We start from the raw sequence: 72089 nt of genomic DNA, 5'->3' as shown, positions 1-72089 counted from the left end.
AAATGTACAAAAAATCAAACGGCCGGCTGTGCACTTTTATATGCACATATGTATGTAGAGTATGAGAGAGTTGTGAAAGCAGAGAGTGCGGACGCGTTCTTAAATCGCTCCGTTTATTTTTTAAAGTTTTCAGCATAGAGCCAGAAGTGCAGCCGGTCATCCGGCGTGGAGCACTTGGGACACGCACCTGTTCATCAGCTGGTGGACGGGAGATCGTGGACGACGACCAGGAGCAGCTTGGGAATCTATCCCCAACAGGTTTGGCGGCCAGGCAGGGGCCGGCCGTAGGTGAGGGAGGTGAGGCACCTCTGCCTCTTTTACTTTTCACTCGTTGTTTGTTTAGCAGTTGCCAAATTTTTTCACTCGCGCTTTCTATTTTCGCAAACACTAAATCAGTGGTGGAAAGCGCTTGCGCGACCAGCTGATCGTAGTGTGCGATAGGGGCTGCAAGTGCTATAGCAGCCAGCTTCGGACAGGGTGCAGGTCAAGCACATAAGTGCGTGCCGTAGCAAGCGACCCAGGGGTCAAGAAAATGGGATGACGTTGGCGGTACCAGCGAAAAAGGCGATGCATAAGGCACCGGTAAATAAAGGGAAACATGCTGGAACAGAGAGCACCAGCAAGCCACAAAAACCTAGGAAGAAGCCAGAGGAGTGGACACAGGTGAAGCAAAAGGTTAGGAAGCCCAAGGTGCGACCACCACGGAACGACTCGATAGTCATCGCAGCCTCCGCTGGAGGGTCCTATGCCGACATCCTTTAAAAGGTTAAGGCTGAACCGCAGGCCGTTAGGCGCACTGCTAAGGGGGAACTCCTAGTCATTCTAAACAAGGTCTCTGACCCTAAAACCGTAGAGCTTCAGACCACAATGAAGGCTGTCCTGGGCAAAAAGACGAGGTAAAAGACATCGATGAGACCACCGACAAAACGGACATCCTATGGTAAATCTGAGGGTGGCATACTGAGGCAGTCAAACCGCCACACTAAGAGTTATGCCCGACATAGGGAGACGACTCTTGGAGAAGGTCAAAATTAGGCGGGGATGGACCTGGTGTAGAGTCCGCCCAAAACTAACACCTAATAGGTGTTTTAAATGTATGTAGTTTAATCATATAGCAGGGAATTGCAGGGTCGAGGAGGACTGCTCAAAATGCTGCTACAACTGTGCCGCAATGGAACACCAAGCCAGAGGCTGCAAAGCAAAGGCCTGCTGCATGCTATGCAAACGCAAAAAGGAGAAAGATTGCGATCACCCAACAATGAGTGGGAAACGCCCGTACTTCAGGAGGGCTATGCAAGGGCTTAGGGGTAAATGAAGTTCCTTCAGATTAACCTAAACCATTGCGAGGTTGCCCAATCGTAGCTGGAGCAAAATGTCACCGAGAAAAACGTAGACATGGCACTCATAAGCGAGCAATACAGGAATAAATAAATTCCGGAGAATGGGTAACAAATAATAGTGGAAAATCAGCAATATGGAGCTGCGGTAATCCAAGGCGACAGATTACCAAGAAAAAATGCGGAAATTGCTTCGCTAGGGCCCATGTGAATGGTATAGCTTTCTATAGCTGTTACCTGCCGCCAAGCCTTAGCCTTCCCCAGGCAATATCTGCGCTCGAAGAGATTGCAGAAAACGCCCGGTTAAATCGCCCCGCCGTAATTTCCGGGGACATTAATGCCTGGGCTACGGAGTGGGGCTCTCCCCGAACCAACGCGAGAGCTTCGCCGCACTTGACCTAGTGCTGCTAAACTCTGGAACAAAACCGACTTTTTCAAGAGCCGGCACCAGCTCTATCATTGGATTGGCCTAGGGCTCCAGGTGGGAGGTTAGTGACACCTACACGGGTAGTGACCATAAACTGCACGATAAATTCTAGAAATGGCCCACCACGAGTTCCTAAGACCGTGCCAGAGTACAAAATAGAAACGCTAGACGTGGAGATGGAACAGAAATTATATCGCAGAATACACCAAGGTAGCATGTGATGCATTTATACAGAGAAGAGGGAAAGTCCCACCAAGAAGAAGACCTGTATACTGGTGGAACTAATCCATTGCGGAAGCCAGGAAAGACTGCCACAGGGCACGACGCGCATACCAACGCTCAAGAGGAAGGCCCGAATTTGAGGCACTTCAAATATATTTCAGGGAAAAAAGACGAGCCCTCGAAAATATTGTAAAAGAGAGCAAACGCAGGTGCTTTAACAATATATGCGAAGAAATAGACTCCAACCCATGGGGCTTCGCATATAAACTCGTCACAAAACGGCTGCGGTTATTTAGTCGGCCATCACCGACATGCCCAGTCAGCCTAAAAGGGATAGTGGAAACACTATTCCCAGAGCAAGAGGGTATGGCGCGAAGCTCACTGATCGAGAACAAGGCGAGCATAATGCTCACAAGTGCCGAAGAAGTCCTCCCGGTATTGAAGACAATACTGGACGACAAGGCACCGGGACCAGATGGAATCCCGAATAAAGTTCTCAAAATTGCCATAAAAGCAAATACTAAAGACTACGCTGACATGTATTATGCATGCCTAACGGAAGGTGTGTTCCCTAGCCGCTGGAAAACACAGCGGCTGGTACTCATACCAAAGGGGGAAAAACCTGCGGAGGAGCCTTCTTCGTATCGGCCACTCTGCATGCTGGACACGGTGGGTAAAATTCTCGAAGGAATAATCCACTCCTGACTAGAAGGTGCCCTTGTCGAAACCAACGGCCTCTCAGAGATGCAGTTTGGTTTTCGGAAGGCACTATCCACAATCCACGCCGTCAATAAACTGTGTGAAATCGCAGATAAAGCCATTGAGGGAAAAGGTGGTTGTACGGCACTAAGCAGTACTGCATAGCGGCAACGTTGGATGTAAAAATCGCTTTCAACTCAGCTAGCTGGCACCACACACTAAATGCACTGAGCAAGATAAATGTACCAGTGTATATACAGAGAGTAATAGCGAGCTACTTCGAAGGCCGCCTGCTCCTGTACGAAACTGATTCTGGGCAATCGACCCACAGTGGGCATGATCGACCACTGGCTTTCTTTCAAAGAACATCTAGCGTACGCTAGTGGCAAGGCAAGTAGGACCGCGGCCGCGATCTCGCGAATTATGGCGAACACTCGGGGACCAAGGCAACCAGGACGTAGATTACTGGTTAGTGCTGTCACATCGACGCTGATGTACGCTGCTCCCATATGGGCTCGAGCCACTAAAAATGGAAGTTATATGCAAGACGGCGACTCCGTGCAGAGATTGTGTGCTCTGCGGGTATGCTGTGCGTTCCGCACGGTATCCCATGACGCGGCGCTAATAATATCGGGAGGCATACCAATTGATCTGCTGGCAGTGGAATCAGCTAACATCCGCGCAGGCAGCACAGGGTTCGCAACTGCAGAATCCCTACGGAAAAGGTGCAGAGAACTCACCATTGCTAAGTGGCAAGAGAGGTGGGTAAATAGTAGCAAAGGACGATGGACGTATAAGCTTATCCCAGAACTGAAGAGATGGCTGGGACGGAAGCTTGGACATGTGGACTTTTACTTAACGCAACTGTTGACGGGACATGGATGCTTTAAATACTACCTGAATAGGTTTAAGCATGAACGTTATCCGCACTGCCCAATCTGCTAGTCGGATAATGAAGACGCAGAACACGTGTTTTTTGTCTGTTTGAGATTCGAAAATGAACGAAGAGATCTGAGCATAAGGGTTGGGAGGCCAGCCGCTTGTAACCTGGTGAACATTATGCTTGAATCAGAAGTAAATTGGTCTGCGGTATGCAACATAACCCCAATAGTACTCAAAAAACTGCGCATCGCAGAAAGACTGCGAAATTCCAATAGGATAGAATCCTAGAGAGCCCTAAGGGCATTACCCCCTTATATTTTTAATTAATAACGAACGAATAGGTTATATTAAAATGTATAGCGTTTATTCGGAGCGGCAGACGGACTGGGTAAAAGCTCGGCTCCAAGAACTTCATATAGACATTTGCAGGCGTACAAAGTAGTTGCTCAATAGATAAGCGGTAGCTTTAGTGGTATAAGGACGAAGGCGACAAAGATAAGCAGAGAGCGCTGCAGGTGCCGTCGTACACCTATGCGCGCATGACTAGGCGCTGGCGATCTGCTCCGAAAACCCACTACCTCATTTGAACTCCATCTTCAAACCAGTGGTTAATGTATCTGATTTTCTTCAGAGTCTTAATAATCTCAAGATCTCATTTTCAGCGGGTCCTGACAGAATACCAAGTTGTACACTCAGGAATTGTTCATCCCATCTTGCTCTTTACTATTGGCTTAATGATTAATGATCTACCTTATGTCATACTAGCATTATCTGTTTTAATGTATGCAGATGATGTCAAGCTATATTTGTCCATGTGTTTACCTTATTCATGTAATTAGATCTTGATTGTTTGTATACGTGGTTCATGACTAACATGTTAAATTTAAACTATTATAAATGTAACTTTATTCTTATTTTATCGGAAATAACGGCCTTGAAAGAATTTTTTCAGTTCAGGATCCTGGCGTTTTATTTGATCATAAACTTAGTTTTAAAGACCATACATCTACTATAGCTAACAAAGCCAGAAGTCTCCTGGCGTTTATGAAGCGCTGGTCAAGGAAGTTTGATGATCCATACACAACAAAGCTTTTGTATGTTTCTCTTGTTCGTCCGTCAATGGAATATTGCTCGTGTATATGGTCACCTCAAATTAGCTGTTACCAAAATATGTTAGAGTCCGTTCAAAAACAATTCCTTTTATTTGCTTTGAGAGGTTTAAACTCGCACACAGGAAGTCGATTGCCCTCTTGTCATGCGAGGTTGCGCCTGCTGGACCCTGAAGCATCGTAGAATGTGTTATGGAGTTATGTTTTTGCATAAATTATTTATTGATGATGGGACTCTCCCTTCCTTCTTAATTCCCTCAACTGGAATGTACCCTGTCGTCGTTGTCGTCCGATGTGCCTGCCAATTTGTAGATCAAATTATACCCTTTATGATCCTTTTCGTGTTCTTTGTGACAATTATAATGCACTGTGTCACGACTAACTGTTTGATATTTTATATATTCAAATAATTTGTAAGTTTCTACGTTGATAACCATTCTATTTGAGCATGTATTTTAAACTGTCTATTGTTATTTCCTCTTTTTCCATGTCCGCGATTTCGTTTACTTGCGCAAATCGGTTTAGGGCTATGCGCGTAACAAGCATTGCATAGTGCATCAACGTTCAAGAATTTAACCTTCGTTCCAAACGCACATTTTGGTTCCCATAAATAGATGTAAAATAATTATCACAATTTAATGTTTCTGAGATGTTGGATTATTTTTAAAGCATTCATTTGTTCCATCCCATATTAACATTATAACATATTTTGAAGGCATCATTACCTAACATAGGAGCGCCTTTTTATTTAATTACAGATTATAGTTTATGATAGAGGTGTTGAGCGGCTTGGACTTTGACTATTAGATGGTTACTATCTGTTCAGTAGATGTCTACTAGTTGTTTAGAAGTTGTTATTAGCTGGGTACTATATGTTTAGTAGATGTATACAAGTTGCTTACTAGATGTTATTAGCTGGTTACTAGCTGTTTAGTATCTGTTGTTTACTTATTGCTAAAATGCAAAAAAAATGCATGGAACATTATCCTTTTATAAAAAAGTCATAAAAAATATAATTGGGAAAGTATTTTTATTTGCGATCCATTTATAACAATTACAAACAATACAAATAGTGATGTTCAAAGGATTGCTAAAATAACTTGACCCAGGCGCAAAAGTCAAGGTAATGGAAGTGTAAGGAACCGTACGGCTCCTCACAAATAGAAGTATTAGTAGATAACATTAGTATTAATCGTATTAGTAGATAAGTTTAGTATTAATCGTAGGTTAAGATTAGGCCCGAACACCCACACACGATAGTCAACCGGAACACCCACCGCTAGCGAACCAAAGATCACCTCACACACACACTCAAAGCGCGAGAACTCATCACGACTCAGCACGCGCCAACTCCAGACATAGGAGTGAGGGAGAGGACAATAGGATCGCAACATGCAGGGGAATTCGCACGCCAGCGAAATCAGCCCCCGATAACTGGCACACGCCAGGGGCCCTCCCAAGTGCGAGCGAGAGGAAGATAAGATCATGGAAGTGAGATGGGTGAGTGAGATGCAAGAGCCGCACCGAGTGGCCACGAAAACTTCCAAGCCGGCCATCAACCACGTGTTTGGAAGGTTTTTCCGATCTCGATGCGGTGTTACAAGGTTAGGGTAGGTTAGAGACGCCCCAAGAATTCTGTGTTCAAGTGCTAGATCCAAAAATTAAGCTTCGAGAAAATATGTAAAATAAACTTGCGAAAGGCAATATTACAGGTTAGGTTAGCTTAGGGCGGCTGTCGGACTATAGTCCGACACACTTAGACCTCAATGGGTCCATTATGATACCGCATGATCTCGTTTTTCCATCTCTAGGGTACCGTTTCTAATAGTTTCAGTCTGTATTAAGCTGATTAGCATGTATTCCACCCGGAAGATTTAATAAAGGCACTAATGTTTTTGAGATTAATCTCCGAAATTTCGGTAAGATCGTCGATGAAGGGGCTTCTTAAGTGTTTCAGTCTGAGTCTGCATGGGGCTGGGCAGAAGAAGAAAAGGTGTTCTACCGTTTCCACTTCTACTTCATCAATACAGCTTCTGCAGAAATCATTTTGCGGGGCTTTTAGCCTGCCGGCATGTGCGCCAACAAGCCAGTGGCCTGTAAGAGCTCGAATCAACATGCCACACTCTGTGCGGCTGAGTTTCACTAACTCCGAGCTTTTTTTGTTGTTTATCACAGGCCATGTCTGGTGAGAGATACGACACTGTGGTGCGTTTTGCCAATGGGTGTTGGCTAGTGTGTTGAAGTAGTTTTTTATATTAAGCTTGCAAGTAGCCATGGCCATACCGACATTCTCCTCTCCTGGGAGGAGAGGCTTGGTGGTGGCCTGCCTGGCTAATTCGTCCGCTATGCAGTTGCCTACAATGTCCCGGTGACCCGGAACCCATATTAGGCTGATAGTAAACTGATTTGCCATCTCGTGGAGAGATCTGCGACAGTCTGCTATTGTACGGGAGTTGGTGTTTGTCGAGTAAATCGATTTAGTAGCCGCTTGGCTGTCACTATATATGTTTAGGTGTCCTCTCTGGAGGCTAAAGTTCCCTAAACAGGTTAGTGCTTCTTTTATAGCGTGGAACTCCGCCTGAAAGACGCTACAGTGGTGCGGAAGGCTAAATGACTTCGTGATATCTAATTGTTCGGAGTATACACCTCCGCCAACGTGTCCTTCTAATTTTGAGCCATCTGTATAGAGACAGATTGCGTCCGTCGTGCCCGGTCGGCCCTGTTCCCATTCCTCTCTATCAGGAATCAGGGCCTCAAAGGGTGTGTGACTATATGCGTAGATCAGTGATCTTCGGAATCGATTTATCATGCTGGAGAATTTTAGCATGGCCATAAAATTGGGCTTTCCACTGCCCTGTGTCCCTCAGTCGAATAGCTGCCGATTTGGCCCTTTCCATGCCTGCTAAGCCAAGGCTAGGGAGGTTCAAGATCGCATTCAGCGCTTCATTCGGGGTGGTTCGAAGGGCTCCACTAATACACAAAGCCGCCATTCGCTGTACTTTGTTTGTGCAAGGCGGTTCACCACAGAGCCACTCCGTACAGTAGGATTTGCTTTACTACCGCTGTGTATATCCAGTTGACTACTCTTGGGAACATGACCCATCTTAGCCCGATTGCTTTTTTACAGGAGTAAAGTGCAATGGTCGCTTTTTTGGTTCTCTCTTGGTTGTTTAAGTCCCATTTAAGGCGCTTATCTAGTACTAACCCCAAGTACCTGGCGTGATCGCTAAAAGAGAGATTACAATTGTTTAGAATGGGTGGGTTAAGTTGTGGAATTTTTTACCTATTTGTAAACAGAACAAGTTCTGTTTTCGAGGGATTTACCCCGAGTCCGTTCGCTATCGTCCATTCCGATAGTATTTTAAGTTTAGCGGTCATAAGATCGCAAATTGTTTGTGGATATTTTCCATTAAAGATGATGGCAACGTCGTCTGCGTATGCCACGACCTTACCACCTCTTCCTTCCAGAATCCGCAGTAGCTTATTTCAAGACACACTTTAATACATTTCTTATTCCAAAGTTTAGCGAAGGCGAACTCACCACGGTCAGACTGGAGCTAAACGAACACACTCATCACACCATAACATCATTCTATCTGGCTCACGACTACGAAGGGCCACTACCAAACACCATCACAGAACAACTCATACGCACTCACTCATCTAAGGAACTCATCCTGGGTGGGGACGCTAACTCACACCACACACAATGGGGAAGTACAAACACAAACGAAAGGGGTGAGTTACTCTACGACTATCTCCTTCAATCAAATTCATTCATCTGCTACAAGGGTAATGACCCAACTTTCATCACTAGAAATTGGAGGGAAGTACTAGACATTACACTAATATCTGATCCCCTACTTAACGAGCTATAAGCGTGGAAGGTGGGGATCGAACACTCATTCTCAGACCACCGATACATAGAATTTACAATAAGTCTAGACTGTCCTCCCGCCGAGAACATCACTAATCTAAGTTTAACCAACTGGGGATACTACAAAAATCTCCTCAACAGGAACCTACACGCTCCACCGACACACATACGCAACCGTCAAGAATTGGATAACCTAGTTAACACTTTTACTGATATCTGCGGTGATAAAAGGGCTTGCCCAAGCAGAACAGTCAAAACAAAGCACAAACCCCCTTGGTGGAACGCAACCCTGTCGAACCTTAAAAGAGAGTGTAGAACTTACTTCAATAGAGCTAAATACAACAATAGCGAATCCTGGAAGTCATACCATACAAAACTAAGCATATACAAAAAGGAAATAAGAATATCAAAACGAAGAGCTTGGGCTAACTTCTGCAGTAGCATATAATCTACTGCGGAGGCAACCAGAATCTGAAGAATTCTAGCAAAAGCTCCAGCAACCATTGGCTATCTATAAACCAATGCTGACAGCTGGACGGAAAACAGTCAGGAAACCCTTGAACTACTGTTAGACACCCACTTCCCTAAGAACACCCATGTAGTGGAGGACCTCCACATAGAGGAGAGGAGTATTGACAACATTTCAAACCCTGGCCGCATTCAGTGGGCTGTTAACTCTTTTAAGCCCTTCAAATAACACGGCCCAGATGGGTTCTTCCCGACCCAGCTACAACGGACACTAGATATGTCCCTACCCTGGCTGACAGCCATCTTCCACGGCTGCCTTGCCCTAAACCATATTCCAACAAGGTGGCTTGACGTTAAGGTAATTTTTATACCGAAAGCCGGCAAGCCCTCCCACACCAACCCAAAGGACTCCCGCTTGATTAGTCTCTCTTCCTTCTCGTTGAAGACCCTGGAAGGGCTAATTGACACCCATATCAGACTAACCATCGACCATAGCCTACTCTCTGACGCACAGCATGCGTACCGTAAGGGTAGATCAACAGATACCGCCCTCCACTCTCTAATGTACAGTATAGAGAGAGGTTTCCGCAATAAGGAATACTCTCTTGCAGCGTTTCTAGACATAGAAGGCGCCTTTAACAACGTCACCCCAACGGCGATTACTGATGCTCTGACTGAACTGGGCATTGAGCGGCCCAGTGGGACTCATACACACCATGCTAACCAGCAGAGTAGTGTACTCCACTATGGGATCGGCCCACTCGACCAGGAACGTCAGCAGAGGAACCCCACGAGGGGGCGTACTGTCACCTCTTCTATGGGTTTTAGTGGTCAACAAACTGCTGTCACTTCTAGAAAAGGCGGGCACAAAAGTGGTAGCCTACGCGGACGACGTGGTTATCCTACTGCAGGGCAAATTACCGCAAACCCTTTGCAACCTAATGGAGACAGCCTTATCCACCCTCTCCCGGTGGACGGCTGGCTGTGGACTGGGAGTTAACCCAGAAAAGACCGAACTAGTTCTCTATACAAGGAAGTAAAAGGTACCAATTCTAGTTCCCCCAAAACTACACCAAACGCGCCTAACCTTTAGCAACCAAGCAAAGTACCTAGGTGTCATTCTTGACAAAAAGCTCCTCTGGACAGATAACATCCTAGATCGCACAAAGCGGCCATAGCCCTCTTCGCTTGTAAAAAAGCCATAGGGAGGAAGTGGGGTTTTTCCCCCATGATAGTTCACTGGCTATACACTGCAATAGTCAGGCCCATTCTCCTCTACGGAAACATCGTTTGGTGGCCTTCTCTAGATAAGAACTGCAACCCCCGGATCCTTCACAAGATCCAAAGAAGCGCAGAGCTCTGCATCAGTGGGGCGCTTCGCACTACCGCCACTGAGGCACTAAACACTATTCTCGATCTCCAACCCCTGGACCTACTTGCCAAAAGCTGGGCATCTGCAACAGCGCTGAGGCTCCGTGAAGCAGCGGCATGGACAACAGGCTCCACGGGTCACTCCAATATCATATCAAAGCATTCACCCCTACCACGTAATACAAACTACGTCCCACCCATAATCAACTTCGAAAGAAGATACAAGATCTATATACCCACCCGTACAGACTGGGACAACCTCCCACATCAATTCGTAAACGCCGTCAACATATACACAGACGGCTCCAAGCTTAACTCCCAAACAGGTGGGGGAGCCTTTTCCCCCGAACTAGACATAAAAGTCTCATTCCGCCTACCAGACCACTGTAGTGTTTTCCAAGCGGAAGTCATGGCAATTCAGGAAGCCACTTCCCACCTGAACACGTCTTTACATCAAGACATAGATATCTTCATCTTCTAGGATAGTCAAGCATCCCTCAGGGCCCTCGACTCCTACACAACGAACTCAAAAACAATCTCTGAATCTCTCACTCATCTGAGAATAATCCTCATCTGGGTGCCTGGACACCGCAATATTGAGGGCAACTGCATAGCAGACGAGCTAGCAAGACAGGGGACAACCGCCGATATCCTTCGTGATAAGGACACGGTAGGTATGCCCATGGCTACCTGCAAGCTCCATCTCAGGCAGAGATTGTATACACTTTCCAACAACCGTTGGAACTCTATCTCAACATGCCACAATTCTAGACTCACATGGCCAAACTACAACTAAAAAGAACAAAAACTCTCCTACAGTGTACCAGGGAGAACATCTCCACTCTCCTAAATGCCCTCACGGGCCATATCTTATAGGGACTCATGCGCTAAGGCTGGGACTAAGTAACCACGACTTCTGCCGCAGCTGCAAACAGATAGACGAAGAGGAGAGCATCGAACACCTCCTATGCTTCTGCCCAGCGCATAACCTAAAGCGCTTTCAAGCCCTAGGTAGCTACACACTTCCGAACCTTGCGGCCATTCAGGACGTAAGCATCCAAAAACTATTTTATTTCTTAAGCAGAACAGAATACTTCGCGAAAGCAGATAACCCATGAGCTAGGGAAACGGATCTTTCAGAGATCATTTGGTATCACAAGGGGCCACTTGTGGCCTAAGTGATGGGATTAATATCTAATCTCCAACCACTCCTACCTAACCTAACATAACCTATTTACTGCGATATTCCACAAGAGGGGTGATAGTAACCCTCCTGGCGGGGTGCCTCTGTTCACTAGTCTAGTCTGGGTTGAGGTCTTTAGTGTGGCTGTGACCATTCTGCTTATCAGCAATTTATGGATTAGCCTCACCATTGGCGGCTCAACCCCTAGTTCTGTGAGAGATTCTGTTATAGCAGTGGGGAGCACGTTATTGAAGGCTCCCTCTATATCTAGGAAGGGGTCAGTGTGTATTCCTTGATCCTGAGTGATTTCTCGATGCTGCTCGAAGGACTCTTTACTGGAGTCTGACCATGATCCATTTGCTCTTTGAAGATAGCCCAAGGGCGCGGCTGTCTTAGAAAGTATTTTCCTGAGCCTTGCGGCATCAGTTGTTTTTTTTGTCAGAGCAGAAGGTCTGCCGTGCCGTTCGTTTTGCTCTTCTAATGGCCTTTTTGTAAGAGGCTAGTTCATACTTGTAGTTCAGCCAATTAGTGTCCTCATTTCCCGCCTTTGCTCTGTTAAACAGACATCTGCAGCTGGTTTTTTCCTTCTCTTGGTTTCTCTGTGGGGCATGCCACTTTGAAGGCAGTGTTGCATGCCTCTGTGAATTTGTATACTGTTTCGGTCAGCTCCTGCGGGTTTGTGATGCTTTCTGACGGTTCCATGGGGATGATATTTGTCACAACTTCTTTGTACCTGTGCCAGTCGGCTCGTCTGGGGTTAGCGAAGCTGACCGGCAGGGGCGAATCAAGGGACAATACAGTTGCTATGAATCTATGGTCCGAAAAGGAGTGCTCGTCAGAGACTGCCCAGTTTTTGACTGCGCCTACGAGTGAATCTGATAAGTTAGATCTATGATCGTTTGGCAAGCTTTAGTTATGAATGTAGGGACATTGTCCCTATTGCATAAGAATAGGTTGAAATTTAGAATAAAATCAAAAAGAGACTCACCTCTGTCGTTGTTGTTTGGGCAACCCCACTGGGTGTGATGGGCGTTGGCGTCACAGCCTATTACTAGACCTTTCTTGAGCTTTTCGCATTCCTCTGCCAGTCCTCTGACCAGCGCATCTGGGGGGTTTTCCATTTCAAAGGCCAAGTAGGCCGATAGAACCCTTGTAGAGCCACTTTGCAGATCCAGGCTTACTGCGGTGTTATCTCCGTTGCTGTAATTGCGAAGCAGAAATATACTAAGATGCCTTTTGGCAAATATGCAGGTTCGAATTTAACCTTCTTTGGGGTCAAGCATAAGCTTGTATTCCTTTGTTCCTAGTCCAGCAACCTTGCCTCCTACTACCCAAGGTTCCTGTACAAGGACTAGGTCGGCTCCCCCTTCGGTCAGGCGGAGCAGAAGTGCAGCAGACGCTGCCTTACTGTGGTGAAGGTTTATTTGTAGAAGTCTTAGTGACATCTACAGCTTAAACCTCCACCACAGTGACGTCGGCCTCCTCTGTGTCGCTTAGGTCTACGTCCTCGATGGCCGGTCCGAGCGGTCGCATCTCTCTGCTTAGCGACGAATCGGTAGAGTAGCCGTCCTCCGGCCCACCAGCTGCCTCCAACTCCTCAGCAAGCACCTGCTCTGCTGGGTTGCCGGCAGAGCTGCTAGCGGCGTTGGAGTCGCCCGCATACACCTTGATGTGTATCGCACTGAACCCGAAGTTCAGCACTCCTCGAGCAGTCTCGATCGGAGCAACTGACTCCTTGTTCAGGACCAACACCGCCTGGTTGACATCCCCTTCATGCTCCTCCACCTTGACGACTTTCCAGTCCTTCGTGGGGAGGTGCGGGTTGCATTCTTGCAACATGAAGAGGATGTCGTCCGGCGCCTTGATCACTGCTGGAAGCCAGATCCTGGCTCGGGGTCTACTGGGGACATCGCACCAGTCAAGCGCAACGATGTTCGCCCCTTCGTATACCTCGCCGAGCTTGCTCGTCGCCTGTTTATACATGTCAGCCGACCGCTGACTGTCGCAGGCCACCACCTTGACGCTGCCCTGGTACCAGCCCACGTCCACGCAGCAGGGCGAGGTGCCTGACTTCTCCCATACCATGCTCAGGCAAATGAGGGAAAGGTGGGACTCCACTGCCTTCCACTTGTTCCTGGGGATCCTGCTCTCCGGATTTCCCCTGTCAATCAGGCCGAGTAGTACACCGTTCTTCGTGATTTCGGCGAAAGAGACCGAGGGCTGGATCTTAGATCTCTTCGCCGATGGCCCGGGTAGTTGGAGGGGTCGCTGCCTTTGCGCCTGAGTCCCTTCTTGAGTGGGCTTATCCTGTTCGTAGTTAGAAAGCACCTTCCTTGCCCACTCTACCTTTTTTAGCCATTCAGGCGAAGGTGTGGCAACGGTGCTCCTAGTGTGTGAGCGCAGAGTCTGGGCGGCAGTCCGCCTTTCTGCGTATGTATATTTGTTAGCTCCAGCGGGTGGCCCGAGCGCCCTGGCAGTGCCTACCGCTGCTTTCGGCGCAGATGTGCACGTGGCGGATACGTTTGCGACTGGCTTTCTGCAACCCATCATCCCCCTTTCTGGACCGTGCTGGTATGGATGGTGGAACCAGTGTTCAGCTTATCCATGGGTTTTTTGAGAGTACCCGTCTCTGTGTTTTGTGTTGTGTTGTTGGTTTTCTTAATATGTTCCATAATTTGGTCCCTGAGCACATCGTTTGAGACTGGGCTAGTTTTTGATCCGGGCCCCCAGCCAGGCTAACTCTTGGCACGGTCCGTATTACACCGTAGTTCGGCCCGGAGTGAGATGTTGTTTGGGAGGGGAGATGGGTAGGTGTTGTGTTGGAAGTGGGTTTGTGTAAAGCAACTATTTCGATGCGGCTGAACAACTCGCATCGTCGGTATTGCTTCGTTGCAAAATACCCGCTGCCTGTCCGGGACTGTTTATTTACTGGGGTTTCCGTGTTTGACTTATCCCACCAGCTTATTCACAGTTGGCCTCAAGAGAGGTCGTCTGCTATCCGCAACCTGCAACCCGCTCGGTTGCACCAGCTAGGCGACTTTATATATTGTTGAACGTTGATGCACTAAGAGCAGTACAATCAAGTGGCCCAATCTACACCAAGCACGTGCTTGTTACGCGCGGGCCCATTTTTATTTCGGACAAATACGGTTCGCGAGGAAGGTACATAGAACAAATAAACACAGGACAAAACATAGATCAGCAAGATTAAAGCAAATGAGCTAAGATTTTAGTTTTTAGTACAGGGATAGAAGTCGAGGAACAAATTAAATGATATAGGTTGTTAAAATTATTAGAAAGAACGCGAAAGGGCTCATGCTGACTAAAATTAGATGAACATCGTGGCAAGTTGATAGGATGGTAGTTTCGCATTAGTCTAACAGGGACATTGAAACTTAGGCGGCTTACCAAATCTACAGAATCAATATCGCCTCTAATAAGATTATTCATAAAAATAGTACCAAGCATAATTCTGCGGCTTACTAGACTAGGTAAATTAATTAATACCTGACGTTTTGATCCCAGTTCAAACCACGTAAGGCAAAAAGAAGAAATTGTTTCTGTACGGACTCTATACGGTCAATGTGCACTTGATACTGAGGACTCCAAACGGAAGAACAGTATTCTAAATTAGGACGGACAAGTGAGGTAAATAATAATTTGGTAGTGTATGGATCATCAAATTCTTTAGACCAACGCTTTATAAACCCAAGAACACTCATAGCTTTATTTACAGTAGAGCAGTAACAGTCCAGATCTCACCGAGTAAAGACGTGTAACTACGACAATTAAACACCTGCTACGCAAGTGCTCACCCAAAATTATTGTGACAAACAAACAAGTGACTAAAGCAGAACAGAAAACAGAAAAAACAATAACAAAACACACATAGCCCACAGCAACAATAACAACGCGGGGCTCGCCCCAAAGTGCACCGAAATGATACCACCCGACAAAAACAAACTATTTGCATCGAACGCAAGCTTACTGAACCAACAAAAATTTATAGTAATTTCTCGTAAAGATAACCAATCATTCGAAAACGTTAACCCATTTATTATTAAAAAATCAATAGACTTTACATGTGCAGGCGAAGTTCTATCATGCAAAAAAACAAGAGCCGGAACATTACTATTTCAAACAAAACACATAATTCAAGCCACAAAACTACTGAAGTTAAATAAAATTGTAGACATAGAAGTAATAGCTGCCGAACACAAAACCCTAAATTCATCAAAAGGAGCAACCAACTTAGAAATATATCCGAAGAAGAAATACTTAAAGAGTTAAGGTCGCAAAAAGTTATAGACGTATACAAATGGAAACCGAAACATTAATGGGCCTAATTACACTAACATTTGACTCAGTTATTCTTCCCGAGAAAGTAATGATAGGGTACGAAGTAGTCTATACTCGCCCATACATCCCAAAGCCACGCAGATGCAACAAGTGCCTTTGTTACGGTCACCCCACACCAATTTGCAAACAAGAAAACTTTATTTGTAACAATTGGTCTAAAACCAAACACACGACTGAAACCGAACAATGCTACAGAGAACCCAATTGCATAAACTGCAAAAACAACCACAAGCCAACTGATAAGAAATGCCCAGTGTACATCAAACAGCAAGAATTAATTGCAATTAAAACTACTGAAAAAGTTGACCTTTAACAGCTCTCTCAATTTATTTTTCGCGCCATAACCATAATCAGGAAATTACCTTCTCCCAAACCTTGGCAAACCCACCTCCAAGCGAGGTTATCACCCAACCCAAACCCCCAAACACATCAACTATCAAACCAGCTAACACAAATCTCGACAAAACTAAACAAAACAACACAATAAGAAGCCAACAAGCCCCCTCCAAACCACAAGCAGCATCCACATCACAACAACAGAGAACGCACATATCTTACGAATCAGAGACTGAAGCAATGGACACCCTACCTTGTACGAATCTTCAGCCACAAAACAAACCCGTGACTGACAGAATACTTAGAAGTACCTACAAAGAAAAATACAACACTCTCACAAAAACCCTTAAATCAAAAGACCCCAAATTAAACCAGCACAAAATTGATTTCATAAAGAACTTAAAAACAAAACCTAGCCAAAACGACGACGACGACGAAGAACTATAACCCCAAGACATGTCATTGAAAATATTGCAGTGGAACATAAAAGGTTACACTAACCACTACAACGAACTTCTCACCATAATTAAAAAAAACTCACCCCATGTAATATCCCTTCAAGAAACACACATACAATTCACACACAATTTACCAACACCAATTAACTACACATTAATCACTAACATAGCAACTAACAGATTCGGAGGGGTAGCTCTTCTAGTCCACAATTCTATCCAACATACACAACACATCATCAATGAAGACTTTGAAGTAATAGCGGCCAAAATAGAATCCAAACAAACTATAATAATATACTCAATATACATAGCACCAAATAAACCACTTTCACGCAATAACCTTAATAACGTTATAAATACAAATAATCAAACAATAGTCGTAACAGGAGACTTCAACGGATGGCATTCCAACTGGGGATCGCCACACACAAACAGAAGAGGCAAAATAATCTCCAAATTCATAGAACAATCACACCTTACACTCCTAAATGATAAATCTCCCACTCATTTCACCACACACAACACCTTCACTCATATAGACCTTACTTTCTGCTCACCCTCGTTAACTCCTCTCGCAAACTGGACAATCTCTGACGACCTTTGCGGAAGCGATCATTTTCCTATCCTAACTTCCTTATTTCCTTTCGAACCACAAAACAACTACAGCAAACCATTCCTTAAAATCAAAGAAGCCAATTGGGAAAAATTCTCGGACTCTACTACAAACCTTAACAACATATACCCCATAACTACAAACATCAACAAAGAATCAGCCACCATCAACAAAATATTAATACAAAGCGCGCACTTTAGTATACCACAATCTTCACAAAACCTTCACTCACAAAAAGTTCCTTGGTGGAACAAAAAACTTACACAAATGCATCAAACGAAGAAAAACACCTGGAAAACCCTTAAGAGAGACATTTCGCAAGCCAACATCATTAACTATCGTAGAGCAAATGCACTTCTTAAAAGAGAAATTAAAATAAGAAAAAGAGAAGCCACCATCTCATTTACATCTACTATACAAAGTAACACACCGACATCAACAATATGGAGCAACATTAGACGATTCTGCGGTTTAAATCAATGTAAGCAAATACACTGCATAAACAACACAACTAATACACATGAAATAGCAAACAAATTCGCACAACACTGGTCTAGCCTTGCCACAGATTACAATTTCGACCTACAATTCACATCTCACAAATATAAACCAATAATTATAAACCACACCCCATCCACATCTGCAACACAAATAGAAAAAAACATAACAAAAATAGAACTTACAATAGCCTTACAATCATTGAAAGGATCCACACCAGGACTCAACAGATTGTCATACCCGATGATCAAAAATAGCTCTTCAATAGTACAAGATAGAATAGTATCCCTATTTAACAACATTTTTAACACATACATCCCACAGTCATACAAAACGAGCCTCATAATACCCATACTCAAACCAAATAAGAATAAAACAGACGTAACCTCCTACAGACCCATTTCTCTTAACTGCTGCATAGGAAAAATATTGGACAAAATAATATCGCAAAGACTTTGGTGGTTTTTAACCAATAACAAACTTATACATCCAAACCAATTCGGCTTCAAAAAAGGAAAATCGACCTCAGATAGTCTACTCTTCGTAGACCATCTCATAACGAAGTCACTAAACACAAAAAAAACACATCTCACTCGTCTCTCTTGACTTTGCAAGAGCATTTGATCGAGTGAGTGCACACTCAATAATAGACCAACTTATCGATTGGAAATGTGGTCCAAAAATAATAAACTACATTAAAAATTTTATGAGCAACCGGAAAATAACAGTCCGAGTAGGAACTCAAAACTCTACCGTACGTCCTCTTGATAACGGCATACCTCAAGGCTCACCGATATCAGTCGTCTTATTTATAATAGCTTTTAACAAACTCGCAAACATAATCTCCCGACACAAACAAATTAACTTCAGCGCATATGCAGGCGATTTTTTTATAATAATAAACCTAAAAAAAAACAAAAACATAAATTACAACCTAAACCCACTCTTTCTAGACATCGAAAATTGGGGCAACTACTCAGGTGCCTCTCTTTCTCCAACAAAATGCCAGCACCTACACATTTGTAAAAAACACAATTGTAACTGCACTATCACCTGCAACAACATCATTATAAACAACACAACATCAATCAAAGTCCTCGGACTTTGGATTAACAAAAAATACAACTGGAACACCCACATCAATGCTCTCATTCCTGCACTCTCCTCCAAACTGAACATCATAAAATGCCTAGCTAGCCCTAGATTTAATTGTAACACACATACCCTGCTAAATGTCAAAAAAGCAATTCTTATATCAAAAATTGACTACGGACTTCACATATATGGACACACCTCAAAAAGTTCTTTAAACAAACTAAAATCATCATTTAACTCCGCTATCCGGCTATCTCTGGGAGCATTCTATACAACACCTATTCACAATCTTGTATACAAAACAGATACACCAACAATAGAACAAAAGCGCGATTACCTTACAGCAAAAATCTTTAAATCCTTACTACACTCAAAAGACACCCCGATTCATAAATTAATTAAACCAAAAAAGAACACGAAAAAATGGACCTCAACAATTCAGCGATCAATTAAAATATGTCAAAAATACAACATACCCTACAAACCAAAAATAATCAACAAATTAAAACCCGCCTGGCAACTACCTAGCAACACTATCAATACATCATTACACATTTACAACAAGAATAAAACAACACCAGAAACATACCAAACACTCTTTAACGAAGCAAAATCACTTTTCCAAAATCACATCTTCATATACACCGACGGATCCCAACAAAACTCCATAACAACATTCGCAATCACCACAGAAACAGAAACCTTAGCATTCGGAAGTTTACATCCCTACTCTTCAATTCAATCAGCGGAAATCTTAGGCATCCTTGAAGCCCTAAAAATAATCCAAAATATGCACGGTAAATTCGTAATATGCTCCGACTCTCTAGGAGCCATCGAAGCCATAAAAAACACACAAAACAATAACATGTACCCAGCCCTAATCCGTTCAATCCTAACAAAGCACTACCCAAAATTCAAAATCTTATGGACCCCAGGACACTGCAACATTAAAGGAAACGAGATGGCCGACAAAGCAGCAAAGTTAGCACTAAATATGCCACTAATATACACACAAAACTTAAGCACAAAAGACATTAACAAATTCTTAAAACAACAACTCAACGAAACCCAAAATAATATACTTTTTAAATGCAATAATTGGTACCAAAACATCAACACAAACAACACACACACATTGTTTGCTCAGGAAGCAGGAGTAAATATGCAACTTCGCGAATTCACTGGTTTTATTTAAAACATTGCTTAGCCGTCATCTATGTAAATTGTGCGTTTATTTCAAGAGCTTTTTCTATTCAACAATGTTACCAACTCGCTCGTTTCAGATCTTCCCTATTACATTGGTATCTAGAGTTAGTATTTTATGGTAATCTAGTAGTTTTTTAATCTAGTATTTTGTTGTATGATCGTTGCTTGCCGACTTGTAGGGGGTAATTTATTAGCGATTATCAGCTGTGCTACGCCCCTGCTCGCAGCTTTCGATAGTCGGCATCGCAACGACCATAGAAAACAAAACAAACAGTGAGATGACCAAACATCGCCCGCGTTGAAGCGCTGTAGGCCTTCAATTAATGGGAAGAGGTGCCAGATGATGTACTGAGCGTTTGTATACGCCTTGCTTGGTTTTTACTAGAGCAACGCGCACCTTGCCATCCGATCCGTGCGTTACTTCGGTGACTCTGCCGAGCAGCCACTTCTGGGGCGGTAAATTGTCCTCTTTGATGACGACGATGGTTCCTGGTAGAAGGTTGGCCGATTCCTTTGTCCACTTAACTCTTTGCTGCAGCCCAGCTATGTAGTCACGGGACCAGTCTCGCCAAAACCGTCGCTTGATGGCTGATATAAGCTGCCAGCGTTGTAGATGAGTTAGGTCGTCGTCCGGATGAGGAGGTGCCGATCCTGGGGGTAGAGCAGCGAGCGTGGTGCCTACCAGAAAGTGGGCTGGAGTAATAGCCTCTCCGTCGTTAGGGTTGCTGCTGTCAGCTACTAGCGGACGCGAGTTAAGCACTGCTTCCACTTCAACCAGGATCGTCTGGACTTCGTCCTCCTTCAGCAAGGCGTTTCCGACGGCCCTCAAAAAGAGGTGTTTGGCGGACTTGACGGCGGCCTCCCATAGGCCCCCGAAATGAGGCGACCGGGGCGGAATGAAGACAAACTCAACCTGGTGATGGACGCCGTACGTTCCCAGTGTGCTGCGGACATCGGAGGCCATCTCCTGAAGCAGCCGTGAGGAACCAACAAAATTGGTTGCATTGTCGCAGTAGAGTCGATCGAGCGGGCCGCGCCGCCCAACAAATCTGCTGAGACAGAGGATAAATGAGTTAGAAGTGAGATCCTTCAATAGTTCTAGGTGAACCGCTTTCGTTGAAAAACATATGAATACTGCGACATACATTTTTAACGCTGCCTTGCCCCGCACTCCTAGCGACACTCGGATTGGACCGAAGAGATCGACTCCGCTTATTCTAAAGGGTCGACTGATTCTGACACGGTCAAGAGGCAGATTTCCCATTATTTGCGACATTAACCGTGGCTTATACCGGAAGCAGTGCGTGCATCGGCGCACAACAGCACCGCACTCGCGTCGTGCATTGATCAACCAAATTGTCTGCCGAAGCAGGCCGACTAGGGCTCGTGGTCCTGCATGGCAATTAGCATAGTGCAGGTGCTCGATGTACAATTTGACAAAACGATTCCCTTTAGGCATTAATATTGGGAATTTGGCACTGGGTTCTAGATCCGCGTGCGCTAGTCGACCGCCCACCCGCACCAATGTTAAAGTACGGGTTCCGAAAGTTTCGTTGCTGATAAATGGGCTAAGTTTTTGGTAAGAACTGGGTAATGGCAAATTTTTCTTTAATTTATTGAATTCGTCTGCAAACGATTCACGCTGAACAGCCTGCGCGATATAAGAGAACGAAAAACTAAGCTCGGTGGCTGATAGGACGTGGTCGTTCCACAATTTCCAGGCCCTGCCGTAAACAAAACGAAAGATAAATGTTGTAATTCTCACAACCTTCACATAGGAAGAAGAATTTTTAACTAATTGTAGTAGCGGATGATTTGAGACGACAGCAACCGTATGGGCGATTACTGGCGGTTTCATTTCGAGTTGGCTTTCGAGGGGCGTGTCAGCCAAGTGCTGATTAACTGGCCAATGAGTCGAGTCCATGGACAAAAACGAAGGGCCTTCAAACCATAGCGTCGTATCGAGATCTTTGACCGTAGTCCCTCGAGAGGGTAGGTCCGCTGGATTGAAGGTAGTCGGGACGTGTCGCCAGACTGCAGTTGGAGCCAGTTCGTGAATAGCCGAAACCCTATTTGCGACGAATGTTTTAAGTTTTGACAGATGAGTGCGCAACCAGAAGAGAACAACTTCAGAATCCGACCACATAGTAACCTGCTCGACGCGGTAAAGATTAAGCGTTTGCACATCACTCCATAACTTCGCTAAGAGGTGAGCCGCACAGAGTTCTAGTTGTGGAAAACTAAGTCTATTGATCGGTGCTACCCTAGATTTGGCTGTTAGCAACCTAACTTTTATTCCATCTGAGGTCACTGACCTTACGTACAGACAACAACCGTAAGCATCTGTTGACGCGTCCGCAAATCCGTGGATTTGATAAGTGCCGCCAAACTGAGTTCCGACATGCCGAGGGATGTTTAACGTTTCTAAATCTGTAAAGCAAGATGACACCGTCTTCCAACGATGCAGTACGTCGGCGGGTATTTCGTCGTCCCATCCAATTTGTAGCGACCAGAGTTTTTGAATAAGTATCTTTGCAAGGGTAACGATAGGGCAAATGAGTCCTAACGGATCGAACAGCCGTGCTGCAAATGAAAGCATGGATCGCTTTGTGGGTGGGTCTTCAAGCTGTAGATTCTGGGCGTTGAATTTGAACGTATCCTGTTTTGGACTCCAAGTGAGACCCAAAGTTTTCGTATCGGCGTCTTCTCCAATAAGGACTTCTGGCTCGGCGACCTGTCGTTCGTTGGGGTTACAATTCGACGCCCACTTAGCCAAGACGAACCCTGCGGAATCTAAAATCTCTGTGATTTCCCCTCGCAATTTCCTTAACTCACGAATGGAATCGGCCCCTGTTAACAAGTCATCGACGTAAAAATCATTTGCTAGAGCCTGTGAAGCTAAGGGAAGAGATTCGGAGTAGATCTCGCTAAGCTGCTTCAAACACCGTATTGCAAGGAAAGGAGCACTTGCCGTATTATACGTAACGGTGTTAAGCCGATAAATTTGTAGAGGGTCTTGCGGGGTCTCACGCCATACAATTAACTGGAACTTTCTATGGGTCTCATCTAATACCACTTGTCTGTACATTTTAGTAATGTCTACCGACATAGCAAATTTATGGAACCGGAATTTAAGCAGCGTGGCATACAGGCAAGGCTGAATTGTTGGCCCTACCAAGAGAATTTCATTCAATGAAATTTGGGAAGTGGTTTTGCATGACGCGTCGAATACGACTCTTAATTTAGTTGAAGAGCTTTCAGGTCGGAGAACGCACTGATGCGGTATAAAATAATGAGGCTCGTTGGGTATCCTATTATCTGTAGCCTCCATGTGACCGAGAGCTAAGTATTCCTTCATAAACTGGATGTACAACGAATGATTTGTTGGGTTCCCTTTCATACGCCGTTCTAAGGACAAAAACCGTCGTCGTGCAGTTTCATACGAGGAACCGAGACACGAAGGACTCGATTTGAAAGGCAGGCTAACTACAAATTTTCCTGTAGAGTCATGCGAGACGGTGCTAGCAAACGATTTTTCACTCAACACTTGATCAGGGGTATAGAGCTGCGATTTGGTTAAATCGGGTATTCTTTCAATTTCCCAGAACTTCCTTAGCGTGTGATCCAAATTGTTGTCCTCAGTAGCTACTAGAGTGGAGTATGAGATACATCATGCGGGCGGATTTTCTTTATAGGTCCCTGACGCTACCCAGCCAAAGACAGTATTTTGTAGAGTTGGACCTGAGTGCTTGTACCGTATTTGTCCTTCCCTAAGCAAGTCGAAAAACAACTCAGCGCCGATCAGCATGTCGACGCGTTTGGGCTTGTAAAAGTAAGGGTCTGCTAAGGAGATATCATTACGAATCCAATTGGAAGATATTGCGGTTGCTTCTGGACGATACCCTGAGATTGACGGTAAAATTATGCATTCAACTACCGCTTCGAAGGAGTTTAATCGCGACCCAATTGTCGTCTGGACTGCGAAGCTAGCTGAACACGCGGAATTCCCAATGCCTGAGAATTTAGCCTCATGCCGGTATCGTTTTAATTGCAGATTATTTACTAATTCCTCCGTTATAAAATTATCCTGTGACCCTGAGTCTAGCAAAATCCTAGCGCACAGCTTGGCTCCTGACTGACTTTGAACCTCGACAAGGGCCGTTGCAAGTAAGACGTGATCTACCTTTTGCGGCATAGGCTGACTAACCGAGGCACTTAGTGACTGTTGGGCTACCTGATTGTCAATAGGCGATGACAATTGATTGCTCGACGGTACTTGGGAGGTTGAGGTATACCGATGCAGAAGTGTGTGATGAGCCTTCGTACAAATTCGACAACGAGATGACTGGCATGTTGCGACACTATGTCCTCTGCGTAGACAATTGATGCAAAGTGGAGCATTCTTTGCGAACTTGAACCGAGCTTCTACCTAGATATTAGCGTACGATGTACAACTCTGGATGAAATGGCTGTCTGACTTGCAGAAGCAACATTTAGACTTAAGTTCTTCGACAGGTCGGGAAACTGCTAATGCCGCTTTGCTATATCTGGGCTTGTTCCCTAGCTGTCCCTGTTTGGGAGCTTTTCTGCCTGTCGTGGATTCCTCAGCCGCTAAGTGTTGGTATCGTTTATTAAGCGCCTCTGAGCAATCTTTCCATAACGGAATAGAATCGTAACTAAGTTGCTCTTCCCATCGCGACCGCGTTTTGGGATCTACTCTAGACATGACGATGTGAATTATCATTGCGTTGGCGAGAGTTTTCTCGTTGCCGAGCGAGAGAAGAGATTCATATATAGCAGTTACAGTGTCGATAAGGGATCGCAACGCCGAGGCGGATGGCGCTTGCATTGTTGGGATTTCAAACAATCCAGAAATACTTTTAAAGTATATTAGGCACGGATTATCATAAACCCTGACCAAGGCCGCATGGGCCGTTGCGTAATTTGCTTCTGTGATCTGGTAAGCCTTTACTGTTCCTAAGGCTTCCTTCTCTAAACAGGATAACAGATGATTAAACTTTTCAACATTTGATAGAGATTCGTCATCGTGAACTAAGCTGTTAAATAAACCTATAAAATTTTTGAACTCGGCATAGTTGCCGTCGAATTTTGGGAGTTTCATTTGTGGTAGTATTCTGCTGTGACTTGCTGAAGAGTTTAAACTTCTGTTATTTGCGAAGGTATAATGATTTCGTTCTCCTTCGGGCCGGTTACAATTTGACATTAATAATGCCTTTGCGGATACACATAATTCTTCTAACTCCTCTCTACATGCTAATTCGTTATTAATTGCCTCTAATTGTTGTTGCAACTCGAACGCCTTTTCGATGTATCCATTTAAAATACCTAAACGACATTCCATTTCGCACGCATTAGGGGGAGTTACTTGACCACGAACTGTGGCCTCAATTCTAATTATATGATTCTTATTCCGCTCAAGCTGTTCCAGCAATTCGTTTGTGTCGTCCTCCGCTGAGGGAGTTCTGCCAAAACGTTTCCGACTTCCACCCATTGTGACTGGCAACTTCCCGTTTTTAGATTGTTTCTAACAAGCAAATGCCAATGCAATGCTGCTGGTAGCGATCGAATGTCTGCACTGTCCCACCGTACTAAATCCTCAGCCAGGCTATGCGCGATTGGAGCAAGGAAGGCGAAAAGACCGACACAACCAAAGAGCGCGCGAAGATTGGGGCCAGGCAGTTTAAGCAAGACCGAATGTGTGTGTGTGTATATGTTGGGTGGGCCTTTGTGTGTGTATGTGACTGAAAGCCAAGTGAATTATGATATGTGTTTGTGCAAGTGATGGAAATAAAGTTTGCATATATTTACGTAGGCCACTTTACCATATACAATACGGATCGCTGTACTTCTCGGTGTTTCCGACGAGGTTAGGTTGAAGCCCGCTGATGCTCTCCTGTGACGAAATGGAGGTTAGGGACGCAGCCGATGTGCGCTCCCTCTACGATGATGTATGGGGCTCACCCTTCTCCGGGTGCTCCAGCGACGAAAGACGACGTTCTATTGCACCTCTCTATGGGTGCCGACGAGAATGTGGCGAGGAGATGGACGCAGCCGATGTGCGCTCCCTCTACGCCGAGATGTACGTGGGTACTGCGCTCCGGCTGTGCGGGCGCTCCAACAACGAAAGATGAAATTAAAGTTGCACGGGCGCGTAAATGCGTCTCCAACTTGGACCATGCACCCAATGTGCGATGCCGATGCACTTGTTGCGTAACGCGAATTGGCCGCGTGCACTTGTTATATAACTCTTGGTGATTTGCCAACTTATAACAATACGCAAATCCGAAGTTTAGAAGACGGCCAAGAACCAGTGAGTCCACCCGGGGGCGCCAATGTTTGCTCAGGAAGCAGGAGTAAATATGCAACTTCGCGAATTCACTGGTTTTATTTAAAACATTGCTTAGCCGTCATCTATGTAAATTGTGCGTTTATTTCAAGAGCTTTTTCTATTCAACAATGTTACCAACTCGCTCGTTTCAGATCTTCCCTATTACATTGGTATCTAGAGTTAGTATTTTATGGTAATCTAGTAGTTTTTTAATCTAGTATTTTGTTGTATGATCGTTGCTTGCCGACTTGTAGGGGGTAATTTATTAGCGATTATTAGCTGTGCTACGCCCCTGCTCGCAGCTTTCGATAGTCGGCATCGCAACGACCATAGAAAACAAAACAAACAGTGAGATGACCAAACATACATCTTTCTACTCAAAAGTAACACAACAACAAATAACTCGCCTTGATCAAATTAAATTTACTAGACTGCGTCTAGGACATACAAACCTAACACATAAATATTATTTAGATCGCACCACCCCACAAAGCTGCCCAATTTGCCTTACACACTCCCCAATTAATATGGATCACATCCTTAATTCATGCCCCGCCATAGCCCAAGCAAAACTTAATATCCTCAATAACATTAACGCCATACAGTACCTTAGAAACCCATCAATAGAAAACATCAAAACAATAATTACATATTTAAAAGAAATAAAATTATATCATAGCATATAAAAACTCCTCACATCCCTCAAATTAAAAATATATGCAAACCTAAATGTTAAAAAAAAAAAAAAAAAAATTGTTAAATTAAGTAAACAAATAAATTGTTAAATTAAGTAAATAAATTCGTAGTCGAAGGCATCGTAGCTAGCACTACATTCCCTATGTTAGTATTAGTTTTGTAAACTTTACTATCATCTTAAATAAATAAATAAATAAATTTACAGTAGAGGTTATGTGGGAGTCAAATTTAAGTTTAGGATCTAGGAGAACACCTAAATCATTTACTGAGTATATTCGGTCCAAAGACATGTTCTGAAGAGAGTAACTCATGAACGTTGGCGTACTCCTATAAAAAGTCATAACGTTGCATTTAAGATAGTTTAAATTCAAAAGGTTGTACTTGGAAACAGCGTTTTTGAATAAAACCCTCTGAGATCTACCATTCAAATAACTTGAAATCCAAGTTAACAGATTAAATCCGAAATCCGAGCTGATCTAATTTGAACAAAAGAAGAGAGTGGCTAACAGAGTCAAAGGCTTTACTAAAATCCGTATATATAACATCCGTCTGCAATTTTTTGTTAAATCCATCTAGTACAAAAGATGTAAATTCGAGCTGGTTAGTGGTGGTCGATCTACGCTTAACAAAACCATGTTGACACGGCGATATTAAAGAGGAGCACAAATGTTGCAACTGAGAGGTAATAATGCGTTCAAATGATTTAGGAGTTGCAGACAATTTGGAGATTCCTCTATAGTTAAGGTTAGTGTTCAATTAACCTTCGCACCCTTTTTGTGGAGTGAAATAATAAAAGAATCTTTCCTGATAGTAGTGTTCGTACCCAAAGGTACTCAACATGACCACACCCAACAGATCAAGCAGTAGCCAAGTTGGGAGCAGTACCAAGCGCTCAGTAGCACCCACTGCATATGAGAATGGCTTATATGTCTCACTTACTCACCGTCTCACCGACTCAACGGCACACTGACCGCCCAATGCAGTCAGCACATTTTGCAGTGTCTGCCGAGCCAACTACACAAACTGCTACCATAATCAAAACTCCCTGACCTACCTACCTACTTTAGAATATAGCGCACTTCACTAATCACTACACTAAACTTTCGTCTTCCAAGTAGTATATAAACATGTACCAAATGAAGAATAAATCAGTTATCAACGCATCTCATAACTCCGCGGTTCTACTTCCTACCTCTGGGAATAGGGCTCGTAATACACTATCTCCACTAGCAGCTGACCCACGTTAGCTCACCCTCAGCGCAGTTCAGCATCGCCTGTGGTCCGGCATCGCAGTAACCATCGTTACCATTGCCGCGACGCGATCGTCTTGCCACCATAGCGTCCCCGTGCCAGCGACAAGTGCTTATTACCACCTTGTCCCGCGGTGTGACCCGGAAGTGTCTACTTCGGTTAGGCACAAACAAGTCAAATAAACAGATGATGAGATAGACAAATGAAAAAGTTTAAGAATGGGTTTACAAATAGTTCTGGCACAAAACTTAAGAACACACCAGGGAGCCATCTGGCCCCGGAGAATAGGTTGGCGTTATAGTTTCTAAATCGCTTAAGAGAGAACACTCGGTGATTACAGGAGAAACAAGGAAGAACGCTATAGTCGAGTACCTCGACTATCAGATACCCGTTACTCAAAGGGAAATGGAGATATGCAAGCAGCAAAGCGAGATTAAAATGCGCCACCTACCGGCGGTAGGCAGATTTAAGCGTTATGGGCGTTAGAGTGGGCGTGGATCAATCGATAGGTATTGACGACACCAAATTGTGGGCGTCACAGGTTTTCGCGGTTTGTGGGCGGTTAAGTGGGCGTGGCAAACTTTTTTTTAGGTCAATCGAAAGGTATTGTTGAGAACAATACATTTCAGTTTTCTATCTAGCATCAAAACTGTAGGAGTTACAGTTTTGGGCGGTTTGTGGGCGTTAGAGTGGGCGTGGCAGTCAACTGAAATAAACTTGCGCTGCGTAAGAAGCTCAGGAATCTGTACGCCAAATCTCAATAGCCTAGCTCTCATAGTTTCCGAGATCTCAGCGTTCATCCGGACAGACAGACGGACAGACAGACGGACAGACGGTCAGACGGACAGACGGACAGACGGACAGACGGACATGGCTAGATCGACTCGGCTAGTGATCCTGATCAAGAATATATATACTTTATGGGGTCGGAAACGCTTCCTTCTGCCTGTTACATACTTTCCGACGAATCTAGTATACCCTTTTACTCTACGAGTAACGGGTATAAAAATACAATTTGCCCTGTTCAAGTGATTAGGGTAGCTAGAGTTAGACCAAGAAACAGAATTATAAGTAGATTGGAAGAATTCAGCAAATAAATCTGCAATTTCGGGATCCGTAGGTGCCTCAATAGAGTTTAATCGTAAGGATGATGGCAATGCTGAAGACTTTCGCTTAGCATTGACAAAGCTATAAAACTGCCTCGGATCCTTTGAAAATTCAAATTTACATCGGTTCAAATACATGGAATAGCAATGACTGTTAAGTACATTAAAATTAGTACGAGCCACCACATATCTTGAAAAATCGGATGTCCTACCCGACTTTTTGTCCTTTGATAGAAGTTTGTTTTTAGGTTTCTAAGTCTTTGCAACTGATTGGTAAACCAAGGTGGCCTGTCTAACTTAGGAGGAACTATCAGGAACACATTCCACAGGAAAAAGAGTTTAGGACACTATAAAATAGTTCCGTAGCACTTTCAATATCCAAGCAATTATATAAATTTGTCCAGTTATATTGTGAAATCAAGTTGTTGAGTTTACTAAAGTCACATTTACGAAAGCATCTACTTATAGTTGGAGAAAGTGAAGGAGAGGGGGTATCAACGCAGGGAAGACAAATTGTAAGTTCTAACGTGGGATGATACTGGTCTTCAGGCACAACTAGTGGGTCAATTCTAGATACAGTGACTTCAGACGGATCTAAAACAAATACAAGATCTAATTGTCTATTTAGTGAATTACGTATAAAGCTAACTTGCTGTAAGGATAATTCTAACAGACCGTCATCGAAGTCATAGTCAGATAAAGGGGTAGAGGGAAGTGAGTCAGTGGAAAGGGACCAAGAAATGTCAGGGAGATTGAAATCACCCAAAACAATTAAAAGATCCCTTTCGGAAAAATGAGATAAAACAGTTTTTATTGCAGACAAATGTTGCTCATAAATTGTTAAGTCGGATCCAGGTGGAATATAAGAACAAGTTACATAAATAGAAAAAGATTTCAAAGAAACTTTAACACCAACGAATTCTATGTCATTGGGATTAAGAAAGTATATTCTTTCCGATGTTGAAGTAGAGGTAACGGCAACCAGCACCCCACCCCCCTACGAGGAGAACGATCAGTTCTATAAGTATTAAAATTTTTGGACAGAACTTCGGAGTCTGATATCTCCGGTTTCAGCCAAGTCTTAGTAAAGGCCAGAATGTCTTCAGAAAAGGCAGAGGAGTCAGCATAAAGCTTAGGTAGCTTCATATTAAGTCCCCTAACATTTTGATAGGCCAAAAATAAACTGCTCAGTTTTTTAACGCAGGTACAGTCGAGGAAGGCCTATTATTAGTAAAAGTAGGCGAGGGTGCGACCGCGGTTTATTTCAATTGAACTCCAAAATCGAACTAATTTAGTCTAAGCTCCGCTCTGCGCTCCAAAGCGCAGCGGAGACTTCATGGAGGGAGCTGGGAACAGCGCTGGAGAGCGGGAGCTCGTGTGAGCGGGAGAGCGGTAGAGCGGTGCAGCTGGATAGCGGGGCCAGTCTAGATTCGCCGGACAGTGGGCCTGAACATTCCGCCCTCCTTGCAATCGCTAGCGTTGCAAAAAATAAAGGAGACGGAACCTCGGCCAGTCGCCTAAGACCCAAGCCTGCGTACAGGCGCCGGAGACGATCCACCCGAACACCGTCTTCTGGGCTACTGGCAGTCCCTCGTCGACCATGTGGAAGCCCGGCTGTATCACCATCGGGTAGACGTCCGCGCCCAGGATCAATGAAATAGTGGCTGGCCGGTGGAAACGCTCATCCGAGAGCGGTAGCTCCTTAAATTTCTGGACGACGCTCTCACTAAGCGCACGGATGGGGGTGCGGATGCGCACGTTCGGCTCGATCTTGAGGACCACCTCCAGCTTGATGGCCTCGTCGACCTTCGAACGAATCATCGCCGTGCATATGCTCTCATCGCCCACGTTTGTTGTCGGCAAACGAAACGCGGTGGCCAGGGACGCATCGATGGAGCTTGTCGGGGTGCACGGATCGATGAGTGCGGCGGTGTCGAACGTCTTCTCTCCGGTCTCGACGATCACCACAGCAGTCGGGAGGACATTGACGCTATGACGCTGGAGCAGTGCGGCGAGCGACGGAGCTGGTGTCGAGGATGCTGAGCGCGGTGGTGGGGCAGGCGTTTGGCGAGTTGGCGGATCTTGCCGGCGCGAACGCTGCGGAGAAGCGGGCTGTGGCTTGGAACGGGACTTTTTCCGGGAAAAAAGGTCGTGCATGTGCAGCAGCGTGTGATGGTTCCGGTTGCACGTTCTGCACCGGTCACCGCTACGACAGCTCCCAGTGGAGTGCTCGTGTCGGAGACAGTTCGCGCAGTACTTGAGAACTGCTCGCTTCTCCGCGCTCAGCTTTAGGAACCTCTGACACTTCCGAAGAGGATGGATTCCGCGGCTGACTCGGCATCGGTAGGACTGAGTACCTCTAGTACGTCTGCTATCCTAAGCCTGAGCGCTACGTGGACGGGGAGCCATTTTCCTGTTTAGAGTGTGGATAAGGAAAAAACAAACAGGGCTGATTAACAATGACGTGGATAATGGCTACGGACTAAGGTGTGTAAGAAAAGCGGCTCGTTACGAGTTAGTTTTGGGCGGCTCTCTTGGAAGAAGAACCACCTTGGTCACTGGACGTTTGACAATGCCGCGTGTCGTACGAATATCGACTACGCGGACATTGCCATCGGCTCCCGGAAAAACGGAGTCTGTTCTTCCGAGTCGCCACTCATTTGAGGGCAAATTGTCATCCTTAATGACGACCAGGTCGCCAACACGCAAATTTTCTGTGGGGACTTGCCACTTGTTGTGCTTGTGGAGCTCCTTAAGGTACTCATCCTTTCATCGAGTGCGGAATTGTTGATGGAGAGACTTTAAGTGCTGCCACCGGTTCAGAATGGACTTGGATTCGCCCTTTACTTCAGGTTCCACTATGGATAGAAGAGGTCCACCAACAAGAAAGTGCCCTGATGTCAACGCTTAGAGATCAGTTGGATCCTCGGACATGGGAGAAAGCTCGCTAGGAGGGTGGACAGCTCTTCAAAGGTGTACTTCCGTGTAGCGGTGGACTTGTAAAACAAGGTCTTGAAGCTCTTGACACCAGTTTCCCATAGGCCTCCCATATGGGGTGCCCCAGGAGGAATGAATTGCCAGGTGAGCTGCTGATGACTATACGCATCGGTCACAGACTCCATAACGGCTTGCAGGAAGTCTCGGGAAAGCACGGTGGAGGCGCCGACGAAGGTCTTTTTGTTGTCGGACTGGACTTGGCGAGGACACCCTCTTCTAGAGACGAAACGAGCGAAAGCGGCAAGAAACTTTTCAGTCGTTAAGTCGGATGTAGGCTCTAGATGGATGGCCTTTGTAGAAAAACAAACGAAAACCAACACATACCCTTTCGTAATGAGACAAGCTCTTCCGGTATAATTATACCCGTTACTCGTAGAGTAAAAGGGTATACTAGATTCGTCGTAAAGTATGTAACAGGCAGAAGGAAGCGTTTCCGACCCCATAAAGTATATATATTCTTGATCAGGATCACTAGCCGAGTCGATCTAGCCATGTCCGTCTGTCCGGATGAACGCTGAGATCTCGGAAACTATGAGAGCTAGGCTATTGAGATTTGGCGTACAGATTCCTGAGCTTCTTACGCAGCGCAAGTTTGTTTCAGTAGACTGCCACGCCCACTCTAACGCCCACAAACCGCCCTAAAATGTAACTCATACAGCTTTGATGCTAGATAGAAAATTTTAACTGAAATGTATTAGTCTTGTCAATACCTATCGATTGACCAAAAAAATATTTTGCTACGCCCCCACTCTAACGTCCACAAACCTCCAAAGAAAAAAGCTATGACGTCAGAGCCAGACAATGCGAAATGTTTTTACGCGTGTATGTGTGTGTATGTAAATAGTTCCCGGCCGAACCTAGCGGCAAAGAAAAAAGCCCTGCCGGCGCTCAGAGAGAGCAAAGTGCGCGGCTAACGTATTCTATTGAATAATGAACCCTTTATCCATTTGTCCCATTGACGGGCAAAAACCTTTAAAGATCTGTACATCTTTATTTATCTCTTTCAAAGAATATGAATTAGCTTAATAAATACCTATAGATTGTCCCAAAAAAACTTTTCCGTTTTCAGTCCAATGCTCTCAAACCAAAGTAGTTAGGACAAGCCTTGACACTAGAGCCAGAAAACGACATACATACATAATTATGTATTTATGCATGTGTGTGGACGTAAAAAATTGCAATCTAATATCCGCGGCAAATAGAATTCTTTCAAACAAAGCTATTCAACCAAATATTTTGAAATACAGAATGTGCCTTAAAATTGTGTATGTTTAGCAAGCATACATAAATATAAATGTTTTTTGTCTATTTTATGTGTTGCTTTCTCATTCTTGGCGCTGGCTGAAACAAAAGCAGAGCCGAGAAATGAGAGCCAGGGAGAGAGAGCAAAGTGCGCGGCTAACTTATTTTAAAGTTTGTTATCTGAGTAACGGGTATCTGATAGTCGAGGTACTCGACTATAGCGTTCTTCCTTGTTTTTTATATCAAACGGGCCGGCGTAGTCCATCCCTGTGTACGTGAACGAACGGGAAAAAGACACTCGCTCTTTCGGAAAACTTCCCATCATCTGGACGTGCAATCTCTTTTTGTGGATAACGCAGACCTTGCAGGAGTTAACCACTGCCTTCACCAAGTTCTTTATTCTCGGAACCCAGTATCTGGACCGAGTGAGACGCACCACTAACTGGTTGCCACCATGTAACGTAATGAGATGCGTGAATTTGACCAGAAGCCGCGAGAGTGCACATTCGTACGGCAGGATTATCGGATGTCGTTCATCATACCGCAAACTGTCGGAGGCCGTTACGCGGCCGCATACCCCTTTCTTATCTAGAAAGGGGTTCAGGGAGAGAACCGAACTCGCCGCGGGCACAGGATGCTTCTGACTCAAGCAGCGGTATTCTTCAGAAAAATATCTGCGCTGAGTGCAAATTGTCATGAGTTCTTCCGCGGCGGCAACGTCCTGGGCCTCTAGACGGACCCCGGAAGGCGGTGATTGTCTTCGACATCGTTGGACAAATCGATGGACATAGGCGAGGACCCGCAAAGCTCTATCTAAATTGGAAAAGCGATCTAGGAAATCTTCTGACGGCATAGACGCCACATGGACTTTAACGGTACGCTTTTCGATCTCAGTCACCGGCAGGTCGGTTCCCTGGCTGGGCCAATGATCGCGTGGACGTTGCAGCCAAGTAGGTCCATGCCACCAAAGCGGGTTATCCACCAGCTCTTGAAGGGGAACTCCTCGACTAGCCAAATCAGCTGGATTATGTTCGGATTGAACGTGCGACCAATTGGCCGCCTCAGTGGACTCGGTGATCTTCGTCACCCTGTTGGCAACGAACGTAGTCCAATGGCACGCTGGTTTGGCTAACCATGCTAGCACAATAGTGGAATCGGTCCAACAATGGAATTTTGAGGTCAGCCTCGGGATATTAGGAAGAATGGCTTCGGCCATCTCGGACAAAAGGAGAGCCCCACATAGCTCGAGCCTGGGAAGGGACACCGTTTTGACTGGCGCCACACGCGTCTTGGCCGTGAGCAAGTGCACCATCGTCTTATGGCCCACTTCTACGCGCACATAGATCGCAGCACCGTATGCCTCTGCGAGGCGTCACAGAATCCGTGATGCTCTACGCGGAACTCTGGACGGAAGGAAACCCATCTGGGTATTCTGACCTGGTCTAGGACCGAATAGCTCTGGAGAAAGCTGTTTCACCTTTGGCACAGCTCAATTGGAAGTTTATCGTCCCAGCCTAGATCCTGAAGCCAAATCTCTTGCATAAAGATTTTGGCACACACAACAAATGGAGCGAGCCAGCCTGCTGGATCAAACAGCTTGGCAATTTGGGAAAGGACTTGGCGTTTCGTGTGGGAGATTTCCGTTGCTCCAAAAGTTACCGTCTGTAATTCGAAACCTCGAATGTGCCCCTCGCTGTTGCGGAATAAGTTGCGCTGGAACGGGGAATGCTTCGGATCTACCCATATCTGTCGATACATTTTCTCGATATCGGCACTGTAGACATATCGGAAATATCGCCACTTCAGGATCTGGATAGTTAGATCGGACTGTAAGACTGGGCCAGCATGAAGGATATCATTTAATCTGACCCCATTCTCTGAAGGGCTGGAGGCATTGAAAACCACACGTAACTAAGTGGTTGTACTTTCCGGCTTGAGCACGGCATGATGCGGAAGGTAATAACTGGCAGAATTATGGGTAGGACGGACTTCTTTCATGTGATTGAGGTCGAGATACTCTTGAATCACGGAGTCGTATTTGGCTTTCAGCTGACAGTCCCTCTTTAGGTGTTGCTCGGTTCTTAGGAACTGCGACAACGCGGAGGATCTGAAGTGACCGAGGGCGGATCTTACGTTTTGAGGATCACAAAACGGAAGACTTACGACATACCTGCCGTTATCGTCTCTCGTAGTCGTTCGGAGAAAATTTTCTCACATGTCAAATCGGAAGATTTTGTCACTTTTACTGGCAGATCCTCCACCTCCCAAAATTTGGTGAGAAGCCTATCCAGGGACGTGTCAACTGTGTGGGAGATTCGTGTGGAAAAAACGGAAATCTGATTTTCCCTTGGAGCAGGAACGTGTCCTGTTAGGAGCCACCCGAAAATGGTTTCTTGCCCTAGGAGAGAGCCACAAATATTCGGCCGGGTGCCGCTTAGGAGAATGGATGGCAGTATGTCGGCCCCGACCAGAATATCTATATGTGCGCTCTCGTAGAACTTTGGATCTGCTGGTGACAGTTCGGGAAGGTCCCGTAGAAACTGTTGCGGAATCGGACAAGATGGAAGGTTTCCAGCTAATTGAGGAAGAACATAGGCCGTCGTGTTTATTTGCAAGCCAGGCCTGGTCGGAGAACGGATGGTAAACTGACAGAGCTTTTTGGATTCAGCGGATACTGTCTGGTTTAAGCCTGATACTTGGGTTCGGATTACCTGGTGAGGCAACTTAATTAGTTTGAACAGACGCTCAGAAATAAAGGTTGCCTCTGATCCTGAATCTATCAAGGCACGAGCTTTAAAATTCGACCCCAGGTGACATATGTCGCGAAGTAATTTTGGACTGTAGAGTCCGTGGACCGGGAAGCGGTGGCAACTGGTGTACTTGGTCTTGATCTGGGTCTTGGGGCGGGACTCGGAGGCGATTGGGAGGAGTTGCCTCTGTGTAGTAAGGTGTGATGGCGGGCGCGGCCCGTTAAGCAACTATGAGTGCTCTCACAGTCACGCAGCTGATGCCCTCGTGCGAAGCAGTTTAGTGTGTGCATCGCCGCTTGTTTTGGCATTTAGGTGAAACAATTTTTCGACTGGCGTCAGCCTTGGATTGTTTATATAAATGGCCGTAAACAGATCCCTAAAGGTCGGCCACCGCAGATAATCTCCGGTGAAAACCTCAGTATCGCACGGAGGCAGCCGACATCCAGATATGCCTGGGACTACGGCAGGTGGAATAGACAACTTGTTGTTATCACTTCCAACTGACATTTAAAAGAAATGACCTTTTTTTGGGTCAGAATCTGCTCTTATACCAAAAAAATTGTTGGACGGAGCATGCTATGCATCCGGTGGAGTGCTGGTATTTTTCTCGTTTAAGTGAAATAAATTTTACGGAGTAAATACCAAATACCGAACAAAATACTAAAAAGTTTGATGGTAAATAAAACATAATGATCAAAAAATTTTCACGTCGGTTGGTGTAATTTTTTATTTTATTATTCTTGACCGGATGGCCGACGGAAAACTTTAATTAGTCGGAACGGGATGGTGGAGTTAAAAATTATATTTGACTGTATGTAGATATGTGTATATATGTAGATATTTGTATGTATGTAGATATTTGTATGGATGTAGATATTTATATGTATGTAGATATTTGTTTGTATGTAGATATTTGTATATATGTAGATATTTGTATGGATGTAGATATTTATATGTATGTAGATATTTATATGTATGTAGATATTTGCATGTATGTAGCGTTCGCCGGTTTTAAATTTATTAAATAATTATTGCCGGCGGGGTATGTGTTGTTGTCGAAGTTTTCGATTTACTGTGTGTGGACTGTATTTGGAAAAACGAAAAAAATATGTGCAAGAATTTTAGCGGCTGCGGATATACAGTGAGAAAAATCTTAAAAAGTTTTGGGGGCCTGAATTGGCAGAACACTAGAAATTTTATAATTCTCACTGTATGCTTGGCTTATATTTGCACAATATTTTTCCTAAGCTTGGAATTTTTTCTCGATTTTGTATATGTGTATGTAAGTATGGATGAGCGGCCAAATGCAATTAAAACAAGGAAGAACGCTATAGTCGAGTACCACGACTATCAGATACCCGTTACTCAGCTAAATAGAGATATGCAAGTAGCAAAGCGAGATTAAAATGCGCCACCTACCGGCGGTATACAGATTTAAGCGTTATGGGCTTTAGAGTGGGCTTGGCAATTTATATATATGGCAAAGTATATATTTTCTTGACCAGGATCACTAGCCGAGTCGATCTAGCCATGTCCGTCTGTCCGTCTGTCTGTCCGGATGAACGCTGAGATCTCGGAAACTATGGGAGCTAGGCTATTGAGATTTGGCGTGCAGATTCCTGAGCTTCTTACGCAGCGCAATTTTGCTTCAGCAGAGAGCCACGCCCACTCTAACGCCCACAAACCTCCCAAAACTGTGGATCCTACAGTTTTGATGCTAGAATAAAAATTTTAACTGAAATGTAATGTTCTCATCAATACCTATCGATTGACCTAAAAAAAAGTTTGCCACGCCCACTTTAACGCCCACAAACCGCGAAATAAACGCCGAGTGAAAAGAAGACATATGACGGTTGACCTAAAAAAAAAAGTTTGCCACGCCCACTTTAACGCCCACAAGCCGCCCAAACCTGTGACGCCCACAATGTTCATGCTAGATACAAATTTTACTGTACTGCAAGTTCAGACAGGCCGCATAATAGCACGAGTAAGCATCGAGGGACAGCTCTTAAACGCCATTATTGATACAGGCGCCAGCAGGAGTTTCGTGAGTGAACGAGTACGAACACAAGTCAGTCTCGCGGAAGGTTCCAAGAAATAAATCATCAAGTCACGCGTAGCAAAAGTCCATAGAAAGCAAAGATTCCCCAAGGAGGGCAGGAGTCACGCCTAACGCTGGAGAAGCGTTAGCAGTTGTTACAGAAACCCCAGAACAGCCGGCCACGAAAGCCGTAGAACCCTGGGTGATCCAGTTTCAAGAGGAAGAATTACCTAATTTCGAAGGGTTGGTCGGTGTATCACATTTCGCCGAGCACAGTATCACAATACGCGAAGACAATTTAATCAAACAGAGATATTTCCCAAAGAACCAGGCGATGCAGAAGATTATAGATGAACAGATTGACGAACTGTTGTGCAACGATTGTATAGAGCCTTCACGGAGTCCACATAGCGCCCCAAATGTACTAGTAAGCAAGAAATCAGGAGACATGTTATTATGCGTTGATTTTCGGCAACTAAATTTCCAGCAGCAAGATGCATTCGAGGAAAGGAAAAAGGAAACTCACGGAGGCACCAGTGCTGGAAAGCCCGGATTTGTCTTCCAAACCGATGCCAGCGACATAGGTCTGGGAGCCGTCTAAACTCAAACGATCCAAGGTACGGAGCGCGTCATCGCATTTGCTAGCCGACGTCTCTTCGCCGCTGAAGAGAATTATTTGGGCCATCATTGTGTGGGCCATCAAGAAGTTACGTTGTTATTTGGAAGGGTATCGATTTGAGGTAATAGCAGACCACCTCGATAGCCCCACTAGCGCGCTGGGCGTTAGAACTGCAACAGTATCAGTTTGACGTCCAATCCAGACGCGGAGACCAAAACATAGTCGCCGGTGCTGCCTCCCAATAGCCTTTAGATGTAATACACAGGATTCAGGAAGACGCCCCCGAGAACACTTGGTACCAGCGGATGCTAAAACTAGTACAGGAAAAACCAGAAGATTTCCCGGACAACGTTTACGAGAACGAGCAGTTATATCGACATAGAGGATCACGGCCCGACGATGAGGAATCCGTGCCATGGAAGCTGTATGTGGCCAAGGAACACCGACCGCGGGTGCTGTTGGAGTGTCATGACCAGCCGACGGCGGGGCATCTCGCGATTAGAAAGGCAGCCACACGGGTTGCCCAGCGTTACTACTGTCCAGGATTCTTCCGCGATGTAGCTAGATACGTCCGTAAGTGCGATACGTGTCAGCGGTATAAGGTAAGCCAGAACAAGCCGGCCGGTAAAATGTAAACCAGACAGATAAGTGAGCCCTTTGACACGATCTGAGCAGATTTTATTGGGCCCCTCCCGCGATCCAACTCCCGCGGTGTTACTGGTATTCTTCGACGCGTTTTCGAAATGGGTAGAGTTGGTCCCTTTGAGAAAAGCGACCTCAGCCTATCTCGAGAAATCCTTTCGAGAGAGGATTTTGAACCACTTCGGGGTTCCTCGCGTTTTCGTTTGTGACAACGGGACCCAATTTACAATTCGGTCCTTCAAGGCTTTCCGCAAACAAGACGGAATGGAGATCCAATATACCATTACTCCGCAGCAGAATCCGACTGAGAGGGCAAATATAACCATTAATACTATTGTCGCCCAATACATCGAAGAGAAGCATACGACCTGACGAGCTCTTGCCAGAACTAAATCTGGGTATAAACAGCAGCGTTTCAGGCTCTACTGGGTTCAGCCCAGCCTTCCTCGTTCACGGCATGGAGCCACGTCTCCCAGGGACCCTGTACGATGAAGTCACGCCAGGAGACACAAACGCCGCTCGATCGCTCCTTGACAAGGCAGAAATGATTCGAGACGTGTTTAAGGCAGTACAGGATAATACGCAGAGAGCTTCACAAGAACAGAGGAGACATTAAGATCTCATCCGCCGCGCATGGAAACCCTCATTAGCATTTTTGGTATTTCTCAGACGACATCACTTGTCCAGGGCAGTGGACAACTTCCCCGCCAAGCTCACGCCCAAATACGAAGGGCCATACAAAGTCGTCAAGTTTATCGTGCCCTCAATAGTACGACTTCAGCAACTCCACGGAAGACAACGCAGAACCGCAGCACTGGCCGACCTGAAACCAACCTATCCCAGAGGGACCCAGGAATTAACACAACAGAAGCACGATGTCCACGAAGATCCTGTGGATACCGTAGCGTAAGCTACAAACAATTTACGAGACAGGCCAATGAGAAAGGAGCCAACGCGGAGTCAGTAAGGGCGACTTGATGGGAGGTGCGCCTTCCCAACGTCCTCACTCCCCTAAGGGGGAAGAACTCCATGCTCCCAGTGCTGCACAAACTAACCCTCCGGAAAACTAACCACTAGTTGACCCGTTTTTGTCCATCATGACCACTGTGGAAAACCCAAAACTAATCCATTGTCTCTTCACAGATCTGACGACGGGGAATTCCCCTGATTGTTGGCACATGATCAAGTGCGTGGAGGAGGCCATCGGTCCCTGCACCGGATCCGAGGCCACGGAAGCCGCGCTAGGCCGAAGTGTGCCCCACCTATGGGGGCTGGAGACGCCTGGTACGGTGGTCGCGGAGGAAGCCCTGAGCCCGAATGGCGTCTTGCTGGAGTACCCTTGGGAGAAGGGCGACGACGAGGCGGACACCAACACGCCAAGCGAGCCGACCAATACGCCTAGCGAACTGACCAACCCGACCCCGGAAGGCATCGTCACCACCGACGACGAGGACAACTGTCCAACCGCTCCGCCGACACCAGCCTCTTCCGGAGAGGAGAGCGCGGGTGAGTGGGAGTTAAGCAGCCTGGAGAGCACGGTCGATTCCGGCACGAGCAGCACCGGGAACGAAAGCCCACTTAAGACCCGGGTCCGGGAGGAGCTCTAGCGCGAAAGCCCTACATACTCCGAGAGAGACGGTGGTGAGGAGCAACCGTGGGTACGCGTGTGTACCTCACCACCCTACACCCATCAGCGCAGCAAGCCAGCCGTAGGCAACTGAGGCGAGCCACCCGAGCCTGGCTGGAGGCGTTCCACGTACCTACTGGAGGCGAAGCAGATGAGGAGATGCTAGCACTGGAGACGTTCCTCGAACCCACTGGAGGCGACGCAGATGAAGAGATGTTAGCCCTGGAGGCGTTCCTCGAACCCACTGGAGGCGACGCAAATGAGGAGATGCCAGCCCTGGAGGCGTTCCTCGAAGCTACAGGAGGCGACGCAGATGATGAGATGCCAGCCCTGGTGGCGTTCCTCGAACCTACAGCAGTCGACGCAGATGAGGAGATGCCAGCCCTGGTGGCAGACGAGCAGCCTAACATCAAGGTTACAGCCAAAGAGCTGGACGATGAAGACAAAGGCGCCCAACCACCCATTTTCGCGAGCTGGGCGGAAGAGATGGATTGGATGGAGCAGAAACAACGATCCCTCGAACTGGACGTCGTAGACAGACGCCCGGTACCCACGCAGGACCAAGCAGAAGTCGCACCGGCGCAGGACGCAGCGGCGTTGCGCCGCGACGACCGCTCCCGCCGAGCAACACCGGAGGGCGAGGAGTCGATCGTCCTCCCACCACTTTGGCGCAAAGGGTGGAGGGACCGCGATCCCTTGTGGATCACATCTCGCCGCAGGAACGCAGCGGACGTCGTGTGGACCGGAAGTTCCTCTTCCGAGCATGGGAATGGACGCGATCACCATTTCGCAACGCCCTCCAAAGTAGGAGGGGAATGTAAGGAACCGTACGGCTCCTCAGAAATAGAAGTATTAGTAGATAAGTTTAGTATTAATCGTGTTAGTAGATATGTTTAGTATTAATCGTAAGTTAAGATTAGGCCCGAACACCCACACACGATAGTCAAGCGGAACACCCACCGCTAGCGAGCCAAAGCTCACCTCAGACACACACACAAAGCGCGAGAACTCACCACAAAAAACTGGCACGCCCCAACTCCAGCCATAGGAGCGAGGGAGAGGACAATAGGATCGCGACATACACGGGAATTCGCACGCCAGAGAAATCAACCCCCGAAAGCTAGCACACGCCAGGGGCCCGCTCAAGTGCGAGCGAGAGAAAGATAAGATCATGGAAGTTTTGAGAAAAACGGCGCCAAGACAAGAAGCTATTCACAAACTGGATGTCAGTGATTTGCGAGTGGTCGATTGTCGAACAAAAGTGAACAGAGGTCGTTTTGACGCTGGCCCAGGCGAGTGGCGACAATGGACCTATCGAGGAGCAACGAGGAGTACAGCACCAACAACAAGAACAGGACAAACCAGCGGTCGTTTGACTCTGTACCGAGATTAAGTTCGCTGGACACGAAGTGATAATACCGTCCAGGAATCGACGCAAGGGATGGCTCGAGGGAAAGCTATCGGTGGCAGTCCTATAACGGGCAAGCGAAGATGACGACACGACGAAATTTCTAAAGGCAGAGCTATCAAGTTTCAGCATCATGAAGGGAACATCGAACATGGCAGAGCATCAAATCACGATGAAAGACGACATTCCAATAAAGCAGCGATACTACCCCAAGAATCCGAAAGTTCAAGGGGAGATCAATGCGAGGGTGGACGAGCTTCTCCAAATGGGATACGTAGAACACTCAACAAGCCCGTACAGCTTTCCCATCGTGATGGTTAAAAAAGACGGGCAAATGGAGACTGTGCGTCGACCAACTGAGGGAAGCACGGTACATCAGCAGCTTGGACCTAATGGATGGGTACTGGCAAATCCCACTGAAAGCAAACAGCAGGCAGTACACGGCGTTTACAGTGCCGGGGAAAGGCCTACTCCAGTGGAGAGTAATGCCATTCGGACTTCATTCGGCGTCTGCGACCTTTCAACGGGTGCTGGACCGCTCATAAGCTTACCAGGATGACATCATATTGATCGGGCGCTCGCTGGAAGAACACAAGGCCAACCTAAAGGAAGTGTTCCGACGGCTAAAGGAGGCAAATCTGAGGTTAAAACCGGAGAAGGTCCAATTTTTCAAGAAAGAGCTGTTGTATCTTGGTTATCGAGTGACTAGAAGGAATAGGCACGCATCCGGACAAGGTAGCAGCCATCGCCGAACTAGAACCACCATCAACAGTAAGAGAGCTCTGACAGTACCTGGGCGTAGCATCATGGTACCGGCGGTTTGTACCTGACATCGCAAAAATAGTCAAGCCTTTCAACGATCTGCTAAGCAAGGGCAATAAGTGGGTGTGGACTCAGGAACATCAGACGGCATTCGAAGAGGTAAGGACAAGACTAGTCGCAGACCCCATACTGGCGTGCCCGGTGTGAGGAGTTGAATAACTCCCCACAAATAGAAGCAGCAGCAGGTGGCCGGCCGCTTACCAGATACGCGGCGAATTCGCGTAGTAACGGCGCGGCGGGGGAGAACGAGAGAGTTTGGAGACCAACGAAGGAGAGCGAGAGAATTTGGAGACCAATGAAGGAGAGCGAGAGAGATTGGAGACCAAGGATGGAGAGCGAGAGAGTTTGGAGACCAATGAAGGAGAGCGAGAGAGATTGGAGACCAAGGATGGAGATCGAGAGAGAATGGAGACTTCGCGGGCAGAGCAAGAGTGCCGTATGCAGAAGAGGATAACAGAACTCCACTGGACTTTGGACTCTCCCGTGAACTTTGGACCGGGAGAGGAAGTGCCACATCTCGGCAGTGGAGCGGCACACAGGCGTGCCACAAGCGGCACGGGAATCAGCGGAACGGCAGCAGTGGGCAGAACATCTATTGGAAGCGGTACATAAAGGACAAGTGGGTCATCCAGGAGGCACGGACTTTGGACCCAGAGTGGAGAGATCCAGCGGGCCGTGCGCAAAAGGGAAATAACGGTGCTTGGAGGCCCTATATAAGGCCGCAGAGCGCTGGCAGCGGGATCAGTCGATCAAGAGGAGTCAAGCCTTCAAGATCAGTCAAAGTACCAAGTGAGCAATCAGTCAAACAAGTAATCTACAAGGGAGCTACAACCAAGCGAGTCGTCGGAAGCAGCGCCGTGGGAAGCATAGAAGGAGCAAGATCGCCACGTCGAGACGTTCGGGATTAGGACATCAGGAATCTCCGAATTGAGACACAGGTGGCTGAGTTCTGAAAGGCATCACGCGGCTAAGTCAAGGCGTTTGTTTTCTAACTTTGTCACGACCACACCCTGGCGAGTCGCCCGGCGGGTCTGTCAGAGACAAGCAAAAGAGTCCTACGACGAAGAGCCGTCAGTTTGGGGAGGAAAGTTGTCTGCGACCCAGCGTACCTTGCCCGACCAAGCAGGACCTGGCGTGACGGACGAGCGGTAGATCGATTTGTGGTTTCGAAAGGCGTCAGCCTGGAGAGCCCTGCGATTACCGGCGAAGTTCCCGAGCAGCGACCGCACAGCTCCCCGAGCGCCAGAACAACGAGATACTAGCCAGAAGACAGCGCAGAGGACATCGACAGCGACGCCAGTAGACATTTCCGGCAGCCACGTTACCATCGCCGCGCGGAGCTCATTGGGGAGCGCAGGAGCGTCGCGGACGTCACGCATTAGGGTGAAGCCGGGTGGAACGTTCGTCTGCGCTAGGCGTAAAGCGAAGTGAACCGCTAGGCAGTCTTGACTGTCAGCGCGAACTGAGCAAGAACCTAGCGGGACCGTCCGGGACAGAGCAAGGGACAGTATTGCCTCGAAAGGCGTCAGCCTGGAGAGCAAGGCTTGTTCACCCTAGTCTGAGAACGGTGACGCTTCCCTAAGCCCACAAGGCCGAATTCTCTGCGGGTCTAAGGCGCAACAAGCGACCCCGAGGCAACGCGTCGGCAAGCAAGCAGAGGCGGCCACTACGAGCGTCCCGAGACCCAGGATCCAGAGGAGGACGAGTCAACGCGTCGAGAAGCCAGAAGGAGGAGCACCAGCAGCCGGCGGAACCAGAACAAGGAGACACAGAAACCAGCATAGCCACACACCCGCTGTACCAATACCACGAGAATAAATCCCACTGTTACCCGTTGAACACTTTGTTTTCTCACTGATCTACGGGCAATCACGTCATATAAATTTGGTGGGACGAACGCACAATCTTCTGAGCTAGCCGCACGAATCTCGTAGCGAGCAGACATACAAAAATCAGTTCGTTACATCTGGCGCCCAACGTGATTGTCCCAACAGTGAGAACAGCACAGTAAAAATGGGAAAGAAGTGGATTTACCGCCTCAAGAAGGAAGACTTCGCCCATGTCGCACAGAGGCTCAACGTCGCCCTGGAGGGCAGGCTAGACGACATGAGGAAGGCACTATCGGAATACTACTCCGAAACAGAGAACGATCCACAACTCGTCGACATCTGGGCCGAGCTAGAGACGACATACTACGACAGAGCCGGCCCAAGCATTACGTTAACGAACGCTGAAGGGGACAACCTGGTGGCAAGCCTGAGCGTTGACAACATACAGAAAGAGGCCCACAGGAGAGAGTTAAGCCAAGAAAAGAAAGCAGCAGCGCTGATCCCGAGACCAAGCCAGTCGGACTATGCAAAGGTCGCTAAGCAGGTCCGCGAATGGTCGTTCAGGTTCGACGGGGCGGAAAAACCATTCGAGTTCCTGGAGCAGGTAGAATGGTCCGCCAACACGTACGGTTTGGAGCTCGATATGATCCCTCGAGCGATGCCGGAGTTGCTAAAAGGAAGGGCTTTGAAATGGTTCATCGCCAACAATAAGCAGTGGAGAACTTGGGCAGAATTCATTGAAAGTTTCCACACATATTTCCTGCCAAGAGATTTCTTCACCAAGCTGGCGGACCAGGTCCGGCAAAGGAAGCAAGGCTTCAGCGAGTCGTTCAAGGACTACATGATCGACATGCAGACGATGGTGAGGCCACTTAATTACTCCGCTAAAGAGACCCTAAGGACCATCAAGGAAAACTGCACCCCTAGTCTAAGGATCTTCCTAAGGGCATACAAAGTGTCGGACCTGGACACGCTAATGATCCTAGCCGATGAGTACGAAGAACTGGAAAAGGAACGGGAAGTCTTCGCACAGGAGAACAAGTTCTCAAAGACAAAGTCGGCGTCACCAACACAGGTGACATGCAGGAGATGCGAGGAGGAAGATAACCAGGACACACGAGGAAACGACCAATGGTCACCACCACACCAAGCCAGACGACAGCAGGCAACAGACGCACCACGCGGAGGCCATTGGGCACCACCCCCACAGCAACAGAGACAGCCAAACAATACCTTGTGGAGGCCACCAAGCAACACACAGAGGCCACAAGAGGCCACCCATATCACAGACCCGCAGGAGGCCTGTCGGAAATGCGGTGGGAACGGACACTGGGCTAGAGGATGTCGTAACCAGCGGCTGCTGTTTTGCTGGATATGCGGCAAGGTGGGTGTTAGGAGCGTCGATTGCTGCCAACGATCGGGAAATGGCCAGCGATCTCAGCCGCAGAGAGGCGAGCGGGGATCGCACAATGCCACCTCTCCAAACTAACGGGCGAGCTAATCGAGGAGGAGCAGCAGTTGTCCGCAGCTGTGATGATTGGTGGGAAAAGCTACAAAGCCACAATCGACACCGGAGCAACGGCAAGCTTCGTTAGCGAAGAATTGGCGGACAATATTGCTGCTCTAGGAAAGATTACAAGGACGAGACGGCAAGTTACGTTGGCAGATGGAAGGTGCGGCGGAATTAATGCGCAGCTCGAGGTGGAGGTCAAATTCGGCAACAAACAAGTGACCATGAGCCTGTTGATTTTACCCGGGGTAGTGGATCCATTAGTGTTGGGATGGAACTTCCTGAAACAAGTCGGAACCGAGATAAGGTGTGCTGGACACGAAATAATAATACCAGCCAGGAACCGACACAATGGATGGCTCGAGGAAAAGCTATCAGTAGCAGTCGTTCAACAAGTAAACGAGTTGGACGATACTACAGCGTTCCTGGAAACAGAGCTGGCAGACTTCAGCACAATGTCGGGAACATCGAATATGGCAGAACACCAGATCACAATGAAGGACGACAAGCCAATCAAGCAGAGATACTACCCAAAGAACCCAAAAATTCAAGGGGAAATCAACGCAAAGGTGGACGAGCTTCTCCAAATGGGGTTCATAGAGCATTCAAAGAGCCCATACAGTTCCCCCATCGTGATGGTGAAAAAGAAGACAGGCAAGTGGAGACTGTGTGTCGACTTCAGGCAGATCAACGCGAAACCAGTGAAGGATGCCTACCCAATGCCCCGCATAAACTACATCCTAGATCAACTAAGAGAAGCGCGGTACATCAGCAGTTTGGACCTGAAGGATGGATACTGGCAGATCCCACTAGAAGAAAGTAGCAGGCAATATACAGCATTTACGGTACCAGGCAAAGGTCTGTTTCAGTGGAGGGTAATGCCGTTCGGACTTCACTCGGCGTCGGCAACGTTTCAGCGAGTCTTGGACCAAGTAATTGGCCCCGAGATGTCACCTCACGCATTCGCTTACCAGGATGACATAATAGTGATCGGTCGCACGCTGGAAGAACACAAAAGAAACCTGAAGGAAGTGTTCCGGCGTCTGAAGGAGGCAAATCTGAGGCTGAATCCAGAAAAATGCCAATTCTTCAAAAAGGAGCTGTTGTACCTGGGTCACCGAGTGACTAGCGAGGGAATAGGAACAGATCCAGATAAAGTAGCCGCCATCGCCGAACTAGAACCGCCATCGACTGTCAAAGAGCTCCGGCAATACCTAGGAGTAGCGTCGTGGTACCGCCGGTTTGTACCAGATTTTTCCAGAATCGTCAAACCCCTGAACGACCTGCTGCGCAAAGGCAGTAAGTGGGAGTGGACACCAGAGCACCAGATGGCGTTTGAGGAGGTTAAGGCAAGACTCGTGGCAGATCCAGTGCTAGCATGCCCGGACTTCAGTAGAACTTTCATCCTGCAAACAGACGCCAGCGACTACGGCATCGGAGCGATACTGACCCAGGACACTGAAAAGGGCGAAAGAGTAATCTCCTACTCGAGCCGAACACTGAACGGCGCGGAGAAGAACTACTCGACAACGGAGAAGGAGTGCTTGGCGATCGTCTGGGCGATCCGGAAGCTCAGGCCATATCTGGAAGGTTACCACTTTAGGGTAGTAACCGACCACATGGCCCTGAAGTGGCTCAACAGCATCGAAAGCCCTTCAGGAAGGATCGCCAGATGGGCCCTGGAGCTACAACAGTACGACTTTGAGATAGCGTACAGAAAGGGCCAGCTAAACGTGGTGGCCGACGCATTATCAAGACAACCACTACCAGAGACGCTTCGAGGAGTAAAAGAGGCATCGGCAACAATACCCTCAGGAGAGTGCAGCTGGATCAAGGACATGGGCGAAAAGATAAGGACCCAACCGCAGAAGTACCCGGACTATGTTATGGATGGTGAGACACTGTACAGAAACATACCTCACCGAGCAGGCAGTGAAGACGTCGCGTCATGGAAGATGTGCGTCCCGAAGTCACTACGAGAAACAGTGTTGAGGGAAAACCACGACGCACCGTCCGCGGGACACGTAGGAAGCCGAAGGACAATTGCACGGTTGGCAGCCCGATACTACTGGCCAGGTATGCATAGAGACGCCCGAGCCCACGTACGAAAATGCGAGATTTGCATGCGGTTTAAGCCCAATCAGATGCAGGCGGCTGGGAAGATGTTGACCCAAGTGCCGGAGGAACCATGGGCCACGGTATGTGCAGACTTCGTTGGACCCCTACCAAGATCTAAGCACGGGAATCAAATGCTGCTGGTCATGATAGACAGGTTTTCGAAATGGACGGAACTGGTGCCCCTACGCAGTGCGACGGCAGAGTCGCTCAAAAAGGCATTTAGGGAGCGCATAATCGCAAGGTACGGGGTCCCGAAGGTGGTCATAACGGACAATGGAGTACAGTTTGCAAGCCGCATATTTAAAAATTTCCTGGCTGAGATGGGTATCAGTCAACAATTCACCGCGCCATACACACCACAAGAGAATCCAACCGAACGAGCAAACAGAACGGTCAAGACCATGATTGCCCAGTTCGCAGGGCAGGACCAGAGAAACTGGGACGAGAAGTGGCCGGAGATTATGCTAGCAGTGAACACGAGCACATCGGAATCCACTGGCCATACACCGGCGTTTCTTACCCAGGGAAGGGAACCACGTCTACCCAGCAGCCTATATGATAAGGAAACCCTAGGCACGGGACGAGCTACGGAGACCCCTGAGGAAAATGCCAACAAACTAAAAGAGGTATTCGAGATCGTGCGGCGAAATATGGAAAAGGCGTCCCAGGACCAAGCCAGACACTACAATCTGAGAAGGAGGTCACCAGCGGTGGGCGACATAGTGTGGGCCAAGGAACATCACCTGTCCAAAGCGGCCGAAGGATTCGCCGCAAAACTAGCCCCGAGGTACGATGGCCCTTACCAGGTGGTAGATTTCGTCTCTCCAGTGATCTGCAAAATTCGCCACACACAGTCAAAAAAAGAAAGGACAGTTCACGTTGGCGAGCTCAAGCAACAACAAAACGAGCAGACGGCAGAAACGTCAGGTACGAGGCGACAGGATTAGGCGTCAGGCCGAAGCGAGAGTCACCAATACGCCACACGGAAAGGACAGTCAGCGTAGCACAAGGACATGGAGAAGGATTTCACGTTGATCCAGACTGCGAGGCTACAGGATTATGCGTCAGGCCTAAGCGAGAGTCATCCACAAGCCACGCAGAAAGATCAACCATAAGGATAGGTCGCAAGGACATGGATAAGGATTTCACGTCGATCCAGACTGCGAGGCTACAGGATTATGCGTCAGGCCTAAGCGAGAGTCATCCACAAGCCACGCAGAAAGATCAACCATAAGGATAGGTCGCAAGGACATGGATAAGGAGTTCACGTTGATCCAGTCTACAAGGCATCAGGATTCAGCGTCAGGCCTAAGCGAGAGTCATCCACACGCCACGCAGAAAGGACAATTACAAGGATAAGTCACAAGGACATGGATAAGGATAAATGAGGATCCAACCGCGAGGCATCAGGATTCAGCGTCAGGCCTAAGCGAGAGTCATCCACACGCCACGCAGAAAGGACAATTACAAGGATAGGTCACAAGGACATGGATAAGGATGAATGAGGATCCAACCGCGAGGCATCAGGATTCAGCGTCAGGCCTAAGCGAGAGTCATCCACACGCCACGCAGAAAGGACAATTACAAGGATAGGTCACAAGGACGTGGATAAGGATGGATGGGGATCCAACCGCGAGGCATCAGGATTCAGCGTCAGGCCTAAGCGAGAGTCATCCACACGCCACGCAGAAAGGACAATTACAAGGATAGGTCAGAAGGACGTGGATAAGGATGGATGGGGATCCAACCACAAGGCATCAGGATTCAGCGTCGGGCAGTTGCCAGAGTCATCCGGGTTTAGGCCAAGCGGGAAGGAAACGGTCAAGGTCGACAAAACAGTAGCGAAAGCACATCACGTACCCAAAGGACCCCGAAGGATACCCTAAGTGTGACCGAAATATACCCAAAGAACACCCCAACAACACCTCTAAAGGATACCCAAAGGACACCCGAAGGATACCCTAAGTGTGCCCAAACTATACCCGAAGGATACCCTAAGTGTTCCCAAACTATACCCGAAGGACGCCCCAACAATACCTCTAAGTGTACCCAAAGGACACCCAAAGGATACACTAGTGATGGCCCAACGATCCCCAAGGATACCTAAGGATACCCCAATAGGACTCGAAAGACACCTCAAGGATACCCCAATAATAACCCAAGGACACCAAGGATACCAACAAGGAACGCCCCGAAGCAAGGTGTAGGCCCAAGGACAACTTCCAAGAATACTCACCAAAGGTGATCAAGTCAATTACGGAACCGGGAGGTACAACGCACCGCAGCATCCAGAGGGCCACGGTGATCTGAGGGAATACAACATGTGGTTTACGAAGAAAGGGGGAAGACGGTACAGCAAAGAGAGCTGTACCGTAAGAGAGCGAGCGCCCAAAGAAAGGACATAACGGTATCGGGCAAAAGGAAGGCGCGCAACCGAGGTTTCATGTATGGGGAGCCTGGCGACGGTCGAGCACTAAAATTCAGAACATCATCATGAGCACACGCGTCACCAGAGCCGAAACACGCAGGAGGATGGCGGCCCTCCAGGAACCTCGCCCGGGGCAAGGATGGTCGGAGACCCGGCCTACCCGAGCTCCGCGGCGGGCCCTGGAGCGGACTCGAGGCGAGGACTCCGCACCGGAACCCACGGTGAGCGACGACAGCGACGTGGAGGTGATCGGCGATCCCGCTGTCGAGGAGAGAGAGTGGCGACTCCGGAAGGCGGCGGCGGGCGGTCGCATACCGCGCGGGACGACGGACGTCGGAGGAGAGGAACTCCCGAGGAGCCACTCGGAGGCGGTCTGTCGGGCCACCGAGGAGTCTCGGAAGCGGTTCCGAGACCGGGAGCCGTCGGACGAGGAGCAGCAACGGTCGACGGAGGAGGAGGCGAGAAGACAGGCGCGGCTGCGGCAGGACCACGAGGCGGCGGCGGCGCGGTGGCATGCCCGCTTGCGAGAGGCGGAAGAAGAAGAGCGGCGGCTGTGGGAGGCACAGGTGGAGGACGCGTGGGAGGTGCCACTCACCCCCAGATACGCGGCCGAGGAACGCAGCCCGAGGGACGAGGTCGAGGACGAACCACGCGCGCCATCCCCTCCGCGGTGGTTACCCGAGGTGCCACCCACTCCCCGCTACGAGGGGGAGTGGCTCACGGACGGCGACGATGGAGCACCGTTGGCCACGCCGCCGTGGAGGCCGGCCCGGCCACCCACGCCGCGATACGCGGAGCCACGACGACCTGAGGAGCAGACACCGAGCGAGGAGTCGACCGCGCAGCCGATGCCGCAACCGGAGGAGGAGGACGTCCACCAGGCAAGGGCGGACGAGCCGTCGGTGGTGCGGACGGAGGTGCCGGCCGCGCACGTGAGCCACAGCACACGGGCGTTCGAGGCCGAGGGTATGCGGTGGCGGCAGCAGACGGTGACGTGGACGTGGCCCGAGGGGCCCGCGACAGGACCGACGACGGAGGTGCCCAGGATATGGGAGGAAGGGGCACCGAAGGTGAACCCTCGAGACCCCCGGACGAGGAGCCGACAGGATGCATGGGTCCCGCCGACACCAAGCACGGGCCCGCCAACACCGGCGACGACGGCAACGACGGGGGAGGCGGAGTCACCGGAGAAAGGACCATGGGTGTGGCCCGAGCCAGCGGCCACCCAAAGGGCTCCACTCCAACGACAAAGTTCGACGCCCGGATCAACGCGCCCGCGGCCGCAGTTCATGCGGCAGGTATCGGCGCCGGAGGAAGGCGGTTGGCGCGAGGTCGCCAGGAGCGAGTGGCCGGCGGGCATTGAGGAAGCACCCGCGGTCGCGACGGCACGGCGGAAGGGCGGCAGGCGGTGCGTCCTGGTCTGCGATGGCGGGAGGAGATACCGGGTGAGGCTCGGAGTCGCGGGCATCCGGGTTTTCGCACAATAAATAAAAAAAAAAAATCACAAAACAACACAAGGGTTTTCCAAAACAACAAGAGAAGGGGTACGGGGCCCAGAGTTTGATTGGGGTGGCTGGAAGAAGAACGGGGCATGCAAAGGCCACTCCAGCAACCTGTAAGTCGAATGGTCTTAGTCCAGGATGAAGAAATGAACGCCAATTACTTACCTGCTGTCCCGGTTGCAAAGTGAATGCGAAGTCCTCTCCGCACCCGCTCTCGAGAGCTGCCAAAATGGAGTCCGATGCAGCCGATAGAGGACGAGTGAAGGGCGAGAGAGGACGAAAGGAGAGAGAAGGATAAGATGAGAAGGAGTAGAGGAAATGTAAAAGGAACTTACCAATGAAAAATTGCAAAATCACCACGAGCCAGGGAAGGGGGCGCCTCGATAGGCGATCGATTGGCACTGGACGATAGTGCGATCGATGGGCACACGACAATGGAAATATCGGCCAAGGTGGAAATATCGCAAACGAGCAGGTGGCAACGCCGCACCGTCCCAGTGGGAACACAGGAAATATCGGCGCGGGAGATTTAAAGTTGCTACGAGGAGGATGACCCCCGCTGTAGAAACTCAAGGGAACTAAGAGCGTCGAGGGAGCATCGAGGGAGCAACGAGGGAGCGCCGCGGGAATCACAAGGACTCAAAGGCTAGGATAAGCAAGGAAACGCCGGAGAGTAGGAACCAGTCTTAAATGTTTCCCGAAGTAAGGGGGGAATGTGAGGAGTTGAATAACTCCCCACAAATAGAAGCAGCAGCAGGTGGCCGGCCGCTTACCAGATACGCGGCGAATTCGCGTAGTAACGGCGCGGCGGGGAGAACGAGAGAGTTTGGAGACCAACGAAGGAGAGCGAGAGAGTTTGGAGACCAATGAAGGAGAGCGAGAGAGATTGGAGACCAAGGATGGAGAGCGAGAGAGTTTGGAGACCAATGAAGGAGAGCGAGAGAGATTGGAGACCAAGGATGGAGATCGAGAGAGAATGGAGACTTCGCGGGCAGAGCAAGAGTGCCGTATGCAGAAGAGGATAACAGAACTCCACTGGACTTTGGACTCTCCCGTGAACTTTGGACCGGGAGAGGAAGTGCCACATCTCGGCAGTGGAGCGGCACACAGGCGTGCCACAAGCGGCACGGGAATCAGCGGAACGGCAGCAGTGGGCAGAACATCTATTGGAAGCGGTACATAAAGGACAAGTGGGTCATCCAGGAGGCACGGACTTTGGACCCAGAGTGGAGAGATCCAGCGGGCCGTGCGCAAAAGGGAAATAACGGTGCTTGGAGGCCCTATATAAGGCCGCAGAGCGCTGGCAGCGGGATCAGTCGATCAAGAGGAGTCAAGCCTTCAAGATCAGTCAAAGTACCAAGTGAGCAATCAGTCAAACAAGTAATCTACAAGGGAGCTACAACCAAGCGAGTCGTCGGAAGCAGCGCCGTGGGAAGCATAGAAGGAGCAAGATCGCCACGTCGAGACGTTCGGGATTAGGACATCAGGAATCTCCGAATTGAGACACAGGTGGCTGAGTTCTGAAAGGCATCACGCGGCTAAGTCAAGGCGTTTGTTTTCTAACTTTGTCACGACCACACCCTGGCGAGTCGCCCGGCGGGTCTGTCAGAGACAAGCAAAAGAGTCCTACGACGAAGAGCCGTCAGTTTGGGGAGGAAAATTGTCTGCGACCCAGCGTACCTTGCCCGACCAAGCAGGACCTGGCGTGACGGACGAGCGGTAGATCGATTTGTGGTTTCGAAAGGCGTCAGCCTGGAGAGCCCTGCGATTACCGGCGAAGTTCCCGAGCAGCGACCGCACAGCTCCCCGAGCGCCAGAACAACGAGATACTAGCCAGAAGACAGCGCAGAGGACATCGACAGCGACGCCAGCAGACATTTCCGGCAGCCACGTTACCATCGCCGCGCGGAGCTCATTGGGGAGCGCAGGAGCGTCGCGGACGTCACGCATTAGGGTGAAGCCGGGTGGAACGTTCGTCTGCGCTAGGCGTAAAGCGAAGTGAACCGCTAGGCAGTCTTGACTGAACCTAGCGGGACCGTCCGGGACAGAGCAAGGGACAGTATTGCCTCGAAAGGCGTCAGCCTGGAGAGCAAGGCTTGTTCACCCTAGTCTGAGAACGGTGACGCTTCCCTAAGCCCACAAGGCCGAATTCTCTGCGGGTCTAAGGCGCAACAAGCGACCCCGAGGCAACGCGTCGGCAAGCAAGCAGAGGCGGCCACTACGAGCGTCCCGAGACCCAGGATCCAGAGGAGGACGAGTCAACGCGTCGAGAAGCCAGAAGGAGGAGCACCAGCAGCCGGCGGAACCAGAACAAGGAGACACAGAAACCAGCATAGCCACACACCCGCTGTACCAATACCACGAGAATAAATCCCACTGTTACCCGTTGAACACTTTGTTTTCTCACTGATCTACGGGCAATCACGTCATATAAATTTGGTGGGACGAACGCACAATCTTCTGAGCTAGCCGCACGAATCTCGTAGCGAGCAGACATACAAAAATCAGTTCGTTACACCGGATTTCGACAAACCATTCATCTTGCAAACTGACGTGAGCGACTACGGCATCGGGGCAATCTTGACCCAGGAAACTGAACGACGCGAAAATCTCTTACTCAAGCTTAACGCTCAACGGCGCTTAGAAGAATTACTCAACGACCGAGATGGAATGCTTGGCAATCGTCTGGGTGATCCGAATGCTCAAGCCGGATCTGCAAGGTTACCACTTACAGTTGTAACAGACCACATGGCGCTGAAGTGGCTCAACAGCATAGAGAGCCCTTCAGGGAGGATCGCCAGATGGGCCCTGGATGTGCAGCAGTACGACTTCGAAATAGCGCACAGGAAAGGGCAACTCAAAGTGGTGGCAGACGCTTTGTCAAGGCAGCCACTACCGGAAGCGCTTTGAGGGATCAAGGAGATGTCGGCGGCGGAAGCTTCTGCAGCATGCAGCTTTATTCTGGAAATGCGCGAAAAGATAAGGACCCAGCCGCAAAAGTATTCGGACTACGTGATGGAGGGTAATACCCTGTACAGGAACATACCTCTTAGAGCGGGCGAGGACGTCGCAACATGGAAGATGTGCGTCCCGAAAGCTCTACGAGAAACGGTGAGGAAGAAGAACCACGACTCAAAGCCGAAAGACAACAGCACGTCTGGCAGCTCGGTATTACTGGCCAGGAATGCACAGAGACGCCGGAGCCCACGTGCGAGGATGCGAGACATGCATGAGATTCAAGCCGAATCAGATGGAAATGGCTGGGAAAATGCTGACGCAGGTGCCAGAGGAACCATGGGCTACGGTATGTGCGGACGGTATGTGCGGACCTCAGCAACGAAATGCTGGTGGTATTGATAGGCCGGTTCTCCAAGTGGACTGAGTTGGTGCTGCTGCGAAGGGCGGCGGCCGAATCCCTTAAGAAAGCTTTTAAAGAACGCATAATCGCGAGTTATGGGGTCCCGAAAATAATCATAACGGATAACGGAGTACAGTTTGCCATCAAAATTTTCAAGAGTTTCCTGGCCGAAATGGGAACCAAGGAACAGTTCACAGCTCCATAAACCTGATAGGAGAACCCGACTGAGACAGCAAGTAGGACGAAGAAGACAATAATAGCGCAGTTCGCAGGGCATAACCAAAGAAACTGGGGCGAAAAAGGGCCGGAAATCATGGTGGCAGTTAACACGAGCGTTTCAGAATCCACAGGTTACACACCATCGTTCGTTACCCAAGGCAGAGAACCAAGACTACCGAGCGCCCTATACGACAGAGAGACCGTATGGACCGGACGACCGACTGAGACCCCGGAGAAGGCCAACAAACTCAGAGAAATCGCCAACGGTGGGTGATGTCGTGTGGGCCAAAAAACACCACTTATCGAAAGCGGCCGAGGGGCTCGCAGCAAAATTGGACCCAAGATACGACGGACCTTACCAAGTCATGGAATTTGCGTCACCAGTAATCTGCAAAATACCACACATAAGCACAAAGAAAGAGCGGACCATCCACGTAAGCGAGCTGAAACAACAAAAAACGGAAAACATAAGCGAGCGGCTACAACAAGCGGACGCAACATACGAAAAACAACATTGAAAGTCCAAGGTCATCTCCAAGGACTCAAAGGATACAACGAAAAAAGTCCAAGGATATCTCCAAGGATCCTCGAAGGATACAACGAAAAAAGTCCAAGGATATCTCCAAGGATTCTCAAAGGATTATACGAAAAGAGTCCAAGGATATCTCCAAGGATTCTCAACGGATACTACGAAAAGAGTCCAAGGATATCTCCAAGGATACCAAAAGGATACTACAAAAAAAAGAGGTGCAAGGATATCTCCAAGGATTCTTAGAGGATACTACGAAAAGAGTCCAATGATATCTCCAAGGATTCTCAAAGGATACTACGAACACACTCCAAGGATACCTTTAAGGATTCGAAAGGGATACTACGATGTGACTCCAAGGATAACTCCAGGGACTCGCCAAGGATACTAGAAATAGCTACTAGGATAAGATAAACCCAAGGAATTTCTAAGGGTACTACAAGGCAACTACAAAGGTGCAATGAATTACGTAAAGGACATCAGGAGAACGACAAGAACACAAAGGGAGCAAACCAGAGCCTCCAAAGACTCGATTGGGACTGATTGGAGGAAAGATCAATCAACAGTCTGCCGAAAGAAGGGGGAAGACGGAAGATCAGAGAGTTGTACCGTAGATCTGGGTAGGAAAAAGGAGAGGCCGGAGGAAATAGCGGGATTGAGCAAAGAGGAAGGCTCGGAACCGGGGTGTCGTTGAAGGGAGCCCAGGCTTCAAATTAACAAAACCGACAAGCATCATGAGCACACGTGTGACGAGGAGCGAAGCGCGCAAAATGATGGCTGCCCACCAGCCGTCCGGAGGATCCAGCCCGGGGCAAGGATGGTCGACAGCACGACCTACCCGAACCTCGCGTCGGTTCTCCGGGCGGGGCGTTCCCGAGCCGTCATCAGATCCGACAGCGACGGAGCCGTCAACCGGGCCGACGGCCGCATCCCGACTGGCGCGGCGTAGGTCGAATGGGCCAGCGAGGAGCCGCCCCAGGACCAGCAGGCTCCCGGTAGCCATGCCGAGTCTGTGGCAGCGGCTACGTTGGAGTACCGCCGGAAGTCCGAGGCGCGACGGCGGAGCGAGCAGCGCCGGTTGAAGGAGATGGAGGAGTCGCCGGAGTGACAGGCCCAACTGCGGACGGCCGAGGAGGAGGAGCAGCAACTGTGGGAGAACCCACCCACAACGAGATATGCGCCCGAGCCCTGCATCCCGCCACCAGAAGTGGCAGAAGACTGGGCGCCCTCACCTCCGCGGTGGGTGCCTGAAATCCCACCCCCACTGCGGTATGAGGGATCACCGCAGTGGACGCCAGCAAGAAAACTCACGCCAAGGTTCGAGCAGTTACCACCGCTGCAGCAGCCTGAACGACGACAGCAGCAACAACGCGAGCAGCCACCACCGCAGCAGCAACCGGAACAACTCGAGCAGCCACCACCGCAACAGCAGCCCGAACGACAACAGCAGCCACAACGCGAGCGTCATCGCATTAGCTAGCCGACGTCTCTTCGCCGCTGAAGAGAATTATTCGGGCCATCATTGTGTGGGCCATCAAGAAGTTACGTTGTTATTTGGAAGGGTATCGATTTGAGGTAATAGCAGACCACCTCGCGCTGAAGTGGCTTAACTCAATCGATAGCCCCACTAGCGCGCTGGGCGTTAGAACTGCAACAGTATCAGTTTGACGTCCAATCCGGACGCGGAGACCAAAACATAGTCGCCGGTGCTGCCTCCCAATAGCCTTTAGATGTAATACACAGGATTCAGGAAGACGCCCCCGAGAACACTTGGTACCAGCGGATGCTAAAACTAGTACAGGAAAAACCAGAAGATTTCCCGGACAACGTTTACGAGAACGAGCAGTTATATCGACATAGAGGATCACGGCCCGACGATGAGGAATCCGTGCCATGGAAGCTGTATGTGGCCAAGGAACACCGACCGCGGGTGCTGTTGGAGTGCCATGACCAGCCGACGGCGGGGCATCTCGCGATTAGAAAGGCAACCACACGGGTTGCCCAGCGTTACTACTGTCCAGGATTCTTCCGCGATGTAGCTAGATACGTCCGTAGGTGCGATACGTGTCAGCGGTATAAGGTAAGCCAGAACAAGACGGCCGGTAAAATGTAAACCAGACAGATAAGTGAGCCCTTTGACACGATCTGAGCAGATTTTATTGGGCCCCTTCCGCGATCCAACTCCCGCGGTGTTACTGGTATTCTTCGACGCGTTTTCGAGATGGGTAGAGTTGGTCCCTTTGAGAAAAGCGACCTCAGCCCATCTCGAGAAATCCTTTCGAGAGAGGATTTTGAACCACTTCGGGGTTCCTCGCGTTTTCGTTTGTGACAACGGGACCCAATTTACAATTCGGTCCTTCAAGGCTTTCTGCAAACAAGCCGGAATGGAGATCCAATATACCGCGCCCTTTACTCCGCAGCAGAATCCGACTGAGAGGGCAAATATAACCATTAACACTATTGTCGCCCAATACATCGAAGAGAAGCATACGACCTGACGAGCTCTTGCCAGAACTAAATCTGGGTATAAGCAGCAGCGTTTCAGGCTCTACTGGGTTCAGCCCAGCCTTCATCGTTCACGGCATGGAGCCACGCCTCCCAGGGGCCCTGTACGATGAAGTCACGCCAGGAGACACAAACGCCGCTCGATCGCTCCTTGACAAGGCAGAAATGATTCGAGACGTGTTTAAGGCAGTACAGGATAATACGCAGAGAGCTTCACAAGAACAGAGGAGACATTAAGATCTCATCCGCCGCGCATGGAAACCCTCATTAGGATTTTTGGTATTTCTCAGACGACATCACTTGTCCAAGGCAGTGGACAACTTCCCCGCCAAGCTCACGCCCAAATACGAAGGGCCATACAAAGTCGTCAAGTTTATCGTGCCCTCAATAGTACGACTTCAGCAACTCCACGGAAGACAACGCAGAACCGCAGCACTGGCCGACCTGAAACCAACCTATCCCAGAGGGACCCAGGAATTAACACAACAGAAGCACGATGTCCACGAAGATCCTGTGGATACCGTAGCGTAAGCTACAAACAATTTACGAGACAGGCCAATGAGAAAGGAGCCAACGCGGAGTCAGTAAGGGCGACTTGATGGGAGGTGCGCCTTCCCAACGTCCTCACTCCCCTAAGGGGGAAGAACTCCAGCTTCACAAACTAACCCTCCGGAAAACTAACCACTAGTTGACCCGTTTTAGTCCATCATGACCACTGTGGAAAACCCAAAACTAATCCATTGTCTTTTCACAGATCTGACGACGGGGAATTCCCCTGATTGTTGGCACATGATCAAGTGCGTGGAGGAGGCCATCGGTCCCTGCACCGGATCCGAGGCCACGGAAGCCGCCTATGGGGGCTGGAGACGCCTGGTACGGTGGTCGCGGAGGAAGCCCTGAGCCCGAATGGCGTCTTGCTGGAGTACCCTTGGGAGAAGGGCGACGACGAGGCGGACACCAACACGCCAAGCGAGACGACCAATACGCCTAGCGAACTGACCAACCCGACCCCGGAAGGCATCGTCACCACCGACGACGAGGACAACTGTCCAACCGCTCCGCCGACACCAGCCTCTTCCGGAGAGGAGAGCGCGGGTGAGTGGGAGTTAAGCAGCCTGGAGAGCACGGTCGATTCCGGCACGAGCAGCACCGGGAACGAAAGCACACTTAAGACCCGGGTCCGGGAGGAGCTCTAGCGCGAAAGCCCTACATACTCCGAGAGAGACGGTGGTGAGGAGCAACCGTGGGTACGCGTGTGTACCTCACCACCCTACACCCATCAGCGCAGCAAGCCAGCCGTAGGCAACTGCGGCGAGCCACCCGAGCCTGGCTGGAGGCGTTCCACGTACCTACTGGAGGCGAAGCAGATGAGGAGATGCTAGCACTGGAGACGTTCCTCGAACCCACTGGAGGCGACGCAGATGAAGAGATGCCAGCCCTGGAGGCGTTCCTCGAACCCACTGGAGGCGACGCAAATGAGGAGATGCCAGCCCTGGAGGCGTTCCTCGAACCTACAGGAGGCGACGCAGATGATGAGATGCCAGCCCTGGAGGCGTTCCTCGAACCTACAGCAGGCGACGCAGATGAGGAGATGCCAGCCCTGGTGGCAGACGAGCAGCCTAACATCAAGGTTACAGCCAAAGAGCCGGACGATGAAGACGAAGGCGCGGAAGAGATGGATTGGATGGAGCAGAAACAACGATCCCTCGAACTGGACGTCATAGACAGACGCCCGGTACCCACGCAGGACCAAGCAGAAGTTGCACCGGCGCAGGACGCAGCGGCGTTGCGCCGCGACGACCGCTCCCGCCGAGCAACACCGGAGGGCGAGGAGTCGATCGTCCTCCCACCACTTTGGCGCAAAGGGTGGAGGGACCGCGATCCCTTGTGGATCTCATCTCGCCGCAGGAACGCAGCGGACGTCGTGTGGACCGGAAGTTCTTCTTCCGAGCAGGGGAATGGTCGCGATCACCATTTCGCAACGCCCTCCGAAGTAGGAGGGGAATGTAAGGAACCGTACGGCTCCTCACAAATAGAAGTATTAGTAGATAAGTTTAGTATTAATCGTGTTAGTAGATATGTTTAGTATTAATCGTAAGTTAAGATTAGGCCCGAACACCCGCACAAGATAGTCAAGCGGAACACCCACCGCTAGCGAGCCAAAGCTCACCTCAGACACACACACAAAGCGCGAGAACTCACCACGAAAAACTGGCACGCCCCAACTCCAGCCATAGGAGCGAGGGAGAGGACAATAGGATCGCGACATACACGGGAATTCGCACGCCAGAGAAATCAACCCCCGAAAACTAGCACACGCCAGGGGCCCGCTCAAGTGCGAGCGAGCGAAAAATAAGATCATGGAAGTTTTGAGAAAAACGGCGCCAAGACAAGAAGCTATTCACAAACTGGATGTCAGTGATTTGCGAGTGGTCGATTGTCGAACAAAAGTGAACAGAGGTCGTTTTGACGCTGGCCCAGGCGAGTGGCGACAAAGAACCTATCGAGGAGCAACGAGGAGTACAGCACCAACAACAAGAACAGGACAAACCAGCGGTCGTTTGACTCTGTACCGAGATTAAGTTCGCTGGACACGAAGTGATAATACCGTCCAGGAATCGACGCAAGGGATGGCTCGAGGGAAAGCTATCGGTGGCAGTCCTATAACGGGCAAGCGAAGATGACGACACGACGAAATTTCTAAAGGCAGAGCTATCAAGTTTCAGCATCATGAAGGGAACGTCGAACATGGCAGAGCATCAAATCACGATGAAAGACGACATTCCAATAAAGCAGCGATACTACCGCAAGAATCCGAAGGTTCAAGGGGAGATCAATGCGAGGGTGGATGAGCTTCTCCAAATGGGATACGTAGAACACTCAACAAGCCCATACAGCTTTCCCATCGTGATGGTTAAAAAAAGACGGGCAAATGGAGACTGTGCGTCGACCAAATGAGGGATGCACGGTACATCAGCAGCTTGGACCTAATGGATGGGTACTGGCAAATCCCACTGAAAGCAAACAGCAGGCAGTACACGGCGTTTACAGTGCCGGGGAAAGGCCTATTCCAGTGGAGAGTAATGCCATTCGGACTTCATTCGGCGTCTGCGACCTTTTAACGGGTGCTGGACCGGTTGATCGGTTTCGAAATGTCGCCGCACTCATAAGCTTACCAGGATGACATCATATTGATCGGGCGCTCGCTGGAAGAACACAAGGCCAACCTAAAGGAAGTGTTCCGACGGCTAAAGGAGGAAAATCTGAGGTTAAAACCGGAGAAGGCCCAATTTTTCAAGAAAGAGCTGTTGTATCTTGGTTATCGAGTGACTAGAAGGAATAGGCACGCATCCGGAGAAGGTAGCAGCCATCGCCGAACTAGAACCACCATCAACAGTAAGAGAGCTCTGACAGTACCTGGGCGTAGCATCATGGTACCGGCGGTTTGTACCTGACATCGCAAAAATAGTCAAGCCTTTCAACGATCTGCTAAGCAAGGGCAATAAGTGGGTGTGGACTCAGGAACATCAGACGGCGTTCGAAGAGGTAAAGACAAGACTAGTCGCAGACCCCGTACTGGCGTGCCCGGATTTCGACAAACCATTCATCTTGCAAACTGACGTGAGCGACTACGGCATCGGGGCAATCTTGACCCAGGAAACTGAACGAGGCGAAAATCTCTTACTCAAGCTTAACGCTCAACGGCGCTTAGAAGAATTACTCAACGACCGAGATGGAATGCTTGGCAATCGTCTGGGCGATCCGAATGCTCAAGCCGGATCTGCAAGGTTACCACTTACAGTCGTAACAGACCACATGGCGCTGAAGTGGCTCAACAGCATAGAGAGCCCTTCAGGGAGGATCGCCAGATGGGCCCTGGATGTGCAGCAGTACGACTTCGAAATAGCGCACAGGAAAGGGCAACTCAAAGTGGTGGCAGACGCTTTGTCAAGGCAGCCACTACCGGAAGCGCTTTGAGGGATCAAGGAGATGTCGGCGGCGGAAGCTTCTGCAGCATGCAGCTTTATTCTGGAAATGCGCGAAAAGATAAGGACCCAGCCGCAAAAGTATTCGGACTACGTGATGGAGGGTAATACCCTGTACAGGAACATACCTCATAGAGCGAGCGAGGACGTCGCAACATGGAAGATGTGCGTCCCGAAAGCTCTACGGGAAACGGTGAGGAAGAAGAACCACGACTCACCGGCGGCTGGCCATGTAGGAAGCCGAAAGACAACAGCACGTCTGGCAGCTCGGTATTACTGGCCAGGAATGCACAGAGACGCCGGAGCCCACGTGCGAGGATGCGAGACATGCATGAGATTCAAGCCGAATCAGATGGAAATGGCTGGGAAAATGCTGACGCAGGTGCCAGAGGAACCATGGGCTACGGTATGTGCGGACGGTATGTGCGGGCCTCAGCAACGAAATGCTGGTGGTATTGATAGGCCGGTTCTCCAAGTGGACTGAGTTGGTGCTGCTGCGAAGGGCGGCGGCCGAATCCCTTAAGAAAGCTTTTAAAGAACGCATAATCGCGAGTTATGGGGTCCCAAAAATAATCATAACGGATAACGGAGTACAGTTTGCCATCAAAATTTTCAAGAGTTTCCTGGCCGAAATGGGAACCAAGGAACAGTTCACAGCTCCATAAACCTAATAAGATGAAGACAATAATAGCGCAGTTCGCAGGGCAGAAGCAAAGAAACTGTGGCGAAAAAGGGCCAGAAATCATGGTGGCAGTAAACACGAGCGTTTCAGAATCCACAGGTTACACACCATCGTTCGTTACCCAAGGCAGAGAACCAAGACTACCGAGAGCCCTATACGACAGAGAGACCGTATGGACCGGACGACCGACTGAGACCCCGGAGAAGGCCAACAAACTCAGAGAAATCGCCAACGGTGGGTGATGTCGTGTGGGCCAAAAAACACCACTTATCGAAAGCGGCCGAGGGGCTCGCAGCAAAATTGGACCCAAGATACGACGGACCTTACCAAGTCATGGAAGTTGCGTCACCAGTAATCTGCAAAATACCACACATAAGCACAAAGAAAGAGCGGACCATCCACGTAAGCGAGCTGAAACAACAAAAAACGGAAAACATAAGCGAGCGGCTACAAGCGGACGCAACATACGAAAAACAACATTGAAAGTCCAAGGTCATCTCCAAGGACTCAAAGGATACAACGAAAAAAGTCCAAGGATATCTCCAAGGATTCTCAAAGGATTATACGAAAAGAGTCCAAGGATATCTCCAAGGATTCTCAACGAATACTACGAAAAGAGTCCAAGGATATCTCCAAGGATACCAAAAGGATACTACAAAAAAAAGAGGTGCAAGGATATCTCCAAGGATTCTTAGAGGATACTACGAAAAGAGTCCAATGATATCTCCAAGGATTCTCAAAGGATACTACGAACACACTCCAAGGATACCTTTAAGGATTCGAAAGGGATACTACGATGTGACTCCAAGGATAACTCCAGGGACTCGCCAAGGATACTAGAAATAGCTACTAGGACACGATAAGATAAATCCAAGGAATTTCTAACGGTACTACAAGGCAACTACAAAGGTGCAATGAATTACGTAAAGGACATCAGGAGAACGTCAAGAACACAAAGGGAGCAAACCAGAGCGTCCAAAGACTCGATTGGGACTGATTGGAGGAAAGATCAATCAACAGTCTGCCGAAAGAAGGGGGAAGACGGAAGATCAGAGAGTTGTACCGTAGATCTGGGTAGGAAAAAGGAGAGGCCGGAGGAAATAGCGGGATTGAGCAAAGAGGAAGGCTCGGAACCGGGGTGTCGTTGAAGGGAGCCCAGGCTTCAAATTAACAAAACCGACAAGCATCATGAGCACACGTGTGACGAGGAGCGAAGCGCGCAAAATGATGGGTGCCCACCAGCCGTCCGGAGGATCCAGCCCGGGGCAAGGATGGTCGACAGCCCGGCCTACCCGAACCTCGCGTCGGTTCTCCGGGCGGGGCGTTCCCGAGCCGTCATCAGATCCGACAGCGACGGAGCCGTCAACCGGGCCGACGGCCGCATCCCGACTGGCGCGGCGTAGGTCGAATGGGCCAGCGAGGAGCCGCCCCAGGACCAGCAGGCTCCCGGTAGCCATGCCGAGTCTGTGGCAGCGGCTACGTTGGAGTACCGCCGGAAGTCCGAGGCGCGACGGCGGAGCGAGCAGCGGCGGTTGAAGGAGATGGAGGAGTCGCCGGAGTGACAGGCCCATCTGCGGACGGCCGAGGAGGAGGAGCAGCAACTGTGGGAGAACCCACCCGCAACGAGATATGCGACCGAGCCCTGCATCCCGCCACCAGAAGTGGCAGAAGACTGGGCGCCCTCACCTCCGCGGTGGGTGCCTGAAATCCCACCCCCACTGCGGTATGAGGGATCTCCGCAGTGGACGCCAGCAAGAAAACTCACGCCAAGGTTCGAGCAGTTACCACCGCTGCAGCAGCCTGAACGACGATAGCAGCAACAACGCGAGCAGCCACCACCGCAGCAGCAACCGGAACAACTCGAGCAGCCACCACCGCAACAGCAGCCCGAACGACAACAGCAGCCACAACGCGAGCGACACCAGCAGCAACAACTCGATCTGCCGCAGCAACAGCCAGGGGACCCGATGGGACAACACATCCGGACGGACATACCGGCGGCCCACGTGAGCCACAGTACCCGGACATTAGTGGACGAAAGGGTAAGGTGGCGGCAGAAGACGGTCGTCAGGACCTGGCCGGAGGGACCCACGAAGGAGACGGCGGCGACGGAGGAGCACCGGGTCTGGGAGGAGAGTGGTCCCGCGGCAGACCGGAGCCATCGAGCAACGGACCGACAACACCGGCATCAGCAGCAACAGACGGCTCGACGGCAGCACCGGAGCCATGGACACCACCGACACCGAGCACTGGACCGGCGACACCGGCATCGGCAGCAACAGACGGCCCGACGGCAGCACCGGAACAGGACGAGCCGCTGGAAAGGGGGCCCTGGGTGTGGCCCGAGCCCGGCAGCACTCCGCGCCCGAAATCACCGAGGTGGTGGCCAGGCCAAAGTTGGTGAGGATGATGTCGGCGCCGGAGAGCCTGCGTTGGCGAGAGATCGCAGAGCACGAGTGGCCCGAAGGGATCGCGGAGGCACCGGCGGTGAAAGAGGCCCGCATCCTAGGCGGCAGGCGCAGCGTGCGCGTATGGAGAGAAAGGAGCGCCTTCCGAGTCCGGTTGGGGCTCGCGGGCCCGAGAGTGTTTGAGGAGCAGCCAAATAAAGTTTAAAAAGGAAAAAGAAAACGAAACAAAGTTTGAAAACGGCATAGGACGGGAAACGCGGCTGAAACAGGGGCGAGAAGAAAGGGGCATACATGGCAGCTCCTGCATTGGGTTAATGCAGGAAGCAGCCAAACAAATACCAAAATACTCACCTGCTGCTTAGCAAATGCGAAATCCTCTCCGCAACCGCTCTTGAGTGTTGTCAGCGTGGAGCCAGGCTCAGCCGCCTGAGAACGAACGAAGGGCGAGAGAGGACGAATGGAGAGAGAACGGATGAAATAGAAAGGAGTGAAGAAATGCGAAAACTTACCTAGAAAGTTGCAAAATCACCATGAGCCAAAGAAGGGGGCGCCTCAATAGGCGATCGATTGGCACTGGACGATAGTGCGATCGATGGGCACAGGGAAATGGAAATATCGGCAAAAGGTGGTAATATTGAAACGAGCAGGTGGCAACGCCGCACCGTCGGTATCGATAGTCGAAAAAACATCGATCACGCACGGATGGTGTGACCAGGCGGAGGAACCGTGAAAATGAGTGGGAGGCAGCAATGAGCAGCGAGCTGAGGATCGACAGCCCATGGGTATCGATGTCCCAGTGGAAATATGGGAAATATCGGCGCGGGAGATTTCAAGTTGCTAGGAGGAGGATGACCAACGCTGTAGAAACTCAACGGAGGGAGCATCACAAGGACTCGAAGGCTAGGATATGCAAGAAAAGCCGGAGAGTAGGAACAAGTTTTAAATGTTTCCCGAAGTAAAGGGGGAATGTGAGGAGTTGAATAACTCCCCACAAATATAAGCAGCAGAAGCAGCAGCAGCAGATGGCCGGCCGCTTATCAGATACGCGGCGACTTCGCGTAGTAACGGCGCGGCGAGGAGAGGATGGAGAACGACGGATTTTTGAGACCAAGGATGGAGAGCGAGAGAGTTTGGAGACCAAGGAGCGGATAAGGAGAGAGTGGAGACTTGCCGGGCAGAGCAAGAATGCCATGTGGGGATAACGGGACTCCACCGTACTTTGTACTCTCGCGTGAGTTTTGGACAGGGAGAAGAAGTGCCACATCTGGGCGGTGGAGCGGCACACAGGAGTACCACAAGCATCATGGGAATCAGCGGGACGGCAGCAGTGTGCAGAACATCGGTTGGAAGCGGTACGTGAAGGACAAGTGGGTCAACCAGGAGTCACGGACTTTGGTATCGGATTCGACTTGCGATGTCCCGGAGCGGCGTACGCCTGAACCCAAAACGAGTACCAAAAGCCACGTTACGTCCAGCCGCGCAGCCAGCACCGCCAGGAGCAGTGCGTAAGATAGCGTCAGCAGCAGGCCAGTTACTACATCACGACAGCCACGCAACACAGAGCGAGCCACGCGAAAACGTCCCGGACAACACGCAGAAGGGTGAGGCTAGGGAGGAACGTTCGTTTACACTAGGCGTAGAAGCGAAGTAAGGCGCGAGGCAGCTTCCTAGAGTTCCGCATTGACGGTCCGCGCGGGCTGAGCGGAAACGCCAGTGGGACCATCCGGGACAGAGCAAGGGACAGGCGGCGGTGTGTCGAAAGGAGTTATCCTGGAGCTTCCCTAAGCCCGTACGGCTGATCCCCGAGTCCGAGTCGTCACAAGCAGTCACCGAGTCGACGAGTCAGGAACGAGCAGCGAGCATCTTCAGGGAGTCGCAAGGATCTTCATGGAGCTACAGGACTGGAGCACCGAGTCAACAAGGCGAGAGGTCGTCGAGACAACCAGGACCGTCGGAAGTACCGAAGGCCACAGGTGGCTAGTCAAGGCCAACCAAGCTACCAAGACCTTTGCAAGAAGATACCCGCAATAAACCCTCTACGTACCCGTGACTTCTGTGCTTTCTCACTGAGCTACTGGGCAGTCACATTTATACAAATTTGGTGGAACGAACACACAATCTACTGAGCTAACCGATTGAATCTCGTAGCGAGCAGACAACAAAAATCAGTTCGTAACAATGGTTCTGGGTAATTCTCGGTGTGGTCATCGGAGCTTTGCTCGGCGCTGGCCCTTGCCCGATTTCCTACTCTTGTTTCCGACAGCAGTCGATGTTCCGCAGATCGAGTGGGCCGCAGTCCTAGCAACAGATGACTTTGGGATTCCGGCATTCCGTAGCGTAGTGACCAGCTTGGTCGCAGTTTCGGCAGGTGGTCGTGACATCGATCGCTTCTCCCGAGGCTCGAAGTCCTCATTCCTCGGGCGCGGCACCTGCGGTTCGGCTGGCGATGCATTGTTCGGATTCCCCCAGGGTCGTGAGATTTGGCGATCAGATGCGTTCTCGGTGTCCATATATCCTCGGCTAGACTAGCCTCCTCGGCTACGGGCGACCTTGAAGTTGACCACCAGATGGGTGAGTTCGGTCAGCTGTTTTCATACACACGCTCCAACTCTTGTTCTGGTGAGAATCCTGCGCGGCGCATCTGAAGGCGAGGATCGACGAAGTATTCCTTGAATGGTTCGTTCCCCCTTGGAGACGATTTCGTCGTCAAGCCGTTGATAATACCTGGGCGGTAAAAAGAAATCCAGAAATTCCCGAGGGACCTCCGCCCAGGCTCCTCCTTGGAGTCCACTGGTGCGAGACCAGCTCTCGGCTCGGCCAGTCAGAAGTACGACAATTGCGTGGGATAAATATTTCCGGTCGATACGGTAGGTATCCGCCCGTTCTTCCATGTGTTCAACGAAGCTAAGCGGGTCCGACGTGCCGTCGAAAGACAATACCCACTTGGTCATTTTGTCGACCAACATGGAGCACACGTCCGCGTCGAACTGGGAGGTTGTGCTCGTGGTGATCCTGGTGTCCGGCGTGGTCTTGGTGCTGGCGACGTTTTGGGCACCGTTAGGTGTGGCCCGCGGCCGGTGCAACCGTGTGCATAGATGCCGTGCCGGGGCTCCCCGGGCTCCCCAGGGAATTTCCATACTTTAGCTCCATTTTTCCGAGCCGTATCTGGACCGCGTCGAGGAGTCCGTGTTGCCGTACGAAGGCGTAGAACCGGGACCGTTGCTCTTCGACCACACCGATGCGTTCGAGGCCAAGCTTGAGTAGGATTGCGTCGAGTTCGTGCTTCCTCCGATATGATATCCAGGTAACACCCATGTTACCGTTGGAAGCGATGGCTCACCGCGTTGGATGCCGACGGTGTCGATGGCTTCGTAGTCGCGGAGGGTACCAGCGGGTTGTGTGCTCGCCGCGTGGCTAGACTCTCCTTCGTGGCGTGTCTAGGGACACGAGTAGTGATCGACGCGTATCCTAATGGATATAACGGATCAGGATGGGCGTTCTCAGAGCGAGGGTGGAAAGTTGTATCTTTAAAGCGTTGAGTCCTTGGAGGATCCTGGTAGCGATGAGGTTAATATCCTTAAGTGTGTCCCTGTAGCGATCCAGCAGGTCCTGGTGTATTCTCGCAGTGATCCTTGAGGCGTGTCTTTGTACCGATGCAGCAGGTTTTGGTGTATCCTCGCAGTGATCCTTGAGGCGTGTCCTTGTAGTGATGCAGACGGTCCTGGTGTATCCTCGCAGTGATCCTTGAGGCATGCCCTTGTAGCGTAACTGTGCTTCTTTTTTTTTCGTACCCTTTGTGATGTGTTTTTTAAATTTTTCTTTGCTTCGTGTACTTTTGTCGTCGGGTCTAGCGCAACTTCGTGTCGGGTTGTTCGTAACTTCGTGTCGGTTCGGCTTCCTTGGAGGATCCTGGTAGCGATGAGGTTAATATACTTAAGTGTGCCCCTGTAGCGATCCAGCAGGTCCTGGTGTATTCTCGCAGTGATCCTTGAGGCGTGTCTTTGTACCGATGCAGCAGGTCCTGGTGTATCCTCGCAGTGATCCTTGAGGCGTGTCCTTGTAGTGATGCAGCAGGTCCTGGTGTATCCTCGCAGTGATCCTTGAGGCTTCTTTGCTTCGTGTACTTTTGTCGTCGGGTCTAGCGCAACTTCGTGTCGGGTTGTTCGTAACTTCGTGTCGGTTCGGCTTCTATCGTCGTCGGGTCTGACTGTACCTCGCGGCTGTACTTTTTCCTGTTTCTCCTTCTTACTATTTTCCTTCCTTTTAAAAGAACAAATCTAGCCTAGCAACTGATGTTCCCCTGGTTTTCCGACCATAACCTTTTTTCTTTCGACTCTGAAATTTTTACTGGTGGTGCTTAAGGCCACGATGGATGAAATTAGAGTCACGCCAGGGTCTCTTCACAGAAAATGTTTATATTTTAGGACAGACAGGATAACGGACGAAGACTGTAGTTTCGCCTGAGTCATTAAGGCCTACTAACCGTTCACCGGCTGTTGCCACTTCCGGGGCTCTACCGCACCTTGTACTGCCTATAGCTAATACCCTAGCACCTCCCCCTGTCCCACTTACTAGCATGATCCCTAGGAAAAACACGCATTATGCATCATATTGTCACAAACCTCTCACTTCCCAATCAAAATCATCACCAAATTTAATTTTAGACAGATAAGCGATTACTCTTCATTTAAAATACTTGTTCCGGATGGGCTGTTCTCTAAACTTCTTTGCCCCAATATTTGGCCTGCTGATATAATTGTCCACGAGTATATACAAAAAAATAGGTCCCTTTCCATGACTTCATTGTCGGCGCCCAGCTCTGATATAAATTCAAAAAACTAAATTTCCTAATTCACTATCAGAATGTTCGGGGGCTTCTTAGTAAACTCTCTACGCTTTATATAAATAGTTCAATTTTTGAGGCCAATGTTATTGTACTTACTGAGACCTGGCTAAACCCATCCGTACACGATAGTGAGATTTTGTCTAATAACTTTTTTGTTTATCGGAAGGATCGTCAGACCCGTCGAGGTGAAGGCGTTCTTATTGGAGTCAAATCCAATTTAACTTCTGAGTTTGTTGATATTTCTGAATCATCAGGTATTGAATTTATTTCCGTAAAACTATCTTTCCCAAAAAGAAACATTTTTTTAACCTGCTCGTATATATCTCCTGGCTCTGAATTTAACGTGTATCTATTGCACCTGTCCGCAATACATTCTATCTCCTTGTTGCTTTCTGAAACTGACCAACTTATTGTGCTTGGTGACTTTAATCTTCCCAATATCTCTTGTTTGGAGAGTAAGGACTCATTGGCAATGATTC

The 72089-nt window shown here is 49.1% G+C and overlaps 2 protein-coding genes across 3 annotated transcripts; one reads left to right on the top strand and one right to left on the bottom strand.

The window, feature by feature from the left end:
• Positions 1-20149: 20149 nt before the first annotated feature.
• Positions 20150-26746, bottom strand: LOC139354671 (uncharacterized). Of its 2 annotated transcripts, none has more exons than XM_070998913.1 (2): positions 25984-26746; positions 20150-21189 (listed from the first exon to the last, which is right to left on the bottom strand). In XM_070998913.1, exon 2 carries the CDS (start codon positions 21102-21104, stop codon positions 20457-20459), a length of 648 nt encoding a protein of 215 aa, XP_070855014.1. In that variant the 5' UTR covers positions 21105-21189; positions 25984-26746; the 3' UTR covers positions 20150-20456. The 2 variants fall into 2 exon arrangements, with proteins under 2 accessions (XP_070855014.1, XP_070855013.1); XM_070998912.1 differs by lacking the exon at positions 25984-26746 and adding an exon at positions 21286-21888.
• Positions 26747-51679: 24933 nt separating this feature from the next.
• LOC139354688 (fibrous sheath CABYR-binding protein-like) lies at positions 51680-53062 on the top strand. Its single transcript, XM_070998930.1, has one exon. The coding sequence runs from the start codon at positions 51680-51682 to the stop codon at positions 53060-53062; it is 1383 nt and encodes a 460-aa protein (XP_070855031.1).
• The last annotated feature ends 19027 nt before the right edge of the window (positions 53063-72089 follow it).

The sequence above is a fragment of the Drosophila suzukii genome, unplaced genomic scaffold (genome assembly GCF_043229965.1).
Source record: "Drosophila suzukii unplaced genomic scaffold, CBGP_Dsuzu_IsoJpt1.0 scf_13, whole genome shotgun sequence".
Classification (NCBI taxonomy): Eukaryota; Metazoa; Arthropoda; class Insecta; order Diptera; family Drosophilidae; genus Drosophila; species Drosophila suzukii.
This window is presented reverse-complemented; position numbering and strand designations above follow the sequence as displayed.

Coding starts and splice junctions, on each gene's coding strand:
- LOC139354671 (XM_070998912.1), bottom strand. CDS start 21,599: ATGCCTAAAGGGAATCGTTTTGTCAAATTGTACATCGAGCACCTGCAC. Junction 21,190..21,285: donor GGCAAGGCAGCGTTAAAAAT/GTATGTCGCAGT, acceptor CTGTCTCAGCAG/ATTTGTTGGGCGGCGCGGCC.
- LOC139354688 (XM_070998930.1), top strand. CDS start 51,680: ATGGCGGCCCTCCAGGAACCTCGCCCGGGGCAAGGATGGTCGGAGACC.